At 36.6% G+C, this 72089-nt stretch overlaps 1 non-coding gene across 1 annotated transcript; it reads right to left on the minus strand.

The window, feature by feature from the left end:
* Window positions 1–21519: 21519 nt before the first annotated feature.
* Window positions 21520–21626, minus strand: LOC138834325 (U6 spliceosomal RNA). The gene has a single exon (XR_011374065.1). It is a non-coding gene; the product is annotated as a U6 spliceosomal RNA (small nuclear RNA).
* Between the last annotated feature and the right edge of the window lie 50463 nt (window positions 21627–72089).

Below are 72089 nucleotides of genomic sequence, written 5' to 3' on the forward strand. Positions count from 1 at the left end.
TCTGTCCACATCCCCTCCAGCATCTATTGTTATTGAAGTTCTTGATTATAGCCTTTCTAACTGGGGTGAGGTGAATCATGGTTCAAAGCCAGCCTAGTCAGGAAAGTCCCTGACACACTTATCTCCAAGGAGCCACCAGAAAACAGGCTGTGACTCAAGTGGTTGAGCACTAGTCTTAAGCTGAAGAGCTGAGGGACAGTGTTCAGGCCCCGATTTCAAACCCCATGACCGACAAAAACTAAAAATAAACATAAACAGTTAAAAATAAACAAATATTTTGACATTGAAATATATTCTAAATTTTTTTTAAATCCTCACTAGATTTAATAGGTTATACAACTGTATTGAAGTGTTTTCTGGTTTTAGTTGTCCTTGATATTCAATTGTATAAATCACATATTTCTAACTTAATTCATATTTGTAGGTTTATATACTTATATGCCATAAATACAATTAACTGATATGTGATAGGCACTGCTGTTTTAGGAATCTCCCTTGGCTTTCTAACATTAATCCTTCTACCCAGAGATCAATACGCCCTCCAACCTTGTCAGAGGTTTCATCTTATTGGAGCAGAAAAGTATAAGCCAAAATCATTGTTTGGAACAATTGTAACAATTTACCTGCATTTCACTTAGTTTAAGAACCAAAACATTCAAGTTATCTTAACCATACCAGTAATAGAAAAATGTCTTCTGAGCTTTTCAGTCTCTTAAGAGATGAAAATCTTTAATTATATATCTTTCTTTTCTGTCTAACATCATATATCTTAGGAAGATCTTTTTGTGTAACCCAGTGTTCCTGATTAGAAGACCGGAACAAAGGCAATAATGAAAATAGCCAAGGAAAATACTTGAAACCAATTAAAAAAGCAATCACAGACACTCCTGTTTTCACCGGTTTCAATGAGAATATACGTTAAAGTATCATGTTTTTATTATCATTTAAAGAGCAATAATTAAACTTTAATTAGCAGTGAAGAATAGAAAAGAAATCTTTGTTTGAAAACAGATTGACTGAACAATCCAACATAAGCATAATGGATTTATCTTGTTTTTCTATGTTGTTGCCAAAATAATAGAGAGCAAGACCCAAAAGCAGGAAAACTACTAAGCCAAAGCAATAACCTTTTGTCTATAAAATAAGTGTGAGGTTCTGACTCTTTCAAAGTCAGGCTTGCAAAGAGGAAAAGTGTATTTGCTTTAGTGGGAATAATAAAATATATAAAAATTTTTATTAATGTTTTACATATCTTGACTAGGACTTCTCAGGTTGGAGAAGAGAAAAGGTATGAAAAAGTTCAAGATTGTTTGACTATTCCCCAAGATCTTTCTTATTTATCAGCTATAGCAACACAAGTAGCCTTGGTTACTCTTAGTATCATGCTTGTTTACATTTAGAAGCATTATTTGTTGCTGGGTTATAAGCAGCAAGCCCTTGAGTATTAATAGTTATTTCCTAAGAGAGGAAAGTTGCTGTGAAAATAAACAAAATATCAAAGGCTTAGCATAGTGGAAACTATTTTCTAGCTATATAACAATCTGTAGGTGTAGATTTTGTTTCACATTGTTCCAGGGGACTCATTTTTGTCATCTTCTTTTTCACCATTTAGTGATACTATAACATCGTATGCCATCCTGAAAGTCTACAACTTCACTGTATTCTTTAATTTCTATTGGAAAGTTAGGAAGAATTGGAAATTGAGTTTCTGTCTTACCATATATTGTATTACTTTACAAACTATAACTCAAAATGACAGAAATTATCTTTATAATTTTAGGATACAGATTTCATTTCCATATTCTTACCCTACCCTTCTACATAACTTTGGTAGTTAGTAATACAAAAATGTGAAAATGAAGTTACGGAGCTTCTTATTTATATATTATTTAGAATTTCAAGACTTCATTCATACAAGGCCCTTAGTAGTATGTACATCATACACATGTACAAAGCCGGTGGCAACATTTTCTTATTCTCAGAAACTAGGACATATGGTGTCCCTGTAGTTGCATCACGAAAAGGTCGAAGTTTAGATAGTTTACAAAACCAAATCTGCTGTAAAATTTTTCTACAAGTTAATTGGTTTGAGTAATGCATATTTATCATTTTATATTTCTAAAGGACAGAAATCTAAAAGAAATCACACTAGATTAAAATCAAGCCACCTACAGAGCTAAAACATTTTTCAGATGATTCTAGTGGAAAAGGCATTTACTTCCTGTTTTGCTTTGAAAGATCAAAAATTAGAGTTACATTTTACAGTTGCTAACTGCTGGTTTTGCTTCTGTAAACTTGCTTGCGCTAGCACTGACCCTTCCCCTCGCTGGAGATAAATAAAAAGCTTCGGAGTCTAGATGTCGGCCCTGGGACAAGCTCTGTAGTTGTAAATAAAGAACTAACAAGTGAATTTCCCAGATAGCCAAATGGGACCCAAGATAAGGTACAAAGAGTATGTTCCTCTGCATTCTTGTGTAAAAATTCATGGTTTAGAGGGCCCAAGATAAGGACCATCTGGTGAGCCCAACAAATTAGGCCAAATATTAATTAATCACAAGTCTGTAACTCCGTAAACTCCCTAACCCTTATCTCCCAGAGTGACTATCCATGCCAATTATTTTATTACAAAGAGTGTTATAAACTTCCCCGTGTAGTAAACTGAGCCAATCCTGGGAAACCTGGGGCCTTATGCTAATCCTATGGCTTTTGTCTTTAAAAGTGCCTATAACCACTGCTCAGGGCTTCCTGTCTGCCTCAGACAGAGAGCCGGTTTGCGCAAACGCCAAATAAACTCCTCTTGCTTATTGCAGCTGCTGGCTTGAAGTCTTGGTTCTTGGGGTGCCCTCCCATTGAAGAAAGCATCGCAGGGGGTCTGGGGTCTTTCAGCTTTCCATAAACTTCAGAATCTGGGTTGTTGTCTTTTCCCTTATCTTCTAATGTAGCATCTTTACATCTTTCTGATGGTTCTTACCTAATCATGTCCCTTTGAACTACAGCTGAGACTTTTAACTACCCATTTGAGTATACTTTCCCCATCTGATAATTATTCAAATTTGTGTAATTTAGGTAATGAAAGGTGATTATTTCACAAAATTATATATAAAATGTAAATGTATATTTGAGGGATAAGATATATGGGGACTATGGATATTTTGAGAAGGTATTTTACTGCCTACCATAATGAGTGTTTAAGATTTCTTTCTACTATAACCTGTTATCCTTTCATTAATTTTCATCAACATATTTTTTCAATGAAATGTAACTAGAAAAAATTTAGTTCCTGAAATCATTTAATCCTGAATAAAACATAGTCATGTACTAGAAATCTTAAATGCTAAAGTGCAGCTACTGAAGCAAAAAAAGAAAGAAAGAAAAACACAGACACACATATACCCCTAAAAAATTATAAGAGGAAAAATAAGTTATTAGAAAACAATATTTTTCAAAAAAAGGTAAAAATTAAAAATTAAAAAAAAGTTTTAGAAAAGAAAACAAATTTTATTAAAGGTACAAAGAATGAAAAAAAGTACTTTGATTTTTTTGGGAGGTGTGGAAAAAATTCTGTATCTCCCTTGTGTACATAACCAGCCTCTTGCTAGAGTCTCTGGTCTGCTTGTGCTGTTTGATTTTCCTGTGGCTTGGTTGGTTTATTAAGTCAGTTTGTTTGCACAAGCAGAAAAAATGCTATGCTTTACCCATGATTTTGTGATCCTCCTCTCAGGTTAGTTCAATGGGAGGCAGTTCTGCTTTGAGTATCACAAAAGAGGGAGATGGCTTTTTCCTCAAGTTTGGAGATGCTGTGATGAGGCTAGGTTCTGGGTAGAGTTGAGGCCTTTCAGCAAACAGTAGCTTTTCCCGGGGGCTAGTTAGTAAGAAACTCACAGAGCCCAGCCTGGAGCCATTCTCAGGGTTTATGTTTACAGAATTTCAATAGATTGTCAAGGCTGCTAAAGAGAGGGGCAGCCTCTGGCTCTGTTTACCCAGTGAAGAAAGCCATTCCAGGGGCTGGGGCCTAAGTTGGGTGAATTTTCCCTGGGTGGAGCTGAGTCTGGCTGGTCACGCCGCAATTAAGTTCTTGTGACCTGCTAAATGATTCATTTTATTTGATGTTGCTATAATTTGTGGAAGGGAAGGAAAAAAAAAACAGTCGTTTAAATAAGGATACAGGTGGACCCGTTGTAACAATGAGAAGTACATGTTGTCATGTTGAAAATGAACTTTAAAACTTTGATGGGGGGTGGGGGGTGGATTGGGTGGGGGAGGGAGGCTTGGAAGGGATGGGAAAGGGAAAGAACAGAGGAGGCTACATGCTTGATAAGAAATGTACTCATTATCTTGCCCATGTAGTTGTAACCCCTGTGTACAGTTTTTTCACACAAAAAAAATTGTTTTTAGTAACATTTTTTCCTCTTATAGTTTTTATTTTAGGGTATATATGTGTGTGCATTTTTCTTTCTTTCTTTTTCCTTTTAAAAAACTTCGTTTTATTTTTCTCTCTAGTGAACTTCTGATCTTTTTTCTTTCTTTCTTATTCTTTCACCATTTCTTCTCTTTCATTCTTCTCTATGTGACTTAATTGTTGTTCTGCACATCCTCAGATATACCCACAGTTGAATATTAGACCTTATCCCCCATTGTGTACACATTTAATCCACAAATTTTTTACTCAATTCAAAACCTTTTAGACTGAAGTTCCTTAAGAGCAGTACTACCTCTTTATACCTATATAATATTTTAAGTATTTTCATTTTTAAGTTTTGCACATCTCCTTTCCATCCCTCCCCTTCTCTCATTATATCCACGTACTTCTCTGTATATTTCTTTTTCATTTCTGTATAATACAGATAATACAGTTATACCTTCCATTCTCTCAGACCACAGGAGAATAAAATTAGTACTCAACACCAAAAGCCACCAATGAAAGTCTGGTAACACATGGAGGCTGAACAACACACTGCTGAATCACCAGTGGGTATTGGAATAGATTAGAAAGGAAATTCAAATGCTCTTGCTATTCAACAAAAATGAGCACACAAATTACCAGCTCCTCTGGGACACAGCAAAGGCAGTACTCAGAGGCAAGTTTATAGCTCTGAGCTCCTGCATTAACAAATTGAGATTTGAAAACAACAATTTAATGAGATATCTGAACCTCCTTGAAAAAGAGCAGCAAGGTAAACAACAATCCATTAGAAAGAAAGAAATAATTAAAATTGAATCAGAATTAAATGAATTAGAATCCCAAAAAACTATAGAGAGAATCAACAATATAAAGAGTTGGTTCTTCGAAAAAATTAACAAAATTGACAGACCCTTAGGAAATCTTATCAGGAAAAGAAGAGAACACACCCAAATAAATAAACTCAGAGATGAGAATGGAAACATCACCACAGAAACAACCAAGATTCAGAACATTATAAGGGAATACTTCTCAAAACTTCATGCTAATAAGTTTGAGAACTTGGCCGAAATGGGCCTTTTCCTAGCAAATATTGACATGTCAAAACTAAACCAAGATGAGTTAAACCATCTTAACAGGCCCATATCAAGCATTGAAATAGACAGCAGTAAAAGACCTCCCATCTAAGATAAATACAGGAGCAGATGGTTTTACAGCAGAATTCTACAAGGCCTTCAAACCTGAGCTCACACCAATACTCCTCCAACTCTTCAATGAAATTTAAGAGAAAGTTCAGTACCGAACGCATTCTATGAAGCCATCACAACCCTCATTCCAAAACCAGGCAAGGACTCATCAAAGAAAGAGAAATATAGACCCATTTCTTTGATGAACATTGAGGCAAAACTTCTATACAAAATTTTGGCCAAACGACTTCAACAACATTATGATACCACCTCACCCCAGTTAGAATGGCAAAAATCAAGAACTCTAATAACAACAGATGCTGGAGGGGATGTGGACAGAAGGGAACCTTACTTCATTGATTGTGGGAGTGTAAACTTGTTCTAACCCCACTCCACAGTATTTTCACAACAAAAAATTAATAAATATTTTTAAAAAGAAAAGAAAAAAATGAGGAGGCTGGAAATGTGGATTAGTGAGAGAGTGTTTGCCTAGCATGCAAGAAGCCCTGGTTTCGCTTTCTCAATAGCACATACACCGAAAAGGCCAGAATTGATGCTGTGGCTGAAGTAGTAGAGTGCTGTAGATAGTGCGCAGCCCTCGAGTTTAACCCAAGAACTCACACAAAGTTACCTAGCTGGTTAGGTAGGTAGGTAGATAGATTGATGATAGATAGATAGATAGATAGATACATAGATAGATAGGTAGATAGGTAGATAGATAGATAGATAGATAGATAGATAGATAGATAGATAGATAGATAGATAGATAGATAGATAGATAGATAGATAGATAGATAGATAGACAGACAGACAGATAGATAGGTAGATAAAAAGATAATAAATGAATCTGGTCTTGGACATTAGAAGGAAACAAGGGAACAATTCTGTCATGAGGCCTTCTACAGTGTGTCAGGACACCAGCATCCCCTTCACACAACCACAGAGCAAGAACACTGTCTCTGTTCCAGTTCTTAGACAGCGGAAGGCCCCAGAGCCAAGAGGGCAGAGACAGGTTCTAACTCAGATGCTTGGAGACAGTAGAGAAATGGCCCTGCCTCTCTTTGGTCTGGGGATTTATTTTAATGATGTGGAGAATGAAGGAAGGAGAAGGGACTGGCAGAGGTAGAAGAAGGGCCTTCAAATCTCACAGATGGAGAGTCAAAAACCCACTCCCTAAGTCCAGAGAGCAGGGTTTTTCTACTCTATTCCTCCCTTCTCCCCCACTAAACTGGCTCACTATTATTAACCTAATGATAGCCTGAGGCTCAGTTCACCTGAAGGAGGAAGGTTAGTCATTGTTTGAAGAGGCTGAGAAAAGCCTGATCCTGGTGTTTCATTGGAGTTCTTCGTGCCAACAGGGCTAAGGCTTGGATCCTGAGAACTTCATTTGAATCCAGGATGGGCCAATGTTTCTTTCCTGCTTCTATAGCTGGAGAATTCTAAGAATACTTAGAGTGCGAATAACTTCTCATCACCAAGGGAAGCACAGGAGGCTCTTGAACATCAGACCTTTCAGAAGTGGAAGTCAGAGTGTCATAGACTTTCCTGCCCTGGCTGGCTTCAGCCTGTGATACTGAGACCTCAGCCTTCTGAGCTAGGTTGATGGGCATGAGCTTCCGGAGCTCTACTAGCTTCAGAAGTGTAATGAAATTGACAATACAAGTCAACTGCTTATCACAAAGGCTTGTGGATCATATTAAGCCCTTCAACATTGGTCCTTTCAGAACCTTGTAGGACACAAGGTTATAATGATAGTGTCAGAGAGTCTGGGTATATGGATGTGCTACACTTGAACCTTGAGCTCTGACTCCAGTTCTGGTGTACATCAGCATTCATTTTCCACAGAATGTTCTCTTAGTTAGCAAATAGGAAAAGTACTTTCTTTAATCCTCATTTTTTCCAGTTGTGTGTCTTGTATCAAGCCTGGGCACTTTCCCTGAGCCTTTCAGGTCAAGGTGAACACTCTAACACTTGAGCCACAGTGCCATGTCAGGTCTTTTTGTGCTTTATTGGAGATAAGAGTCTAACAGGCTTTCCTTGTGTAGGCTGTTTTTGAACTGTGGTCTTCAAATCTCAGCCTCCTATAAGCTAGGGTTCCAGGAGTGAGCCACCGGCATCTGGTCTATTGTTTTTAACAGTCCTGGGGCTTGAACTTAGGGCCTGGGTACTGTCTCTGAGCTTCTTTTCTCAAGTCTTTCGCTGTACCACTTGAGCCATTCCACAGCTTCTGGCTTTTTCTGAATATGTGGCACTGAGAATTAAAACCTTGTCATTCATGCATGCTGAGCGAGCTCTTTATTACTAAGCCATATTTTAACCCCAACGTTGCAATTTTATCCCTCAACTTGCCTATCCTAAAGAAAAGGCTTTTGAGTATAAATCATGTACAGAAATCCCTATAGGAAGATGTCCATAGATAAATAAGACAAGGCTCATGCTGGGGAGAGACTCTAAACATGCCTCCATTTAATTATGCATTATGTTTCATCACTCAATATAGTATTAATGTAAAATGAGTCAATGTCCTAAATTATTTTGTATATTTGTAAATAAATGTATAACATGTAAGAATATGTGTATAACAACACTTAATACAAAAAAAACAAATGAATCAAATAATACATAAATACAAAATCAATAAGAAAATAAAAATATGTAATAAACATACATATGTAAGTATATATCATATATTACACATGTATGGAAATATTTTTTCCATTGCAGGGCCTTCATTCAGTCCCTGGGAACTCTAGCCTGAATTTCATTTCCTCAAGTACAGTGAGCTTCGCCTTCACCCTTGTTGCAAAACGTTACATGGGTGGTGCAATCAAATCCCAGCAATAGCAAAAATACTGGCTCAGTTCCAAGGCAGTGACTTGATTTTTTTAATGGAAGCAGTTATGTTTATTCAGTTCCATACTGAGCATTAAAAGCAAAGCAGAGTAGAATTTTGTACAGCTATTTAGACATCTTTCCCTTGCCCCCGAAATGCTTCTCTGAGCATTACATTGTTTCTTTTTTTGCACGTTTTTTATTTTAAAATGTTGTACTGAGAGTTACAGTTACATGAACAAGGTAATGAGTACATTTAGTATTGAATATTGTTGCCTCCTCTTTGTTTTCCCCCTACCATCCCTTCCTTCCAATCTCCACAACATCTCCCCCAGCCAAGGTCAGTGACACATAGGGACTCACCAAAGAAGAGAACTATGAACTCAACTCTTTGATAAGGAATGATACAGAACTTCTCAATAAAATTCTTACTAACAAAATATAACAAATAACAAAAAATCATATGCTATGATCAAACAGTATTCATTCTAGGATACATTTGGATTCAATATACTTGTCAATAAACATAATACAAACCATAAGCAGAAGCAGAGACAAGAAACACATGATTGTCTATAGGGATATAGAATTAGCTTTCAACAAGCTCCAAAACCCCTTTATGATTAAAAGGTCTGAGAAGCTAAGAATGCATGCACATTTCCTCAATATAATACAGAGTATGTATATGACAGAGATTATTAGCATTTACCTAATGGTGGAAACATGAAGACATTAAAATCAGGAATGAGACCAGGATGTCCACTCTCTCTAATATTCTTCAATATGGTAGTGGACTTTCTAGCAAGAGCAATAGGCAAGAGAATAATTTCACAACTTTGGTGAGGGGGGGTAGGTAGGAGGAGGATTGGGTGGGGGCAGAGGGGAGAATGGGAAGGGATGGGAAGGGGAAACAAAGGAGGAAGCTACAATGCTTGATAAGAGATGTACTCATTAACTTGCCCATGTAATTGTAACCCCTCTGTACAGTATTACCACAATGAAAAAAAACACAAAGGGGATCCAAATAGGGAAGAAGTAAAACTATTCCTTTTTACAGATGAAATGATCCTGTATTTAAAGGACCCTATAGCTTCTTCCATCAAGTTAGTAAAGTGATGCTAATCTTCAGCAATGTAGCAGGGTATAAAACATACAAGAATATGTAGTATTCCTGTGTGACCAACAATGGGAAGAACCAGGCTGAAATCCAAAAATCAGCCTCATATGTAGTAGCCTCAAAATCAAATCAAATCTAAACAAACAAAACAACAACAAAAAAGTAGGAATTAATAAATTTAAGTAGAAATGTGAGGGATCTCTACTGTGAAAACTTTAAAATCTAAAAAAGGAAATTGAAAGAGAGTCAAGGAAATGGAAAATCTTTCTATGCTTCTGGTTCGAAGAATTAACATGGCAAAAACTCCTATACTGACCGCAAATAATTGACATTGCAATACTCATCAAAATCCCAACAATATTCTTCAATGCAGTAGAGAAAACAATCCAAAATTAATATGGAATTACAAAATTACACATGAAGCAGAAGGCTTAGAAATGAAATCATGGGCCTATAGTCATCTTACACACACACACACACACACACACACACACACACACACACACACACACACACACACACATAATGGAATTCTATACATCCATCGAAACGATGACTTCTCACCAGTATTAAAGGAAAATAAAAGGCTTGGCAAAATTATACTAAGAGCAAAGAGAAAGGACTGCAGACTCAGAGAAATATAGGTTTATGGATTCATTCATTTATGGTAGCTGGAAGGTGCCCACAAATCTACATGTATACATGACAGATTCTACCTCATCACAGTTAGAATGGCCATTATCAAGAAAACTAACAATGGCAAATGCTGGCATGGATGTAGCCGATTGGGAACTCTACTACACTGTTGGTGGGAAATTAAACTTGTTCAACCACTGTGGAATGCAGTATGGAGTTTCCTGAAAAGACTAAACATAGATCTCCCTTAAGACCCAGTAATTCCCCTCATGGGCAGTAATCCCACAAGTTCCCATGAAAGCTATCAACATAACCATGTTCAGGGCCCAGGTCCAGAGTTCAAGGCCTGGAAAAATAGTTACCACTGTTGGTATTTGTTTCCTCAAATATGAACCTTTTGACATAAGATACCAAATCATTCTATTTACAGTAGCTAGGATAGGACTTAAAGGTAATGGGTGATAAAATGGCTTCTTTGTTGAATGTTAGGAAAAGATGTAGGCAGTCTAAGAAATGGGAGACATTTTGTTGTTGTTGTTAAGTCTGGGCTTGGGCACTATTCCTGCGCTCTTCAACTCAAAGTGAGTTCTCTACCTCTTGAGCCACTTCTAATTTTCTGGTGGTTAAATGGAGATAAGAGTCTCAGGGAATTTCCTGTCCATGCTGGCTTTGAACCGCAGTCTTCAGATCTTAGCTTCCTGAGTAGCTAGGAATAAAGCTGTGAGTGACTAGCACCAGGCGAAAAATGGGGGATTTTTAGAAAAGAATATGTACTTCTTCACCTGTGTCTAAACCTCAGATATCACTATTAGAACACTTCATCCTCAACTCATTTCATCAGACATTGTAAATGTTCTCTTTTCCTTCGTGTAGGAATACTGCAGTCAATATCAACTCAGGTGTGGGACTGGATCAATATTATGTTAATTGCTAGCATGTAAATCAAGAACTGTTACATCAAAACAAATGAAAACCTCGTTTGGTATACTTATTTTCTCTTTTTATAACAAATCTGTGCTTGATTAGTTCCTAAAGTGATATTGGACCTCTTAACAAAGTGATGACATTTTCTTTCTCTTCAGCAATTGGCCTTCTCCCACATGTGGTCAAATATTTAAGATTTCAAAGATTTCCATTGACAATTCATTAAGCTGTCCTCTACGAAAACGTGCACTTTTGGAATTTGGTCTACTCTCTTGTTTTTACATGCACAGGCTTTGTATGATTTATTTGTTCCACAAGGCAGTCTACTTTCCAATCTTCGTGTGACCAATTTTAGTCTCTCTCATCAGTCTTTCTGACCCTCTCTCTGTAGTCTAATTTCAGTCTGCCTCATAAAAATATATATTAGTTATCAGGTAAATGAATCTCAGCTTCTGTTTCTTGCCTGATTTCATGTAGGCAGTGATAGTAGCCCTGACTGGCTGTGCTCAATAGAGTTTTTGTTTGTTTTGTTTTGATTTTTTTTTTAGAGGTTTAGGATTACTATTTAAGGTAGTAGCTTCTTGGGCCCCAGTGATCCTCTGGCCTAGAGTCAATTGGTTTTTCTCCTAAAGATGCAATGAACAACTGACTAATTTCTTGTTTAAATTGTTTCAAAATGAGGCAATCTTGCATCCTTGCAAAGCCATCAATAATCCTCTGTAACCACTTACAGAAATAGTCTATCAAGATGATTTTTCAAGGTTGACTGTGAAAAATGTTCATTTCCAACTCACCACCATAAAACTGATCACATTGCTGAGAGCAGGCTTTTGGAAGGAAGCTGCCCCTTCCTTCCTTCTCTTATGATATATCAAACCATAATATTCGGCAGTTGTCATCAGCCTGGAGGACATTTCCCCAAGAATATTCTCTAGTGTAAAAGAGGACCAACCATAAAAATAAAGGTGAAAATAGTTGTCTACTACAGAATGATTTATCTTGCTTATATCTGTTGTTATTTTCATTACTTCAAATATATGGATAATTTATATTGGGATTAGACAAGAGGCAAAGTATTAATGGAATAAATATTCAGTTTACTTTCATATATCCAATATAATACACTTAACCCCTTATGGAAAATTAAATCCAACTGTAGAATGTCAGAAATATAAAATAAGCCTCAATACAAATAAGCTAGCACACATACACCATCATCCACTCAGAAATTCAGTGTCTCTATAAATATTTATTTGGTACAGAATAGAAAAATTTAATTAATGAATATGACTTTTATGTATCATCTGAAATACTCCTCATGTATATAATTGTATTTACTTGTATAGATGTAACCTAGACAAGAATTTAACAGGCTTATAGAAATAAAATTTCCACAATTTAAGCAAGATGACAGGAGTCATACCCTCATGTTTTGTGTCGTGTGAATTTTACCACAGTGCTGAACCCTTCCACCTAATACCAAGAGTCATGTGCAATAATTTATTATTTGATGTTAAGGCGACTGCTAAGTGTAGAATACACTTTGAATTATTACATTAATTCATGGAATTAAAACAGTAATGATATATTATTTATTTAAATTCTAATGCTTCTCAGTTTTACATTTCATGAAATATATTATTAAAATTATTTAACTTTCTTCTTTTCTACAGCTCCTAAAAGTAAAATTATATACTAAACATTCAACATCAAGAAATCAATAATAAATAAACTATTATTAAAATGATAGAGTTCTAAACTGTAATTTTACTTATAGTTTTAACACATTGTGATGTAACAATATTTAATAGAATTATTGGTAATATTTTTTAAACTTACCAGCTTGTTATTTGTTTCCTAATTTTATCATTTGTCATTTTTGGTCCAAATTGTCTCTTCATTTTACGTGTTTAGTTTTCTATTTTATCTCTATTGGTTTGCTGATTGTGTGTTTTGTTTTCCCTTTTTAGTGACTGACATGAGGCTGAAAATCTGTATGCTAGTTTATTTTTTGCTAGGTTGAAGTAAAATTACTGCTCTCCACAGCTCTTCTACTATTTGTATAGTACAGTATTTTCCTCAGTCCCATATCCTTTATTGGTGCTCTCATGTATTTTATTTTATTTTTTATTGAAATTTTACTGTCAAGGTAATGTACAGAGGGGTTATATTTACATAAGTAAGGAACAAATTTATTTCTTTTCTAAGGTTACCCCTTCCCCCACTTTTCTCCCATTTGCTAACAATGGCCCCATCAAGATTATTTCCAATATATTGTCTTGTGACTATCACTGTTGCATATGTTCCCACTTTGACCTTTGTCTCATCATTTTTCCCTTTCCCTTCCCTAGTTCAGATAAACATATTTACAATACCCAAGGTATCAAAATCAAATACAGTGACTATAGGGGATAAACCATAGGTGGGGAAAACGCAAAAGGATAAAAACAAATCACATAGTACATTAAGAACAACAAACAACATGTCTTGGAGTACATTTCACTTGGAATCACCTTATACGGTCATAGGTACATAGCTATAGAGCTATTCTGCTCATTCCATATCTTAGCTATGTTAAATAATACTTTAATAAACAAAATTGTGCTGGTAGCTTTACTATGGTCTTGTTTGTGTTCACCTGGTTAAATGCTGAGAAGTGGGATTACTGGATAATAGGGAGCATTATTGTGTACATCATGGATAATCTTAGTATATTAGCAGAATAGCTCTATAGTTATGTACATTTGACCATATAAGGTGATTCCAAGTGAAATGAACCCCAAGACCTGTTCTTTATTTTTGTTATTCTTAATGTACTATGTGATTCTTTTTCATCCTTATGTTTTTTTTTTCCCCACATATGGTTTATCCCCTGTAGTCACTGTATTTGTTTTTAATACCCGGGGTATTGTAAATATGTTGATCTGAACTAGGGAAGGGAAAGGGAAAAAATGGTGAGACAATGGACAAAGGAGGAACCTATGCAACAGTGATAATCACAAGACAACATGTTTGAAATAATCTTGGAGGGGCCGTTTGGAGGGAAGAGGGAGAAAAATGGGTGAAGGGGTAACAAGTTAGAAAAGAAATGAACTCATTACCATACTTATGTAACTATAACACCTTTGTACATTAAATTGACACTAAAATTTCAATTAAAAATAAAATAAAATATATGAGAGCAGCAACACAAGATATGGGACTGGGGAAAATACTGTATAATAGAAAGACTGGAACAGCTGTGAAGTAGTGGAAGAGTATTGATGTGAGCTCTGCTTTGAAGACCTTGTAGAATTCTGCTGTAAAACAATCTGGTCCTGGACTTTTCTTAGATGGGAGGTCTCCTTGCTGTTTCTCTTTCAATGCTTGATATGGGCCTGTTAAGGTGGTTTAACTCATCTTGGTTTAGTTTCAGCATGACAATATTTGCTAGCAAAAAAGATCAATTTCTGTCAAGTTCTCAAACTTATTAGCATAAAATTTTGAGAAGTATTCCCTTATAATGTTCTGAATCTTGGTTGTTTCTTTGGTGATGATTCCATTCTCATCTCTGAGTTTATTTTTTGGGTGTGTTCTCTTCTTTTTCTGATAGGATTTGCTAAAGATCTGTCAATTTTGTTAATTTTATCGAAGAACCAATTATTTGTTTTATTGATTCCTTCTGTGGAATTTTTGGATTCTAATTCATTTAATTCAAATTGAACTTTAATTATTTCTTTCGGTCCACTGGATTGGGGTTTATCTTGCTGCTCTTTTTCAAGAGAGTTTAGAAGTGTCATTAAATTGTTGGTTTCAGATCTCTCAAATTCGTTGATGCAGGAGCTCAGAGCTATAAACTTGCCTCTGAGTACTGCCTTTGCTGTGTCCCAGAGGAGCTGGTAATTTGTGTGCTCATTTTTGTTGAATAGCATGAACATTTGAATTTCCTTTCTAATCTCTTCCATGACCCACTCATGATTCAGCAGTGTGTTGTTTAGCCTCCATGTGTTACCGGACTTTCTTTGGTGGCTTTTGGTGTTGAGTTTTAATTTTATTCCCTTATGGTCTGAGAGAATGTAAGGTATAATTTCAATGTTTCTCAATTTGGACAGGTTTGCTTTGTGACATAAAATATTGTCAATTTTCAAAAAGGTCCCTTGTGCTGCTGAGCAAAACGTGTATTCTGATGCTGCTGTGTTAAATATTTGGTAGATGTCTGTTAAATCTAGTTGATCTATGCAGTTGTTTAGATCTGCGTTTTCTCTGTTAAGTTTTTGCCGAGTTGATCTATCTAGTGGGGATAATGGTGTGTTAAAGTCCCCAACAATTAGTGTCTTTGGATCTATGTGAGTTTTGGGGGAAAGTAATGTTTCTTGGATAAATTTGGGTGCTCCGTTGTTTGGCGATTAGATATTAAGTATTGTAATATACTCCTGGAGGTGAGATCAGTGAATTTGTATGTAGTGACCTTTTTTTTTTTAATCTCTTCTCACTAATTTTAATTTGAAGTCTATTTTATCTGACATTAGCCTTGCAGCTCCTGCCTGTTTATGGACTCCATTTGCTTGGCATATTTTGTTCCAGCCTTTCACTTTCAAAAGTTGTTTTTTTTAATTTTTTTTATTGTGACAAGACTGTACACAGGGGTTACAATTACATGGGCAAGTTAATGAGTACATTTCTTATGAAGCATTGTAGCCTCCTAGTTTGTTTCTCCTTCCCATCTCTTCCAAGCCTCCCCCACCCACCCAATTCTTCACCCACACCCCCACTAAAGTTGTAAAGATTGTTTTCGACATGACAACTTGTACTTCTCATTGTTGCAACGGGTCCACTGTATCCTTATTTAAACGACTTGCTTTTCCCCTTCCCCTCCACAAATTATACCGACGTCAAATACACTGAAAGCAGGGGTTATACTGTGGGGAGGGACATACAAAGCAACAAAGAAATAATCATATAAATGCGTTAGAAACAAATGCATGAAAGAAAAACAATTTAAATACATATCTTAGGGTTCATTTTCCTAACATCACCTTATCTGACCATTTCTGCTTGACTCATATATATACTAACTATTGCAAATGAGGGAAACCATGGGATCTATGTTTCTTTGGGCTTGGCTTACTTCACTTAATATAATTTTTCCAAGTCTTTCCATTTACTAACAAATGGGGCAATGTCATTCTGTCTGATGGAGGCATAGAATTCCATTGTGTATATATACCACATTTTCTTGATCAATTCATCTACTGAGGGGCATCTGGGTTAGTTCCATATCTTAGCTATAGTAAATAATGCTGCAATAAACATAGTTGTGCTGGTGGTAGCTTTAGTGTGGTCTTGTTTGTAAACATTTGGGTAAATGCCCAAAAGTGGGATTGCTGGATCATAGGGGAGCTCTATGTGGAGTCTTTTTAGGAACCTCCATAGTAAAAAGTTGTTTGCTTTTATGGGCAAGATGTGACTCCTGAAGGCAACAGATAGAAGGATCTTGCTTTTTAATCCAACTAGACAGTCTATGTCGCTTAATTGGAGAATTAAATCCCTTAATTTTAAGAGTTAGGACTTAGAGGTATTTGGGAGTTGCTCCCATGTTATCCATCTTTTTGGGGGCTGTGCCAACTGGGTTCTTCCTATGGTTCTTGTATCTCTTTTGGGTGCTGTTTCTCAGCCTTTATTATGGTCTTCTTGGTTTTCTATGTGTAGGACATCTTTAAGTACCTTTTGTAGGGCTGGTTTGATAGAGATATATTGTTTCATTTGTCTTTGCTATGGAAGGTTTTTATTTGACCTTCGGTTATGAAGGAGATTTTAGCTGGGTACCGTATTCTTGGTTGATAGTTGTTTGTCTTTAGGGCATGGCATTTATCATTCTGGAGTCTTCTTGCTTTAATTGTCTCTGCTGAATAATCTGAGGTGATTATAATTAGTTTCCCTTTATAAGTGATTGATCTTTCCCTTGGTCTTAATTGATCCCATGTGGATTATAATGTGACGGTGGGATGTCCTGTTCTTTTATGGTCTATTTGGGGTTCTAAAAATTTCTTGTATCTGAATAAGCCTATCCTTTTGCATGTTTGAGAAGTTCCCTGCTAGGACCCTGTTAAACAAATTTCCTAGAACATTAACTTCTGTCTTTAGGTGCTCCTCTATCCATTATCCTCATATTAGGCCTTTTGATGGTCTCTTCCAAATGTTAAATATAGCTATCATATTTCTTGGATTTGTCTTGGATAGTTGTATGTTCTTTCTTTATAATATCTAGGCTTTATAATATCTTCTTCATGGTCTAACCTACTGTCAAGACTTTCTACTATGTTCTTTTATTTCTTTTCTTTCTAATTGGTCGATGGCTTCAAACTCTTTGAGCTTTGTTTTAGATCTTGTATGAACTTCTTTACTTCCTTAATTTGGTGTTTAGTTTTTATTCTCTGAGCACTTAGTTGATTGGCTATGGTTCCTTGGAGTCCCATTCCTTTTGGCAGGCTCCATTCAGCATTTCTTTTGTGGACTCCCTGAATTCTTTCAGCTGTCTGTTTATGGACTCCATGAATGCCTGTATTGATCTTTGTCCATTCTCATCCTGCACTCGCAATTCCTGCATTACTCTTCGATTAGCTTCCTCATGTTCATGCAATTCTTGTAGTTCTCTTTGACTTTTGTCAGACTGCTCACGCAATTCCTGTGTTGGTCTTTGTCTGTTCTCATCCTGCCCATGCAATTCCTATTTTCTCTTTGACTGTTCTCAGCCTGCTCTCACACACAATTCTCTTCTTTCTCTTTGACTGCTCTCAAGCTGCTCATGCAATTCCTGTATCAATTTTTGAGTAGCTTTCTCACGCTCACCAGATTCCTGTATTTACCTTTGGTTTGCCTCCTCTCTCTCCCTATCACGCTCACACTGAGTCCTTTGCAGGTTTTCAATCTTTTCATTCACCATGTTTACCGGAGTTTTTGTAGAGCTTTTAGGGAACTCTGCTCTGGATTATTCATTAGCTGTTCTGTCACCTGATTGTCTTGATTGGGAGTTGAGATACGCAGACTTGTCATTTTTTCTTTTGTTTTTCTGGCTTGTTCTGCCCATTTGGTATGAAAGTAACATCAATTTTGTGCTAGAACACAATTTTAAGGCAAGCATCAACCAAAGTTCTGTAGCTGCACATTCAAAAGGCTGGGAGGACTGGGAAGGTGGCTCAGTGTTAGAGTGCTTTCCTTGCATGCATGAGGCCCTGGGTTTGATTCCTCTGCACCACATAAGCAGAAAAGGCCAGAAATGATGCTATGGCTCAAGTGATAGGGCACTAGCCGTGAGAGGAAGAACTGAGGGACAGCACCCAGGCCCAGAGTGCAGGCAACATGACTGACAAAAAAGAAAAAAAAAGCTGCAGGTACAATCTAACTCAACAGATACAATCTACTCAACATCAAACAACTATGGATTAATGGGATAAGAACAGCAAGAAAGAATTTGGCAAATCATAAATTATTAGGTTTATGGAGAAATGTGGGTAAAATAGGATTATAGTGGTGTGGAGAAGTAAAATGAGAGTGAATTTTATCAAGTCCTAATCTCAGAGAGGGAAATGAATTGGACAGAGTGATAGGAGAGGGATTAAAAAAAGAAAAATTAAAACAAAAAACAACAAGAAAAATAGAAAAACAAAAATTCTTTAAAAATTATATATGTACAAAGAGGTAATACTGCTATTAAAGAATTTAAGCCTAAGAGGTTGTGAATTGAGTAATAAATTTCTGGATTAAATGTGTACACAATGGGGGATAAGGTATAATATTCGAAGAGGGCTATATATCTGAAGATGAACAGAACAGCGTTTAAGTAAAAAAAAGAAAAACAGCAAGAGGAAAAAAATGAAAAAAATGAAGAAAAGAAAAAAAAGCACCAAAGGGTGCTCATATACACCTAAAGTAAAAATTATAATTGAAAAAAAAAGATTAATAGTAAGCGAATTTTAAAACATAAATAGTAAAATAAATGGAACCAAAGCATGTCTTTGATTTATTTTGGGGGGGGACGGGAGGAGGATGGGAAGATCCTGTATCTGCCTTGTGTCCAAAACCCATCTCTTGCTGGACTCTCTGGTCTGCTTGTGGTTTTTGGTATTCCTGTGGCTTGTTTGGTTTCTTAATTGTTTGTTTGAGCAGGCAGAAAAATGCTCTGTTTTACTCAGATCCTCCTCCCAGGCTAGTTCAGTGAGACGGAGTTTTGCTTTGAGTATCACAAAAGAGTTAGATAGCTGTTAACTCTAATTTGGAGATGCTGTGATGAGGCTAGGTTCTGGGTAGCATTGAGGCCTTTCAGCAAACAGTAGCTTTTCCCTCAGGAGCTAGCTCCAGAGACACTCACAGAACCCAGCGTGGAGCCATTCTCAGAATTTATGTTTACTGAAGTTCAATTGTTTGACTAGGCTGCTGTAGGGAGGGGCAGCCTCTGGCTCTGTTTACCCAGTGAAGAAAGCCACTCATTTGGGGGCAGACTTTTCTCTGTCTGGGCTGGGTGACTTTCCCCTGAGTGGGGTTGAGCCTGGCAGGTCAGGTCAGGTTCCTGTGACCTGCTAAATGACTCTTTTTTTTTTCTTCCAGGGCCTGAGTTGCAGCTAGCTGCTCAGCTGGGTCTTGCTGTATCAAAGATGGAGATCTCAGGTGGATGGGGGGAGGGGCAGCCTTCCCACCTCTACTCCATGAGAAACAGTCAGGATGTCAGGGTTCTATTCATGGCGGAGTGTTGGTTCCTGGGTCGTCTCTGGTTTGTGATCTGCCAGATGAAGATACCTTTTCCTTGTCAATTCTTGCTGGTGTTGAGTGGAATCCGCTTGCCTCCTGTGTCTGGCACCTTTGTCCCAGAATCTCTGTGTTATATGTATGGCTGCTACTGCAGCCACGGCAGCCAACGCAGCCACCGCAGCTGAGGCTATACAGGCAAGTGCTCAGATATGTCTCCTTGCCTGGATTTTGCCTCTCTGGCCAAACCCTCTGTACTGTAATTGCACACTTGGTGTGATTCTCTATCCTAGGTCTGTTCATTAGAACACTAAAACTGCTTCCTATGCGAGAGATCTTCCTCCGCATAGATCTTCCCAGAAGTCAAATTAATTTCATTGTTAATGATATTATATGGGTAAAATAAAGGAAATAAACTCTTCCATCTCAGGACAATTTTATAAGTTTTTTAGTGTAATCATACAGTACAGAGGGTTCACATTCACATAAGCAAGATAATTAGTACATTTCCTAACAAGCATTGTTGCCTCCTCCTTTATATTTCGTCTACCATCCCTTCCCTCCCACCTCAACAAGTACACTCTTCTCTCCCCGCCCCCACGGAGAGTGTAAAGTTCATTTTTCAACATAGTTTCTTGTGCTTTTCATTGTTATAGGTTAACCTGTATCCCTATTTGAGCCTGTTTTCCCTTTCCCTCTGCAAATTATAGTAGTGTACATACAAGATGTAGGTGAACCAACTGCAAATAAAGTGAAAACAGAAGTTATAGAGTGGGGGAGGAACATGTAAAGAAACAAAAAATCACATTGCACATTATAAATATGTTAGAAACAACAGCAAGAAACAAAATACCAATTGTTTCCCTATCTTGGGGTTCAATTCCCTTAACATCATTTTATCTGGTCATATGCCAGACATATATTCATTATTGAAAATAAGGAAAAACATGGGACCTATGTTTCTTTGGCCTTAGCTTACTTCTCTTAATATTTTTCCAATCTTCCATTTCCTAACAAATTGAGTAATGCCACTTTTTCTTATGGAGGCATAGAATTTCATTGTTTATATATACCATATTTTCATGATCCAATCATCTAGTGAGGGGCATCTGGGTTGGTTCCATATCTTAGCTATGGTAATAATGCTGCAATAAACATAGTTGTGCTGGTAGTTTTAGTATTGTCTTGTTTGTGATCATTTGGGTAAATGCCCAAAAGTGGGATTGCTGAGTCATAGGGGAGCTCTATGTGGAGTCTTTTTTTTTAATATTATTTTATTTTATTTGAGAACATACTGTACAGAGGGGCTACAATTACATGGGCAGGATAATGCATACATTTCTTACCAAGCATTGCAGCCTCCTCCTTTGTTTACCCTTCACCTCGTTCCCAGCCTCCCCCCTCCCCCCACCCAATTATACCCCCCTCCCTCCCCCCACCGACATTGTAAAGCTGGTTTTGACATGACATTTTGTACTTCTCATTGTTGCAACAGGTCCACCTGAATCCTTAAACGACTTGTTTGCCCCCATCTCCTCCACATGTTATACTGACATCAAATGGATCAAGAAAATGTGGTATATATGTGGAGTCTTTTGAGGAATTTCAATTCTGCTCTCCAAAGTGGTTGAACAAGTATACACTCCCACCAAGAATGCATACGGTTCCCTTGTGACCACATCCCCACCAGCATCTGTTCTTGTAAAAATGTGGAATGCTCCACGAATTTGCATGTCATCCTTGTGCAGGGGCCATGCTAATCTTCTCTGTATGGTTCCAATGTTAGTGTATGTGATGCTGAATTGAGCAGAGAACACTTTTTATATATAAAGTGTAATTGATTCTATTAAACTAGACAATTCAACAAAAAGTAAGTTCAAAAGAATTGTCATGAAATTTTAGAACCATATATTTCTTACATAAGCACACATTTAAGAATAAAGTCAAGATTGACATGTCAAAAACAAAATAATTCCACATATTTCTTGTTCAAGAGATGTGTAGGAGGAGGAATTCAATTATTCTATACAAGGCACCTGTCATAATGAACACAGCAACAAATGTTAAGGTTTGTTAAAAGAATTAATGTTTTAAATATATTTAATGTTGAGTATTTGGTTATATATGCCAAAATTAGGACTTTTTGGCAGATATAAAACTTTTCTATGAAGTATTTAAGATTTATGGTAGCAGACGTATCCTACTAAGAATGTACATTGCAGAGTTTATAGAAACTTGATTAAAGAAAACTTGTAAAGTCTTTGTGTAAAGAGGCAGAGTGAAGAGTTTAGATTTTGTTAACTACACAGTTTCTGTTAAAACCTTAGGACTTCCTTACTTTATATGCTAGCAAGGAATAAATGATGATATAAACCATAAACAAATGATGAGATGAGCCATAAATAGTAATCTTAGTGTGTAATTTTAAAGAGTACTCATATTCTATAAAAATCTTGTTGAACATCAAAACCTTAGCCAGTGTTAAATGTATAGGAATATGAGAAAATGCTAAAATCTAATATGTAGTACACTTCAAATACTGAAAATACTAGTAATTGTTTCGTTTTTATTTTATTAATCATTAATATTTAATTATTAGTTTTCTTTATTTGTAGCATTGTTTTACTTGTAATATAATACAACTTTTTGTAAGTCGTCATTAGGAGGTTATTTGAGAAGGTTACTGGATGGCCAAACAATTTTTTATAGGTGCATGTGAATTTACAAACAGCAAAATTAAAAACAAAATATTTATTTAAAAAATGATCAAGTAGAATCTGAATTAGGAGTGTTGATAAGTGTCTACATCTAAAAACTTAGCCCTAGTCTGAAGCAACAATATTACAGAGTTGAGGCCACAAAAGTGAGAGACTGATTTTTTTGTTTTTTATTTTTATTTTCTTGGTCATGGATTCTGGGACCTGGGTGCTGTCCCTCATCTCAAGGCTAGCGTTACCACTTGAGCCACAGCACCATTTCTATCTTTTTCTGCTTATGTAGTGCTAAGGAATCAAACCCAGGGCCTCATGCATGCAAGGCAAACACTCTACCGCTGAGCCATGTTCCCAGCACCTGAGAGACTGTGTTTTAAAAACATCATCTAAACAACATTTGCTTTCTGCTTTGGGTTATATAAAGATATAAATATTGTTTTATATTTTTTAAATTGTCGTACTTCTAAATTTATACTAACTTCGGCCACTTTATCCTTTCCAAAGTCATGAAGTATCTCTGAGAGTTTGCTTCTGTGAAGATTGTTTTTGCATTTGCAACTTCGTCTGAGTCATTTTTATTTTCATCAAAATAACTTTATATTTCATTTTGATGGGTTATCATACATCAGATACTTTCGAATGTACACATAGAGTCTAAAGATAGCAGTATGAATTTTCTCATTCAGTTCTTTTTTATCTGTTATGCGCTTTCATTATTATGATATTTCTCTCTCTCTTTCACTCTCTCTCATTTCCTCTTTTTCTCTTTCATGCTCCATGTCTGCTACTTAGAATTTCTGTGGGTCTACTATTATCCTTCAGAATCTCCTGGTTTTGTGGGAACATGATAGAGACCATCAGTTACCTTTGCATTCTTTAAGAGTTATAACAGTGATGTGATATTATTCTTTGCCATTCTAATTGGAAAAACACCAGATCTAGGCATTCCTTTTCATTCCTTCATTCCTTATAAATTTTATCTCATAGGAATCATTGGTATGGATAAGATATTTTTTTCTATTTCTTTGTTTTTATTGTGAAAATACTGTAAAGAGGAGTTACAATTGCATGGGCAAGATAATGAGTACATTTCTTATCAAGCATTGTAGCCTCTTCATTTTTGTCCCCTTCCCATCCCTTCCCATCCTCCCCCCTACTCCCCCCTAATCCTCCCCTCCCCTCCCACCTTCCCCTCGCACAAAAGTTGTAAAGGTCGTTTTCGACATAACGACTTGTACATCTCATTGTTGCATTGGGTCCACCTGTATCCTTATTTAAACTATTTGGTTTTCCCCTTCCCCTCCACAAGTTATACCGACCTCAAATAGAGTGAAAGCAGGGGTTATACTGTGGGGAAGGGACATACAAAGCAACAATGAAATAATCTTATGAATGTGTTTGAAACAATCACATGAAAGAAAAATGAACATTTGAATGCATATCTTAGGGAACATTTCCCTAACATCACCTTATCTGACCTTTTCTGCTTGACTCAGACATATACTAGATATTGCAAATAAGGGAAGCAATCGGACCTATGTTTCTTTGGGCCTGGCTTACTTCACTTAATATAATTTTTTCCAAGTCTTTCCATTTCCTAACAAATGGGGCAATGTCATTCTTTCTGATGGAGGCATAGAATATTAGTATGGAGGTTCCTCAAAAGACTCCACAAAGAGCTCCCCTATGACCCAGCAATCCCACTTTTGGGCGTTTACCCAAATGTTTACAAACAAAACCACACTAAAGCTACCAGCACGACTATGTTTAATGCAGCATTATTTACTGTAGGTAAGATATGGAACCAACCCATTAGATGAATGGATCAAGAAAATGTGGTATACATACAAAATGGAATTCTATGCCTCCATCGATAAGATACTTTTAACCTGTGACCTGAACGTTCTTTTTCTTTTACAAGCAATCTTTTGTGTTTATTATGTTAGTAACTACATGTAATGAAAATAAAGCTATCAAATGGAAAGTAGACCCAAGTTTTTCATAGCGATGAAAATCAAAGTAATGGGGCAAGTTAGTACAAAGGATGCTCATTATAGAGCACAGACCCTCAGAGCAATTTATCTTGTACACTTTGTGAGAATGACAATGTGCTGGTAACTCTATATTAAATCAATGAACAACTGAAAGATATGCACATATATTTATATGTGTAATTTTATTTACATATGCATATATAAATGTGTATATGCCCTTATATATGTACACTTGCATGTTACTTTACACACAAATACACATATACATATACACATGTATACATGCACACATGGAGAAAGACAAATAATTACAGAAAACACAGTTTCACTTCCTGAATATGCCTTAGACGGAATGCTTGGAACAAGATATGCTGAAGATGTATTTGTCTCTAAGAGTTCTTTTACCGCTACTCTTACTCTTAAAACTGGTAGGTTTAGACAGATTCGACTTGCAAAATGCAGTACAGGTGATAGAAAGTCACTCAGAAATCTCCATAAGTATAGGCCATATGGTGTATCCCTGGTCCCCACGTAATGCTTGCTCTTGTAGACACTCTGAAAAACCAAGGTAGCAGGAGAATATCCTGGCAAAGAATAAAGTTATAAAGCTTTAAATGGCATCCTTCCTTGAGCTGTTTTCTAACAGCCAGCATCAATTCCTTAGCAGATGACTGAATTCTCAGATGACTAGTCTCTACACATATATTTAACCAACCAATGTGAAAAGTCCTATGTGAGACATGCTGACTGAAGTCTTGCTGATTTCCTTGCCAAGAAAATAAGAAAAAAAAGAAAGTATTTTTAATGTAGTGAAGTTTGAGAATAAATTGTAACCTGTCAAATGTGTCGAACACAATTATACCAATGGACAAAAATTTGATGGTGTTTCTTTTATGTGCTCTTGGACTTGGCAAGTGATTTTAGGTGTTTCTACGCAAGTAGAATCATCATAAACCAAGCCAGCATTTCTTCATTTAATATATAAGGAAAGGATACAGGTTGACCCATTGTAACACTGAGATGTATTAGACACTATCAGAGGAGGGGCTGGAAGGGGGAGTTGGGGAGGTGTGAAGGTAAGGGATGGTAGGGAAAAACAAAGGAGGGGGTAACAACGCTTAATAAGAAATATACTTATTACCTTACTTATGTAACTGTAACCCCTATGTACAGTATCTTTACAATAAAAATACATATTAAAAAGATACAAGGAAAACTTCTATACTTATGGAAATTGTATTTGTCACTCAATATCAGTAAGTTATTGGTTTTAGGACCACAAATATATTAAAATTTTGGATACTCAAATTCTCTACATGAACACAGTATATTCTTTACATTAAAATCTTCCCACAACCTAGTGCAGTGTAATTGCTATGAAAAATTTTTCTACATTCTATATTTATAATGAAAAAATAAAAATATATGCATTATCAACAGATACAATTTTTTTTCAGATAAATTTTGTCTGCAGTTTGTGGATGGAATTCAAGAGCACTTTTGAAAAGCACAAATTTCATCACCAACACCGGACTGCAAATTGTAACAAGGAGCTAATACAGCATCATTGAATAGTATGGATCTCCAAGGAGAAGTACTTGAATTGAGACATTATCAGAAAGTGTAACAACCCAAGGACTTTTTAGAAATGCAGCTGCTAGATTTCTCATGGAGAGCTTTCATAACATTTTGTGAAGCACACGTCAGAACTTCCCTGAAGAGTAAATGGTCTTCTTTCACCTTTCTGTCATCCTCAGTCATTATCAATCAACAAATAACTAATCTTGAATACTCCTCTAATAACAAAATGTTGATGGAGTGTTTATATGCAGAAAACGGGAGGGTTAACTTTTTCCAATTAGGACAATCTGTATTCTATGATCCAGTAGAGAGAAAACTAGGTAAACATCCATTTTCTACCTTCTGAATAATTCTGATTCTGCCCACATCAGTTATCTATCCATAACTGTGCCCGAGAGAGAGGATTTTAAAAGACTTTAGAGATATAAAATGTAAATTTAAATATGGAATAAAATTAGTCCCAATGAATTACAGTAAGATATTTGTAACAATTGAGTAACCTAAAGTTCTAAAAGATTATTTTATTGGAAGTGAAAGGATACGGGACTTTGGTTCTCTACATTTTAAGAAATTTGCAAAAATAATTGGCAAAATAAAATTTACATTTACAGCAGACTTGACACATTAATTTTTGTATATTGAAAGGAGCACCAGCATCAATAATATGTCAATGCTATCTTCTTATTTATCTCTAAAGGTTTATGCTTCTGGTCTCTTAATATTAAAACTTCAAAAGAAATTTTATCTTTAGCTAGTTGTGTAAAGGGATTTCGCTTCATCCTGTCAGTGTTGAATAGAGTGTATTTGCATTTCAATGTACACTGCATCTGGATCATTGTCAAACTTTTCATTTGTCATCCTTCCCTTACCCCAACCCCACATATCCCTTCAAGTTTCCTACTTATATTCTTACATATATACATTGATTATTATGACTGTATTAATCCAACATTTCCCTCTCCATTCTTCTGTACTACTCCCCTTAAGCCCAACTGTCCCTTTTAAGATTTGTTTCAACTTCATGGTATTTTGTTAAATTTCTGTCTTTGGCATTTGGCTTTGGGCTTACCACATTCTCTCTTCCATGTTTGATGTACATAAATGAGGCTATTTCTCCACATTTCTAATCTCTGAATGGCTGAGATAGGTCTCCTTTATTAGTCACTTTCTGTCAATTTCAGAATTGGACCTTCAAGGCCATCCAATAAAGCGTTTTTCTTCTCTACACACAGAAGATGAAGGAACATAATTTCCATGCTCTCAGCATTATACTATCCATCATGAATTTCCATTGCTTATCACTTCAGCAATCATTTTTTAAAAATGTTATCCATTTTTATTGTAAAAATCATGTACAGAGGGGTTACAGTTACATAAGTAATGTTTTCTGCATCATATTCACACACTTTAAGTAAATATAAAGGGAAATTTACCTAGAGTTGGAAGTTTGGAACGGTCTTCAATTTCTGATAGAAACAGGAGTCAGTTTAATTATGCAGATTCCACTATGGAATGAGCCCTGTAGTCTTCTAAATTTTCAATACATTTAGAGTTACTTTTTATTAACAATTACAAACGTTTTATTTCAGTATTTGAAAAGCTGCCCCAATTATTTTTAAACTTTTCCATTAAGCTAAACTGAACTTTTTCCTGCCATTACCCCCACTAGTTCAGGTTAAGTCTCCTGTGGTTTACTATTTAAGAGGCCAAGGGAAGATGGTAAACAGAGAGATGATCATTACTCAGGTATCTCCTTCCTCTTCTGTTGTATTATTCTTGTTGAGAGGAAGATTAGATCAGAGAACAAGAGTGATGCTTGACTTCACCATACAAGGGAGCATTCCTGGCATATCATTTATTGTTACTCAGAATCACTTAAACTGCTTACTCTTGCCCTTTCTTTTTTTTTTTTTTTGTCGGTCGTGGGGCTTGAACTCTGGGCCTGGACGCTGTCCCTCAGCTCTTCAGCTCAAGGCGAGCGCTCTACCACTTGAGCTACAGAGCCACTTCCGGCTTTCTGGTGGTTTATTGGAGATAGGAGTCTCACAGTCTCTCCTGCCCGGGCTGGCTTTGAACCGCGATCCTCAGATCTCAGCCTCCTGAGTAGCTAGGATTACAGGCATGAGCCACCGGCGCCCGGCTTGCCCTTTCTGTAACAGTAACATCACTGTGGCACCCTTGGTGCAGAAGGAAGCACACCTACAGGTTATTACCTGTAAATTGGTATTTTATATCTCAACTTATTACTACCAAATATATAAAGCTTTGGCTACATAAATGCAAAGCAGTGATTGTCCAATAATACCTTATAGACAATACTACTCAGATCCTCCCTCCTCTCCTCTCCTTCCTTCTCCTTCCCTCATTTACCCTCCCTTCCTTTCTTCTTTCTTTGTGTCTCTGTCCTCCATTTCATCTATAAATTCTCTTTCTATCTTCCAGTAGCAAGTGATTTGTTTCATCAGACAACACATATATAATTGAGCAAATATATTTTCTCTTTTTTATTATTATTTATATGTAAGAAATTAGTTTTAGCAGAGGACCCGTAGCTTACACCTATCTACTAGTTAGGTTTAAATATGACAATTGCAATTCTAAGTTCTTCCAAATGAATAAACCTAAGAGATTCGTTTCTCCACTTGTGGTAAAAGGAAGAAGTGAAAGTGTGGCTCAGGTGGTAGAGTACAAATATTGAGAATTAAAGCCCAGATAGAGCTCAAGGCTAGGAGTTCAAACCCCTGTACCAGCACAAAAAAAGTGCATCCTTCATATTTGAATGGGGATATTTCTCCAAAAATTCATACATAGGAAAAATTTCAACATCAAAAACTCTTTCAAAAGCTCTTTCAAAATCTTAACCTGATTCCTCTGCTTGATTCACATTATGGAAAATAGGTGGAACACTTTACATTAAAAAGTATGTGCATGGCTAAAGATTTATAACCATTTTTAATGTAAGGAAAACATGGGAGAGGAATTCACCTCACTTGGGTGAGTTAGGTTTGACTCACTGGCAGACTTTTGCAAGGAAATAACCATTTGTTGACATGTAAAGAAGACTGGACAGATGGTTTTCTAGGGGAGGGAATAACCTAGCTGCTGTCCAAGTTTGAATCAGAGTAAGTTCATTCCTATGATTTGGTAAAGAGCAGCTCATCTCATAGAACACTATGCAGACAGTAATTTCAAAAGCATTAAAAACCAATGTCTATGTTGTGAACAGCCAAGATTCACAAACAAAACCAGTTTCCTGAACCATGAAAATATGTTAGAACAAAAGGAACTATATTAAATATAATTAATGTCTGAGTGACAGGTGTAAAGAGCTCTGTATTCACAACTAAATTATAAACTTTTCATCATGTCCCTAACAAGAATCTCCAATATAGTCCTTGCTAATTCCGTCAGAGAATACTGGGTTCATGCAATTGTCAGTTATGTTTAGGGTTCAATATCTTCTACAGTTTCTTAGGTTGCAAACCTCTCACATCTCATATAGTGTCTGGAAAAAGTGCTGTATTGCTAGTCACCTAAGGGATTTTTGTGCCACTGTGAATATTTATTATTTGTCTTCTTGTAATTATACCTGCCAATGTGAAGTCCTTTAGTGATAAGAATAATGGTTTCTGTACCCTTTGTTCCACTAACACCAGAAAACCGGAAGTGGCGCTATGTCTCAAGTGGTAGAGCAATAGCCTTCATCTGAAGAGCACAGGGACAGTACCCAAGCCCAAAATTCAAGCCTCAAAAGTGACCAAAAAAAAAAAAAAAGAAAAAAGAAAAACAATGTATATATATATATATATATATATATATATATATATATATATATATATATATATATATATATATATATACAAGTTATTAGATGAATTATTTAAATATAAATAAATATTTATGATATACATTTAAAATATAACTAAGTATATGATATATCTATATTATATACATATATTTACTTATATGAGATGTTCACATTTTATCTGTATGTTTATAAATATATTTGTGATTTTTATCCAAAGAGTACATCTGAAGATTTGGGGGAAATTTTAATTTCTAAAGGATTACCACTGACCCATCCCACTTTCAATCATTTTTTCCCCTTATTACAATGTATGGAGTACTGAGAAAATAACTATGAAACAGAATAGCTGTTTTATTCTTTATGATTTTGAATTAGAAACATCTACTTACTTGGTATGAAACCTAGCAAAATTTGATCTAGAAATCATATTCTACAAACTGTACATATACATCAATTTAGCAACTTACAGGACTCAAACTTTTATTTCAATCTTGCATCTCACATACATTCAGCTTCCTTACAAACATTCATGCATATTCATGTTCACATACATCCCCATACTCACATGACATACTAAATGTAACATTGTAATAAAAATAACATAGATACTGAAAAAGAACACCTTCGCAAGTGTAATTAAATTTCACTTTTTAAATATGAAGCATTATTGAAATACTAATGAAAGAGCAGGTGGGAGGATATTTCAAATACTAGAGTGAAAACCTAAAGATCACGTTTCTCTATCCAAATATCATTATTTACATCCTTTCTTGTTCCCCCCAAAAATCCCAAAACAGGAATAACCACAGAATTCACCTACATGTTCCTTAATCTCTGATTGTATAAAGAAATTGTAATATATATATGCATATATACACAATGATATATTGTGAAGCCAAACATAATAATAGAATCACTTATTCTGCAGAAAAATAGATAGAACTGGAAACCTTCATATTAAAGGAATAAGTTATACTGTGTAAAACAAATACTAGATTTCTCATATGCAGACTCTAGTCCCAGAAAATAAAATAAACGACCCAAGTGTAAAAGATGGAAGTTATTAAGTTTGGAAAAAAGTGAATGAGGAAATGAAGAGAAATATTATGGAGTAAATATGCTCAAATACTTTATAAGTTAGTATGATCACAACATCAAATTAAGTAAAAAGTAGTATAATTAAATTAATAAAAGGAATAAAATTTTACAAGCTACATTATGTGGACATATGAGTATAACACAATAAAATTACTAAGTGAAATTAATATTTGATAATAAAAAGACAAAAATTCATTCCAGTTGTTATAGATTCATATGTTAAGTTGTTTTTTTTGCAGTTATTTCGCTGACAAAGTAAAAGAAGAAATAAGTTTTTATCATTTAGAAAGACAATCTTTTTTTTAAATTTAATTTAATTTTATTTGTGAACATACTGTACAGAGGAGTTACAATTACATGGGCAGGATAATGCGTACATTTCTTACCAAGCATTGCAGCCTCCTCCTTTGTTTACCCTTCACATCCCTTCCCAGCCTCCCCCCTCCCCCCCAATACCAATCCTTCTCCTTTCCCCCCTTTCCCCACACCCCCCCGCACCGACGTTGTAAAGCTAGTTTTGGACATGACAACTTGTACTTCTCATTGTTGCAACTGGTCCACCTGTATCCTTAAACAACTGGTTTTTCCCCATCTCCTCCACAAGTTATACTGACATCAAATATAGTGAAAGCAGGGGTTATACTATGGGGGAGGGACATACAAAGCAACAAAGAGATAATCTTATAAATGCGTTAGAAACACATGCATAGAAAGACAATCTTGTCCAATGAGCTTTAAATTATTCTAGTTATTTGCTGTCAATGTGAAATTGTTCAATCCAATTAATTACTTTATTAGAATATTTCCAGTGCATTTTCTTTTTTTTTTCTTTTCATAAAACGTTACTTACCATTTCTTTTTTTTAAATTGTGAACATACTGTATAGAGGGCTTACAATTCCATGGGCAAGATAATGAGTACATTTCTTATCAAGCATTGCAGCCTCCTCCTTTTTTTACCCTTGTCATCCCTTCACAGCCTTCCCCCTCACCCCACCCAATCATCCCCCCACCCACCAAAGTTGTAAAGGTCGTTTTCGACATGACAACTTGTACTTATTGTTGCAACAGGTCCACCTGTATCCTTAAATGAAATGTTTTTCCCCTTCTCCTCCACAATTTATACTGACATCAATTATAGTGAAAGCAGGGGTTATACTGTGGGGAGGGACATACAAAGCAACAAAGAAATATTCTTATAAATGCTTTAGAAACAAATGCATGAAAGAAAAAGAACCACTTAAATACGTATCTAAGGTTTCATTTTCCTAACATCACATTATCTGACCTTTTCCGCTTGACTCATACATATACTAGATATTGCAAATAAGGGAAACCATGGGAACTATGTTTATTTGGGCCTGGCTTACTTCACTTAATATAATTGTTTCCAAGACTTTCCATTTCCTAACAAATGGTGCAATGTCATTCTTTCTGATGGAGGCATAGAATTCCATTGTGTAGATATACCACATTTTCTTGATCCATTCATCTACTGAGGGGCATCTGGGTTGGTTCCATGTCTTAGCTATGGTAAATAATGCTGCAATAAACATAGTTGTGCTGGTAGCTTTAGTGTGGTCTTGTTTGTAAACATTTGGGTAAATGCCCAAAAGTAGGATTGCTGGGTCATTGGGGAGCTCTATGTGAAGTCTTTTGAGGAACCTCCATACTGCTTTCCAAAGTGGTTGAACAAGTTTACACTCCCACCAACAATGAAGTAAGGTTCCCTTCTGTACACATCACCTCCAGCATCTGATGTTGTTAGAATGCTTGATTAAAGCCATTCTAACTGGGGTGAGGTGGTACGTCAATGGTGTTTTGATTTGCATTTCTTTTATGGCTAGGGAGGTTGAGCATTTCTTCATGTGTTTATTGGCCATCCTTCTTTCTTCTTCAGAGAAGTTTCTCTTTAAGTCTTTCGCCCACTTATTTATTGGGCAGGTGTTTCTTTGAGGGCAGGTTGTTGAGGGATTTAATTTTTTGAGTTCCAAGTATATTTTAGATATGAGACCCTTGTCGGTTGTATGGCCAGTGAAGATATTCTCCTAATCCATGGGCTTTCTATTGATCTTGCTAGCTATGTCCTTTGCCAGGCAGAAGCTCTGCACCTTCATGCAATCCCATTTGTCCAACCTTTCTTTGATTTGTTGTGTTTCCGGGTCTCTATTCAGAAAATTTTGGCCTGTGCCAAGGAGACCTAGGGTTTCTCCTATTCCATGCAGTTATATCTTCATAGTGTCTGCTTTGACTCTGAGGTCTTTGATCTATTTGGAGTTGATTCTGGTGCAGGGTGATATATAAGGATCTAGATTTAGTTTTCTAAAAGTAGTTAACCAATTTTGCCAGCACCATTTACTGAAGAGGCTGTCTTTCTTCCATTTTTTTGTAGCTTCCTTATCGAAGATTAGATGGCAATAGGTCTCTAGGTTCATTTATGGGTTTTCAATTCCATTCCGTTGAACCTGAGGGCTGTTCTTGGGCCAGTACCAAGCTGTTTTGATTACTATGGCTTTATAGTAGAGTTTGAAATTTGGTATTGATATTCCTCCAGCAGTGTTCTTTCCATTGAGGAGCGTTTTTGATATTCGGGGTCTTTCATTGTTCCATACGAATTTTTGGATTGCCTCTTCTATTGCCTTGAAGAATGAGGTTGGAATTTTGATAGGTATCACATTGAATTTGTAGAGAGCCTTGGGAAGTATTGTCATTTTCACGATGTTAATCTTGCCAATCCAGGAGCATGGGAGGTTTTGCCATTTTCTAAGTTCTGTGTTGATTTCCTTTTTCAAGTTTTTAAAGTTTCATGGAGGTTTTTGCCATTTTCTAAGTTCTGTGTTGATTTCCTTTTTCAAGTTTTTAAAGTTTCATCATAGAGGTCCTTCATTTCTTTGGTTAAGTTAATTCCTAAGTATTTTATTTTTGGTGGGGCTGTTACAAATGGAGTTGCTTTCCTAAATTCAGTCACACTTTCTCATTGTTAGCGTACAGAAAAGCAATTGATTTTGGGGGGTTAATTTTATAACCTGCTACTTTGCCAAAGTTTTGAATCAGCTTGAGTAATTTGGGTGTGGAGTCTATGGGATTCTTTAAATACAAGGCCATGTCATCTGCAAAGAGGAAGAGTTTAATTTCTTCTTTCGCTTTTTGGATCCCCTTTATGTTTGCATCTTGTCTTATTGCTGTAGCTAAGCATTCTAATACTAGATTGAAGGGAAGTGGAGAGAGTGGACATCCTTGTCTTGTTCTTGAGTTAAGAGGAAATAACTTTAGTTTTTCACCATTAAGTATAATGCTGGCTGTAGGTTTGTCATATACAGCCTTTATTGTATTGAGGAATGTTCCATGGATTCCTAATTTTTCCAAAACCTTTATCATAAAGGGGTGTTGGATCTTGTCGAATGCTTTTTCTGCATCTATTGAGATAACCATGAGGTTCTTATCCTTGCTCCTGTTGAGGTGATGAATAATATTAATTGATTTGTGTATATTCAACCAGATTTGCATTCCTGAAATGAATCCTGTTGGATCATGTGTTTGATTTTTTGGATGATTGGCCAAAATTTTGTTGAGAAGTTTTGCATCAATGTTCATCAAAGAAATGGGTCTATAGTTCTCTTTCTTGGATGAGTCCTTGCCTGGTTTTTGGATGAGGGTTATGATGGCTTCATAGAATGTGTTCGGTAGTGAACTTTCCCTTTCAATTTCTTTGAAGAGTTGGAGGAGTATTGGTGTGAGCTCTGCCTTGAAGTACTTGTAGAATTCCACTTTAAAACCATCTGGTGCTGGACTTTTCTTAGCTGGGAGGTCTCTTATTGCTATCTATTTCAATGCTTCATATGGGCTTGTTAAGATGGTTTAACTTATCTTGGTTTAGTCTTAGCATATCAATATGTGCTAGGAAAAGGTCCATTTCTGCCAAGTTCTCAAACTTATTAGCATAAAGTTTTGAGAAGTATTCCCTTATAATGTTCTGAATCTTAGTTGTTTCTGTGGTGATGATGTTTCCATTCTCATCTCTGAGTTTATTTATTTGGGTGTGTTGTCTTCTTTTTCTGATAACATTTGCTAAGGGTCTGTCAATTTTGTTAATTTTTTCAAAAAACCAAATCTTTGTTTTGTTGATTCTCTCTATAGTTTTATTTTTTGGGTTCTAATTCATTTAATTCTGATTCAATTTTAATTATTTCTTTCGGTCCACTGGATTGGGGTTTATCTTTCTGCTCTTTTTCAAGAAAGTTTAGAAGTATCATTAAATTGTTGGTTTCAGATTTCTCAAATTCGTTGATGCAGGAGCTCAGAGCTATAAACTTGCCTCTGAGTACTGCCTTTCCTGTGTCCCAGAGGAGCTGATAATTTGTGTGCTCATTTTTGTTGAATAGCATGAACATTTGAATTTCCTTTCTAATTTCTTCCATGACCCACTGGTGATTCAGAAGTGTGTTGTTCAGCCTCCATGTGTTACCGGACTTTCTTCGGTAGCTTTTGCTGTTGAGTTCTAATTTTATTCCCTTGTGGTCAGAGAAAATGCAAGGTATAACTTCAATGTTTCTGAATTTGGAAAAGTTTGCTTTGTGGCCTAAATTGTGGTCTATTTTAGAAAATGTTCCATGTGCTTCTGAGAAAAACGTGTATTCTGATGCTCCTGGGTGAAATATTCGGCAGATGTCTGTTAAATCTAGTTCATCTATGGAGCTGCTTAGATCTGTGATTTCTCTATTGAGTTTTTGCAGAGTGATCTATCTAGTCGGGAGAGTGGTGTGTTAAAATCCCTAACATTTAATGTCTTTGGATCTATGTGGAATTTGCAGGAAAATATTGTTTCTTGGATAAATTTGGGTTCTGCGTTGTTTGGTGAATATATATTTAGAGTTCTAATATCCTCCTGAAGGAGAGATCCCTTAATTAGTATGTAGCAACCTTCTTTATCTCTTCTCACGAATTTAATTTGAAGTCTATGTTATCTGATATTAGGATTGCAACTCCCACCTGTTTATGGGGGCCGTTTGCTTGGTAGATTTTGTTCCAACCTTTAACATTGAAAATGTGGTTTTTTTTTTTTTTGTTGTTGTTTTGGTTTTTTTTACGGGCAACGTGTGACTCCTGAAGGCATCAGTTTGAAGGATCTTGTTTTTTAATCCAAATAGAGAGTCTATGTCTCTTAATTGGAGAGTTAAGTCCGTTAATGTTAAGAGATAGGACTGAGAGGTATTTGGAAGTTCCTGCCATGTTATCAACCTTCTTGGGGGCTGCGAAACTGGGTTCTTCATATGGTTCTTGGATTCTCAGTTTGGTTGCAGTTTCTTGGCCTTTATTGTGGTCTTCTTGGTTTTCTATGTGTAGGACATCTTTAAGAATCTTTTGTAGGGCTGGTTTAATGGAGATGTATTGTTTCAGTTTTTCTTTGCTATGGAAGGTTTCCATTTGGCCTTTAGTTATGAAGTAGATTATAGCTGGATACAGTATTCTTGGTTGATATTTGTTTGTGTTTAGGGCATAGCATACATCATTCCAGGCTCTTCTTGCTTTGATTGTCTCTGCTGAGAAATATGAGGTGATTCTAATTGGTTTCCCTTTATAGGTGATTAATTTTTTTCTCCCGGACAGCTTTAAGGATCTTTTCCTTTGTTTGAGTTGATCCTGTGTGGATTATAATGTGAAGGTGGGATGTCCTATTCTGGTCTGGCCTATTTGGAGTTCTAAATGCTTCTTGTATCTGAATATGACTATCTTTGTGCATATTTGGGAAGTTCTCTGCTAGGATCCCATTAAATAAATTTCCTAGACCATTCACTTCTGTTTCTAGGTGCTCCTCTACACCCATTATCCTTAGATTAGGCCTTCTGATGGTGTCTTCCAAGTGTTGGATAGATCTATCATATTTATTGTACTTGTCTTGGATGGTTGTATGTTCTTTCTCTGTAATATCTAGGCTGCCTTCAATCCCCGAGATTTGATTTTCTGCATGGTCTAACCTGCTGTCAAGACTTTCTACTTTGTTTTTTATTTTTTTTCCTTCTAATTGGTCAAGTTTGATGGCTTCAAATTCGTTTTTGAAGCTTGGTTTTAGATCTTTTATAAACTTCTTTACTTCCTTAATTTGGTGTTCAGTGTTTATTCTCAAATCACATACTTGATTGGCTATGGTTTCCTTGGACTCCCATTACTTCTCTTGTGTTCCATTCAGCATTCCCCTTGTGGTCTCCCTGACTTCCTTCAGCTCTTTGTTAATGGATCCCATGAATGCCTGTAGTGATCTTTGTGTATTCTCATCCTGCTCTCAATTCCTGTATTACTCTTTGTTTAGCTTGCTCCGGCTCCCAATAATGCCATTACTGTATTTCTCTTTGAGTGTTCTCAGCCTGTTCACGCCTTTCCTGTCTTTCTCTTTGGGTATTCTCAAGCTGCTCACAGAAATTCTGTATCAGTTTTTGAGTAGCTTTCTCACGCTCATGATATTCCTGTATAAACCTTTGGATTGCCTCTTCTCTCTCCCTATCATGATCACACAGAGTCCTTTGTAGGTTTTCGATCTTTTCCTGTATTTACCTTTTGTTTTCATCCTCTCTCTCTATCACGCTCATACAGAATCCTTTGTATGTTTTCGATCTTTTCATTTATCATGTTTGCCAGCAGTGTTTGTAGAGCTATTTGGGAACTTTCCTCTGTACTATTCATTATCTGTTCTGTCCCCTGATTATCATGAGTGGGAGTTGAGGTACCCATACTTGCCATTTTTCTTGTTATTTTCCGGGTTACTCTGCCCATTTGGGATGAAATTAACACCAGTTTTGTGGTAGAACACTATCTTAAGACAAGCATCAACCAAAGTCTGTATTTGCACAGTCAATAGTCTGCAGATAAATTCTAGTTCAACAGATACATCTATTCAACATCAAACAACTATATATGAATGGGCTATGAACCACAAAGAAGAATTTGGAAAACCAAAAATTATTAGGGTTAGGGAGCAATGTGGGTAAAAAATAGGAATAGAGTGATGTTGGAAGGTACAGGGAGAGTTAACTTTATTAAGTCCTAATCTAAAATCAGCAAATAAGTTGGATAGGAAGAAAGTAGAGAGCGAGAAAAAAGAAGAAAGAGAAAGGGAAAAGAAAAAAGACTAGAAAAAATAGTAATGTGAAAATTAAAAATATTATGCAGGTCAAAAACACACTATTCAGAGAGGAACGTGAATATAATGAGGGAAGGTGAGGGATATAAAGGAGATGTGAAAAAATTAAAATTAAAAATACCTAAAATATTATATATGTATAAAGAGGTAGTACTGCTATTAAGGAATTTAAGTCTCAGAGGTTTTGAATTGAGTAATAAATTTGTGGATTAAGTGTGTACACAGTGTGGGATAGGGTCTAATAGTCAACTATGGGTTTATCTGAAGATGTACAGATCAAAAATTAAGTCACATAAAAGAGAACAAAAGAGAAGAAAACGTGAAAAGGATAAGAAAGGAAGAAAAAAAGATCAGTAGTTCAGAAGAGCTAAACAAAAAACAAAAAGAAATTTTTTTTTAAAAGAATGAAAAATGCACACACACGTATCCCTAAAATAAAAATTATAAGAGGAAAAAAAGTTACTAGAAAACAGTTTTTTCAAAAAAGTAAAAATTAAAAAAAGTTTTAGAAAAGAAAAAAATTTTTTTGTAATAGGTACAAAAAAAAAGTAAAAGAAGAAGAAAAAAATGTTCTTTGATTTTTTTGGGAGGGGTGGGAAAAATCCTGTATCTCCCTTGTGTCTTAACCAACCTCTTGTTGGAGTCTCTGTTCTGCTTGTGGTGTTTGACTTTCCTGTGGCTTGTTTGGTTTATTAAGTCAGTTTGTTTGCACTGGCAGAAAAATGGTCTGCTTTACCCAGGATTTTGCGATCCTCCTCTCAGGTTAGTTCAATGGGAGGCAGATCTGCTTTGAGTATCACAAAAGAGGGAGATGGCTTTTTCCTCAAGTTTGGAGATGCTGTGATGAGGCTAGGTTCTGGGTAGAGTTGAGGCCTTTCAGCAAACAGTAGCTTTTCCTGGGGGCTAGTTTGTGAGAAACTCACAGAGCCCAGCCTGGAGCCATTCTCAGGGTTTATGTTTACAGAATTTCAATAGATTGTCAAGGCTGCTAAAGGGAGGGGCAGCCTCTGGCTCTGATTACCCAGTGAAGAAAGCCATTCCTAGGGCTTGTACCTGAGCTGGGTTACTTTTCCGTGGGTGGAGCTTATTCTGGCAGGTCAGCTTTAGTTCTTGTTACCTGCTAAAGACTCTAGTTTTCTTCCAAGGGCTGAGTTAGGGCTAGCAGTTCCACTGAGCTTTGTGGTTATCCAAGATGGAGATCTCCGGTACTGGGGGGGGGAAGGGGTGGTCTTCCCTCCTCTGCTCCCCGAGAAGGAGAGAGGACGTCAGGCTTCTACTCACGCCATGTCTTGGTTCTGGTCTGCGAACTGCAGGATGAAGATGTCTGCTCCTTGTCGGTTCTTGCTCGTGTTGAGTAGAATCTGCTCACCCACTGCGTCAGGATCATTCTTCCCGGACTTTCTGTGATTCAGGTATGGCAGGTTTGGCCACCACCACCACCGCAGCAGCTGTAGCAGTGGCGGCTGCTGGCAAGAGCTCTGATCTGTCTATTGCTTGGATTTTCCCTCGCTGGCCTAACTCTATATCCTGTAATGGCACACTTGGTGTGATTCTCTGGCTTAGGACTGTTCACTGGAACTCTAAAACTGCTTTCTATGCGAGAGCTTTTTTAGCTTCCAGCTTCTCCTCCGCCATCTTCTGGGAACTCTCCAATGCATTCTTCAGAATATTATCTCTATAGGTATATACTTTTTGCTATTTATTGAATATGGTTTATTTAGTTAATTCCTAATTACCATTTTCTGAATGTAGTTTGGTATATGCAACTAGGATATATTATACCTGACCTGGAAATCAATTATTCAAACAGTAGTTTTTATCAAAAATGCTTATAGTGAAATAAAGAGGTAAATCCAAATTCTGTATATTTAAAGACAATATTTGGTTAGTCCTCTTCTCACATTCCCCATTCCCTTCTTGAGAATAATGCATACCCTTCTTGAGAATAATGCATATTGTAAGGAAATGCTTAGAATGTTTTGGAGAAATAGCTTGACTTTAAACCAGTGACTTACTCTCTGCTGTATTTTGTTTAATTTATATCCAGAAAAGCTAAATTCTTACCTTATCATTTTCCTTAGGTTCTATACTCAGGTTTAATCTCTGATGGGAGACAAATAAAGATATAACCATTTTTTAACAGTGGCTAAATTTAGGCGGAGGAATCTAGGCACAACTATGCTCATGCAGGTAGGCCTCATTAGTCATGAGACCATGATATCAAAATGTTAACCTATGCTTACTGGTGTCATTCTTATGAGATTCTGTGTATTATTAACAGTGGTTATTAGCATTTGTTTTGTAATCAACACATTTCGTGGATTAGGAACTGAAGTGAGACATTATATTAGAGCAAAATTTAAGGAGGCATCCAAAATTAGTTACCAAGACAAACATCATTTAACACTGTGTTTTAGAAATGAAAGCCAAAGGGTATAATTTATGAAAAAATATCAAAACTTAAAATAAATACAGAATCAGTGTGACTGATTTTTCTTTTACTCCAGTTGCAATATGGCTTGCTTGATGACTTTTCTGATTATATATTTAGTTAGGTCTTGACATTTAGTTGGAGAAGTTACATATGTTCATTTGTCAAATTAAAGAGGAATTGAATTCCATGCCAGGGTCAACATCCATAATAATGTTATAGTTGTTTCCTGCTACTTTGCCAAAGTTTCAAATCAGTTCGAGTAACTTGAATCTTTTTTGAATCTACCTAAATAGGTATATACTTTTGTCAGTACCAGAAAGATTGTGACCACCACTTGTTAAAATCGTGTTTTCCAGAAACGACTATTCCCACTTTTCATGAGATTTTTAATTTCATTTATACAATGTGCTGATGTTTTCCTTCAGAAAACCCACATTCAATCTTCCACAAACAGTGTAATTTAGAGTAGTTTTAAATTATGTACACTCATGTACACTGCTAAGATTCTATTATTTGCATATTTTGTTGTTAAATCAGTGGTATTTAGTTCTCAATATGGATACTATTGGACATATTCATGCATTTCTGAATTTTTTAAATATGTCATGATTTTTGTGATTTACTAATGTATCATTTTTTCTTTTCTTTTTTTATTGTGAAAATACTGTATAGAGGAGTTACAATTACATGGGCAATAGAGTGAATTCATATCTTATCAAGCATTGTTGCCTCCTCCCTTGTTTCCCCTGCCCATCCTTTCCCATCTCCCTTCCTGGTCCCCTGCCCCTACCAAAGTTGTAAAGTTCAGTTTTCTACATAACAATTTGTACATCTCATTGTTGCAATGGGTCCACCTGTATCCCTATTTAAACGATTTTTTTCCTTCCCCTCCACAAATTATACCAACATCAAATACAGTGAAATCAGAGGTTATACCGTGGGGCAGGGACTTACAAAGCAACAAATAAATCATCTTATAAATATGTTAGAAACAATTGCATGAAAGCAAAAACGTTTGAACACTTATCTTGTGGTTCATTTCACATAACATCAACTTATCTGACCTTTTGTGCTTGTCTCAGACATATACAAATTATTGTAAACAAGGGAAACCATGGGACCTTTTTTTTGTGTCTGGCATACTTCACTTAATATAATTTTTCCAAGTCGTTCCATTTACTAACAAATGGGCAATGTCATTCTTTCTGATAGAGGCATAGAATTCTATTGTGTATATATACCACATTTTTTTGATCCATTCATCTACTGAGGGGCATCTGAGTTGGTTCCATACCTTAGCACAGGCTGGAATTTTCTTAATAGAGACCCAGAAAAAAAAGAAATCAAAGAAAGTTGGACAAATGGGATTGCATGAAATTGCAGAATTTCTGCATATCAAAGGACATAGCTAGCAAGCTCAATAGAAAGCCCACAGACTGGGACAAGATCTTCATTAGCCATACACTGTACAAGGGTCTCATATCTAAAATATAACTGAAACATAATAAATTAATTCCCCCAACAACAAATCCTCAAAGAAACCCCAATAAATAAGTGGGATAAAGACCATACTAAAGCTACCAGCACGACTATGGTTATTGTAGCACGTTTTTTCTTTTATATATGTGCAGATCTTACTTCATATCCAGTTACATTTGTTTTAAACCATTTGATCCATTCAAGGGATTTGCTATATTCGGTTCATCCAGATGAATTTTATTACAAATTAACACAACCTTATTTCTGAGAGAAAATTATCCTAATAGCTTTACTCAAATTAAAATTTATTTGAGGTTTTTGTACTTAAAAAAATAACTGGGTACAACATGTTTTTGTTCCTGGGAGAGTTTCACTTTCTTGGTTGATTTTCCAGCTGTGGTGATTTCAACATATGTGTGCATTTTATTTCAATTGTTTTGTGTTTATATTTTGTTTGATATATCAGAAAGTATAAGAAGAATCAGTGGATTTGGGCTTTGGTGGCTCATGCCTGTAATCTTCGCTACTCAGGAATCTAAGATCTGAGGATAGTGGTTGAAAGCCCTCCTGGGCAGAAAAGTCTGTGAATCTCTTATCTCCAATAAACCACCTAAAACCAGAAACAGCACTGTGGCTCAAATGGTACAGTGGTGGCCTTGAGCTGAATTTCTGAGGAACAGTGCCCAGGCCCAGTGTTCAAGCCTCAAGACCGACAAAAAAAATTGACATGGAGTTTTATTTTATTATTTCATGATTTTTTATGAGTGGTTGTTCAGTAAAAATGTCATTGGTTTTTATATTTTTGCCTTGCCATAAAATGGGCCTACTATTGTCTTAAATTAATCAAAAAAACTCTCTGAATCTATGACAGCACAAATTTTGTGGGTAATGTTTAAGACCAAGTTGTCTTTAAAAAATATTTATATCACCCAAAAAAAAAGAGGAACAAAAAAATATATGCCAGAAACTTACTCTGTAAATCTTTTTTTTTTAAATTTTTATTCATTTTTTACTGTGAAAATACGATACAGAAGGGTTACAATTACATGGCCAAGATAATGAGTACATTTCTTATCGAGCATTGTAGCCTCCTCCTTTGTTTTTCCCTTCCCATTCCTTCCCATCCTCCTCCCCCTCCCCCACCCAATCCTCCTCACCCCCCCCCCCCGCCACCAAAGTAGTAAAGTTCGTTTTCGACATAACAACTTGTACTTCTCATTGTTGCAACGGGTCCACCTGTATCCTTATTTAAACGACTTGTTTTTCCCCTTCCCCTCCACAAATTATACCGACATCAAATAGTTTTGTGATTATGCAGTTTAATTCTGATATCAAAAAGTTTTGTGATTATGTAGTTTAATAGGGCTCTGAGTTGTGGATATAGAACATCAAATTTAGTGACAAATATTTAAATTAATTCACATAAAGAATATTCCTTCAATTTTCTGGCTAAAGTGTTCTACAATCTAGGTATTTTTTAAAGGAATATTGTATATTGTTTCCTTGGTGACAACGTAATTCGAAGACTTAAAATTTTATATACCATGGCCATCTTAAAGAGGTGGATGTACTTGGGATGGCATGCAAAACTTTTGGACACCATTAATGTTTGAATCTTGGATAGGATTTGACTGGGAATTGTGACAGACTTTCATTGTATGAGAAGAAAAACAAAAGGCCATACGAATTCTTTTATCTGCTACATTGTTGTATTACTTTATTCAAGCATACACATACACACAAACACACAGATATACACATGTGTAGTATGAAGACCCAGTAAGTCTGCAAGAAAATATTTTAATAGGAATTCCATAATATATTTAGTCTGTTGAGGTCTGATTAGAATTTATAGAAATATCTAGTTGCTTCCACCCCTGGACATGTTATTATCATTGGTGAAGATGTTGCCATTTGAATTTAGAATGCCCCAGAAAGACCTATGTGTTAAAGAAAAATGACTTTCTAGTCCCTCCCAGAATTTGGAGAATACCTGAATAGTTCTTCTGGAGGTTAAGTTCTTCAGTGTGAAACCTATGAGAACATACACTCTCATCTACTTTCTCCTTTTATCTTTTAATCATTGTAGATCAAAACTTTTCTCTTTGACATACTCCCCACCTTGACATTGTCTTGTCACAGGCCCCTAAATCAATAAAACCAACTGAACATCCACTGAAACCTTCAAACTTGTAAATCTGAGTAAGCCTTTCTGTTTAATAAAAGGACAATATCACTTATTATGGTAGGTTATAAAGCTAACACAGAAGTCTAGTCTTTCTAAAAATGTAGAGTATATTAAATTGTGCTTCATTCTAAAATATCTAACTCCTTGTTTTGTTTTATGTTTTAGTTTCTGTTGATTCCAGGGCTTAAACTCAGGGCCTGGATGGTGTTTTTGTGTTCTAGGACAGTGCTCGACATACAATCTGAACTGGAACTTCTTTTCCCCTGGTGGTTATTGGGAGATAAAAATCTAATGAACTTTCCTACTCAGGCTAGCTTTGAACTGTGATCGTCAGATATTAGCCTCTTAACTAGCTAAGATTACATCCTTGAATCACCAGTGCCTAGCCATGTTGCATATTTTGTGTAATTCCTATTTTCAGCATTGTATAGATGCTCCTACTACAATATATAAAATAAAAACTTAACCCTGTTTTCACTGTTTTTGATATTGGTATAATTTGTGGAGGGGAAGGGAAAAACCAAATTCTTTAAATAGGGATACTGTTGGACCCATTGCAACAATGAGATGTACAAGATCTTATGTTGAAAAACGCAATGTACAAGTTTGGGTTTTTTTTTGTCAGTCATGGGGCTTGAATTCTGGGCTTGGGCACTGTTCCACAGCTCTTCAGCTCAAGGCGAGCACTCTGCCACTTGAGCTACAGCGCCTCTTCCAGTTTTCTAGTGGTTTATAGGAGATAGGAGTCTCAAGGTCTTTCCTACCCGGGCTGGATTTGAACTGTGATCCTCATATCTCAGCCTCCTTAGTAGTTAGGATTACAGGCATGAGCCACTGGTGCCAGGCCAAGAAATTTACAACTTTGGCTCAGGTGGGGCGGGGGGGGGGGGGAGGGTCGGGAGGGGGGTGAAGAGAAGGGATTCTAAGGGGAAACAAAGGAGGAGGTAAAAATTCTTGATAAGAAATGTACTCATTACCTTTCCCATGCAATTGTAAACCCTCTGCACAGTATTTTCACAATAAAAAACACTTAAAACATACTGAGGATATTTGTAAATTATATTATGAGGGAAGAATTTTCATTCTTTACAATATCTATGCAAAATCTATTCTTAACTATTGATGTTTTACTGCGCCTTTCCTGCAACCAGTATGATATAGTACAATACTGGTCATGCCACGTTTCTCTATATTCTACTGGAGATTTAATGGTTCATCTATTTATGTATTTGTATATATGTATATGTATATATGTATATATATATATATATATGTATATATATATATATATATATATATATATGTATGTATATATATATGTTCCAGTGTGGATCATCAGACTTGAAACTGGTTTGTTTTGCAGTTCAGCAGTTAACCTGGTCGCCTCATTCTGTGACAATATCTGCTCATTCTGATCATTCCTTTATTTACCACATCATCAGCCTTCTAAAATCAGCTTCATTTCCTGGAGAAGATTACTAATCAGTCCAACAAATATTCACCCAGAGTGGTTTAATAAAGCAAGCTTTAAGGAAGGAAGATAACATAAAGGAAATGACAACTACAGAATTTCACATTTCTTTCACATTACTTCCTTCCTCCTCATACTTAAGAAAGTATGGACTAACACTATATATACACTGCATTTATAACTTAAGGATCAGTGTTTTTCATTCAACCTGAAGCCTTCTTTTCCATGACTTATGACATAAACTTTTGGGAGATTTTTTTGATTATGATGGGATTCCATCCAAAACAAAGCCATGTATACCAGGAAAACCAATGTTTTCAACTCAGAGTACTAAAGAAAAGATGGAGAATATTAAGGTTAGCTATGTATGTTAAGCACAAATATTGGCAATATAAAGATTTTTTGAAATTGTATACTTTTTCTGGACAAAGTGGCTCAAACCTATAATATTATCTACTTGGAAAATAGAGATTATTGAATTCCAGTTCCAGGCAAGCCCAGACACAAAAAGCAGTTTCAGAAACTCTAACCATTTCCTGGGTACAATGTTTTATGCTTGTGTTAGGAGGACTGCAGTCTAAGCAGGCCCAAGCATATTGATACTACCTCAAAATAAGCAATCCAATTATAATCTGCAGGTAGTAGTAGAGATGCTGATTCACAAATATATGGTTGTGGGTTCAATCCTCCAGTACCACTAGGAATTTAAGTGTGTGCCAGGGTAAGAATTTGGCATGTCTAATGTCAAGAATTCATACTGGTTTTAGAAGCTCTAATAAAACTTTTATTTCTTTTCCTATTTTTTAAAAGTATACCCATAACTTCCATGCCACAACAAATAATTTCTTATTAGAGATTTTCTTCTATCTATTAAGTAACATGTTATATGTTGGATATGGTCCCACTGAAATCATACTAAAGATCAAAAACACATTGTCTTAGAAAGTGACTGCATATGGAAACAGAATCTCAAAGTTAGCATTTAATTTGAAGTCTCCTCCAAGAAAAGCAGAATGCCTTGAATATGACAAGGAAGGAGGACTCAGAAGTCAACTCTGATCTTGGAGTTCTAGTTCTCCAACTCAGAGGCAATGTATTTACAGTGTTAATGCTACCCAATCTGTGGTCGTTTATTATTATAATTACTAGAAAACATGGGAATCTGTAAGACATGAAAAGTCATTGACTCTTGGGGTCCATGACTCATCTCTATAATCCTAGTGATTAAGAAGGATGTGACTTGGGGGATAATTGTTTTCAGGCTGGTAGGAAAGTTCATGAGGTATGCTCAAATCCAAAATGAGAGAAAGAAAAAGTCCTTAGAAGAATACTATGAGAAGCAGAATTATGAATAGGAAAGCAGAAACAAAGAAATAAACTTATTGGTATACACAAATCTTCCCAATTGGGAATATGGCACAAACTGTAATATTTAGGGTTTTCCTTCCTATACAGAAGAAATAAATGGTATTTTTACTTGACAAAAGTAAAATGTAAAATTGTATGCAATAAATAATGATATTACTTTTATGTTTCCATAATTTAACCTGTTTTCCTACAAATATCTAGAATAGTGTAGCTTTGGAAAATCAATAAATATTTCATTTTCATATTGGATAACATATCCTTGCAAGTGTTGTCTTAAATTGATCTACACTGAAATGATTGCCATTTATATCTTTCTCAAGATTCCAAATGTTTATGCTTTCAGCTGACCTTCCACAAAACTCATACCCCAAACATAACTTTATAGTTTGTTCATGCAATCATAGGAAAATAAACATACATCTCAAAATGTTAATTACGTTTATCTGCTGTCTTTAATGTAATATAACTAATAGAATTAACTATATACCCTGAGAGAAATAAGATACTTCCTCCTAAATACAGACTTACAGTTAGGCAGTCTTACACACACACACACACACACACACACACACACACACACACACACATCTACTACTCTGACTCAGGATAGATTCTTGACATTGGGTATCAGAAAATGATCTAATAATCAAACTTTCCTGCCCAGACATAAAATACATTCATAATCCCCCACACACAAAAGCACCAGCTCATTCAAAATATTGAGAATATTTAAAATAACCAACCAGCTCTTGAGCCATCTACTTCCTGATTTCATTCATTCATGATTATGCATTTTTCATAACATAATTAAAAAATTTTTGAGTCTCTTTGATTATCAGACAAAAATACGTTGTCATAAAATGAAAAATGTAGGTAAAATTAATTGTCCCAAGGTAATCTTTAATATATCTTATCAAAGACTTCTGTTTCTTTCTTGCAGAGTCTGTTTCTGGCATTTTGCCCTAATTTCAAATATTAAATTACAAAGGACATGCCATATTCCTAAATTCATTTTCTCAACAATTTGAATTATTGTTTATGTTACTCCTAAGCCATTTGAAATATCAAATAGAATTGGAAATTCCCCTCGACAATGATTTGTGAATGGCATTAATAGTTGTGGAGGGATGAAGGACTTAAATTATCTAGAGTGCCTTAAAAATGGCACTGTTATTCAAAGGGCTGATCGTTTAGTCAGCTTTTAAAGTGTGGTCGTCTTATGTCATCTAACAAGATAAAAGTATTCTTTTCCATGACATTCTTCCCTGCAAAGCAGTAGAATTATTTCCTTTGTACCGTTGATTTCTAGCTGCGACTGTAATGAAAACTACAAGCAACTGCTGACCTCTGTTAATTGCTCTAGATTTTGAAATTTTCTTTAAGTAGCCCTTGTGATTTGAACCCAGATTCTTGGGATAGTCACATAATCCACAATTGCAAAGCACCATAATATACAAAGACCACGTGCAAGCGGGGAGGATTGGGTAGGTGGGCGAGGGAGGATGGGAAGGGATGGGAAGGGGAACAAAGGAGGAGGCTACAATGCTTTATTAGAAATGTACTCATTATCTTGCCCATGTAATTGTAACCCCTCTGTAGAGTATTTTCACAATAAAATAAAAAAAAACAAAGACCACGTGCAAATTGAGGTTCAATTTTTTTTGTTTCCTTTTTTTCTTATTGATTTTCTTTTAAGGAGCTAGGGGATGTTTATTTCCCATTACTGTTGATGTGACTTAAATAAATTTACCTGATGGAATTCGGTTCATCCATCACAAAGAATAATATTTCACTATTCTTAAGGAAAATGAAACACTTAGAAATAATATTAAGTGAAATAAAGCAGACCCAGAGAAACTTAGCTTGCATGAATTTCCAAATTTGTGGTAAGTAGAAGGTGCCTATAAATATAAAAGTAAACAAACTGGATGGTATGCTAGGAGGTACAAATGAGTTATCTGAAGTGACAGAGACCATGAAGAGTGAAAATTCCATAATTCTCTTAAAAGGCTAGGTCAAAGCCCAACAAAATAAATACCAGTATAAATATATATATATATATATATATATATGTATATATATAGATAGATATATATAGATATAAGATAGAGATAGAGATATAGATATATACATACATATCTATATATCTATATATCTATACTTCAAGAGAGGACAGTGGGGGAATCAATATAGGAGGGGTAGGAAATTGAAGGTGTAGTGTATCATTTGGATATTTTTTCATAGAAGATAACTTAAGGACAAGTTTATATCATGTGACTTATGTGAATGATTCTTCTTACAATAGGAATAATTATAGTGATGGTAATGTGAAATAAGATTGTTTAGTGGCTCTTGAATCACATCATAGGTAATCATGTAAACATTATACAATCTTTCTTAGGAACTTCTGATGTGTTTGAACAATCACCAATGAGTTATTGCTTTCAGAAATAGGCATTTGAGCCAACAAATACAGATCTCCTTTGATTTTAATTACTTTCTGCTATTAGGATTCCCACAGACACCAAAATCATAGGATGCTAATTTCTCTGATAAAATACATAACAAATTTTATAATTTATATAACATGAAGACTGTAATATTAATATCACTATAAATACTTGTATTCACATTATATAACATATTGACATCCTTTGGATTCATAAATTTTTAGAATATTCATAACTAAGTGTAATTTGTTTGCCAGTAGTTATGTGATAAAGTATAGAAAATGAGAAAAAGATTTGCATACATATTACTACAGATGCAAACAGATTCGCCTGCTTATTTTTGAGCCTTCATTTGTTGGTTTCATTCATGCATGGAGAACATGCAAAGAAGTGAACATTGCAAACTTGAATTTACTAAAGGATTAATTACATGAAGTTTTTGCTAAATAGATTTTATAAATTAATTTGTTTTGTCCCTTCCTTTCTCCTTCCCTTCCTTTCTTCCTTCGTTTTTCCTACCTTCCTTCTTTTCTTCTTTTCTTCCTCCCTCTTTGCCTCCCTCTCTCTCTTTATCCCCTTCCTTCCTTTCTCTCTTTCTTTCTTTCTTTCTCTCTCTCTTTTTCTTTCTTTTTTCTTTCTTCCTTCCTTCCGTCCTTTCTTTCTTTCTTTCTTTCTTTCTTTCTTTCTTTCTTTCTTTCTTTCTTTCTTTCTTTCTTTCTTTCTTTCTTTCTTTCTTTCCTTCTTTCTTTCTTTCTTCCTATCTTTCTTCCTTTTTTTCTTCCAAACTTCCTCTTTTTCTTTTACTCAGAATATTTCTTATGGCTATAGAAAAATACCAACTCTTGTACTCCAAGATATTATGAGTAATTATAAATATTAACTAGATTAATATTAATTATAATAACCTATGTTATATCTTAAGACAAATTGCTAAGAACAACTTCACAATTGTTGCAAGATATGTAACAAATATTACTTTTCATGATATTGTTTATTTCTTCAAACTAAAATAAGTATTTAGACATAAAATTGTATGTGTGTATGTGTTGGTCTTGTGATTTTTAACTCAAGACCTATCCCTTAGTTTGTTTTTTTTTTTCCTCAAGTATATTGCTCTATCATTTGAGCCACAATTCCATTTCTGGCTTTGTGTGTGTGTATGTGTGTGTGTGTGTGTTAAGATGTGTGTGATTAATTGAGATGAGTCTCACAAACTTTCTTGCCAAGGCTGGCTTTGAACCCCCACTTCCTGAGTAGCAAGGATTACAATCTTGAGACACCCATATTTAGCACAGATTTAATATATTTAAGAATAAAATAAATTTCATATCATTTGAGTTCTAGAGGCTCAATTTAACAAATTAATATTTAGATATTTAGTTATTAAACTGCAACCTGCACTGTGAACAAAACTTTTCATTTTTATGAAAAAATATGCACTCACAGGTTTAAATGACATAATCTTTGGACAAATTGAAATACTCTATTATTCAAAAGCAATAAAGGGATCGTTAATCAAATTTCTCTTGTAAGTTAAAAGCAAAAGGCTCTGTCATGCTGAATGAAGCAATTTTTCATTGAATTAAATATTATCTACTGTGGTCACATGATATTCTCTTCTTTTAAACCTAAACTTTTTTTGACATGAAAATGTAGATTCATACATTTTTTTAGTATATAAAGATCTTAGTTTCTGGTCATGTATTTCTGAGGATTGATTACCAAGTCATTTCAGAGAAACACTGAATTTCATATATTTTATGTCAACAGTGATTTTTAGAAATTGAATCAATCTAAGTATAAGATAACTAAAGCAAGATATTTCATGTCTTATCCAATTATTCCTATAGATTTGAAGATAACTTATTTTTGAATGGTAGGAAATTCATATTTTACCTACTCTCTATAGAATAATAAAGATAAATGTTTGTGATAGTATTTATGTTTCCTTCAATTTGAAAGAAAGATGTTCACTATAGATGACAAATACTTGAATGGAAATGCCATAAAATTATGAAAAATTCAAGTCATTATGAGTTAGATGAAATACTCATTTTTGAAGGTCACAAAATGAAACCTATAGAAGTTTCTTTATCTGTTATGTAAAATGTATTTGCACTCAAAATATTTCATTCATCTCTCCAGCAATGGTATAACCAAAACACCTCTATGCCAAATAGCATCTCTGATATTTAGGAACAGAAGTTATCACAATTGAATAGAAAGATCTACCCACCACTCTAGAAATTAAATCTGAAATCATAAAGGATTTGGAGTAATAATTATCTTTCACTTTGTTGCCATAAAGAGGTGAACCCTTTCAATTGGGCATAGTCGTAGAGATTATGTCACTGAGAACTTGTTATCAAAGAGTATGTTAAGATCAAAGACCTTTCTTCCTCTTCCTTCTTTTACTTCTCTATCGCCTTCTCCTTTTCTTTCTCCCTCTCCCTATTCCCCTCCTCTTCTTTCTCCCTTTCCTACTCCTATTCTTCTTCTTCTTTACTTCCTGGCTTCCATGAATACACATATTCCATCACATGTTCCTGATATGGGGTACTGTACCACAACCAACCCAAAGCAATTGGGATAAGAAATGTAAATTGAAATGTAAAAAATCAGAAGACAAGATTAATCTTTCCTCCTTCTAAGTTAATTTTATAATGTATTTTGTCATATTGATAGGAGACTGACACAGCATACTCTCATTTCTTATAAGGGATAAGATTTACTGGAAATAAATCTGAACTACATTGTTGTAATGAAATGATTGATTAAATTAATACTATATTTGGACAAATCTACTTTAAAATGTCAATTATACTTCAATAAGAGTAAAAAATGTGTTCAGAGGACGATGGCGGAGGAGAAGCTAGAGGTGACAAAAGCTCTTGCATAAAAAGCAGTTTTAGTGTTCCATTGAATAGTCCTAGGCTAGAGAATCATAAGTGTGCCATCACAGTACAGACAGTTTGCCCAGAGAGGGAAAATCCAGGCAAGGAGACAGATTTGAGCACTTGCTGGTAGCTGCGGCAGTAGCCGCGGTGGCCATAGCCAACATACCTTTAACACAGAGAGTCAGGGAAATAGATACCAGTAAAGCCAGCGAGCAGATTGTACTCAACACCAGCAAAAACTGACAAGGAGCAGATAACTTTATCCTGCAAATCACAGACCAGAGATGGCCCAGGAACAGTGACATCCTCACTCTTTCTCAGGGAGCAGAGGAGGGAAGGCCTACCGCCCCCCCCAGTCCTGCCCCCCCTCCTCCTCACCCCCTGGCCACCATCACCGGAGATCTCCATTTTGATACTGACAAAGGCCCATTTGAACAACTATCTCCAACTCAGGCCTTGGAAGAAAGCAAGAGTCATTTAGAAGGTCAAAGGAACCTGACCACACTTACCAGGCTCAGCTCTGCCCAAGGGAAAGTCATCTAGCCCAGACAGGGCAAGTCCGCCCTTGGAGGAGTGACTTTCTTCTCTGGATAAAGAAAGTCTGAGGCTGCCCCTCCCTACAGCAACCTAGACAATCAATTGATAAAGATAAAACCTGAGAATGGCTCCAGGCTGGGCTCTGTGAATGTCTCAGAAGCTAGCCACTGAAGGAAAAGCTACCCTTTTCTGAAAGGCCTCAACTCTACACAGATCCTAGCCTCTTCACAGTATCTCCAAACTAGTGGAAAAAGCCATCTCCTTCTTTTGTGATACTCAAAACAGATCTCCTCCCGCTGAACTAGCCTGGGGGGAGGATCGCAAAATCCTGGGTAATATAGAGGATTTTTTCTGCCTGCTGAAACAAACTGACTTAAGAAACTAATCAAGCCACAGGAAAACAAAATATCACAAACATACTAGAGACGCCAACAAGAGACTGATTACAGACTGGTTAGGGGACATACAGGATGTTCCCATTCTACCCCACCCCCCAAAAAAATAAAAGAAATCTTTTTGTACCTTTTAAAACTTTTCATATTAAAAAATTGTTTTCTCTTAATCTTTTTTTTTCTCTCATAGTTTTATTTTAGGTGCATATGTGTGTATGCCATTTTTTTTTATCTCCTCTGAACTTTTGGTCCTTTTAAATATTCTTTTAATTTTTTCTCTTTCTTTTTTGCAACACTTGATTATTGTTCTGATTATCCCCAGATTTTTATCTGTCATCGATTATTAGACATTATCCCCCATTGTGTACACACTTAATTCACAAATTTATTACTCATTTCACAACCTCTTAGGGTTAAATTCTTTAATAGCAGTATTATCTCATTATACCTATATAATTTTCAAGTAACTAATTTTAAGAATTTTTTTTTAGTTTTTCATGTCTCTTTTCATTCCCTCCCCTCGTCTCATCCTATCTTTTTCTTCTCTGAAAATCATCTTCAAATGTACATAATTTTTAAGGGTTTCACTTTTTAAATTTAATTTGTTTTCTATTTTTTTCTTATTTTCCCCTTAATCTCTCTTCTATCATTCTGTCCAATCCATTTCCTGCTCTGCAATAAAGACTTGGTTAAATTCACTCTCTTTTAACTTTCCACATCCCTCTAATCTTATTTTTCCCTAAATTTCTCCCTAAAACTTATCATTTCTGGTTCCTCAAATTCTTCTTTGCTGGTTTTAGCCCATGAATCCATAGTTGTTTGATGGTGAATAGATTGTAGCTGTTGAACTACACTGTATCTGCAGCCTTTTGACTGTGCTACTACAGAACTTTTGGTGATGCTTGCCTTAAAATTGAGTTCTAGCACAAAATTGGTGTTACTTTCATACCAAATGGGCAGAACAAGCCTGAAAAACCACAATAAAAATGGCAAGTCATGGTATCTGAACTCCCACTCATGATAATCAATTGACAGAATAGTTAATGAATAAACCAGAGAAGAGTTCCCAAAAATCGCTACAAACACTACTAGTAAACAATGAATGAAAAAATTGAAAACCTGCAAAGGACTCAGTATGGGGGTGATTGAGAGAGAGAGGAAAACCAAAGATTAATACTGGAATCTCGTGAGAGTGAGGAAGCTACTCAAAGATTGATTCAGGACTTTCGTGAGCAGGCTGAGAACATTCAAAGACAAAAGAGGAATTTCATGAGCAAGCTGAGAACAGACAAAGAGAAACACAGGAATTGCATGAGCAGTCTGACAAAAGTCAAAGAGAAGTACATGAATTTCATGAACATGAGGAAGCTAATCAAAGAGTAATAGAGCAATTGGAAGAGTAGGATGAGAATGCACAACAATCAATGTAGGCATTCACGGAATCCATAAAGAGACAGCTGAAAGAATTCAGGGTGCCTACAAAGGGAATGCTGAATGGAGCCTACCATTAGGAATGGGAGTCCATGGTAACCATAGCCAATCAACTAAGTGCTCTGAGAATAAACATTGAACACCAAATTAAGGAAGTAAAGAAGTTCATACAAGATCTAAAACAAAGCTCCAACAATGAATTTGAAGCCATCAAACCTGACCAATTAGAAGGAAAAGAAATAAAAACCATGTAGAAAGTCCTGACAGTAGATTAGACCATGTGGAAAATCAAATCTCTGGGATGGAAGACAGCCTAGATATTATAGAGAAATAACATACAACTCTCCAAGCAAATCCAAGAAATATGATAGATCAATTCAACATTTGGCACACACCATCAAAAGCCCTAATCTGAGGATAATGGGTGTAGAGGAGCACCTAGAAACAGAAACTAATATTCTAGGAAATTGTTTAACAGGATCTTAGCAGAGAACTTCCCAAACATGCAAAAAGATAGACCTATTCAGATACAAGAAGCTTTTAGAACCCCAAATAGAACAAAGCAGAACAGGACATCCCACCGTGAAATTATAGACCACCCAGGATCAATTCAGACCAAGGGAAAGATCCTTACAGCTGTCAAGTAGAAAAGATAAATCCCTTATAATGGGAAACTAATTAGAAACACCTCAGATTTCTCAGAATAAGCAATTAAAACAAGAAGACCCTGGAATGATGCATATCATGCCCTAAAGGCAAATAACTATCAACCAAAAATACTGTTCCCAGCTAAACTCTCCTTCATAACCGAAGGTCAGATAAAAAGCTTCCATAGAAAAGTAAAACTGAAACAATATATCTCCACCAAACCAGCCCAACAAAAGACACTTAAAGGTGTCCTACACATAGAAAACCAACAAGACCACAATAAAGGCAAAGAAACAGCACAAGAAGTGATAACCAAGAACCATAGGAAGAACCCAGTTGTCACAGCCCCCAAGAAGGTTGATAACATGACCAGAACAACCAAACACCTTTCAGTCCTAACTCTCACCATTACCGGATTTAACTTTCCAAATAAGGGACATAGACTGTCTAGTTGGATTAAAAAACAAGATCCTTCAACCTGATGCCCTCAGGAGTCACATCTTGCCCATACAAAAACATTTTGAAAGTGAAAGGCTGGAACAAAATCTACTAAGCAAATGGCCCCCATAAACAGGCGGGAGTAGCAATGCTAATATCAGATGAACAGACTTCAAAGGAAAATTAGTGAGAAGAGATAAAGAAGGTCACTCCATACTAATTAAGGGATCGCCCATTCAGGAGGATATTACAAATCTAAATATCTATTGGCCAAAAAAAAAGAGCACCCAGATTTATCCAAGAAACACTACTTTCCCCCAAAGCTCCTATAGATCCAAAGACATTGTTGGGGGCTTTAACACACCACTATCCCTACTAGATAAATCAACTTAGCAAAAACTCAACAGAGATACCACAGATCTAAAAAACTACATGGATCAACTAGATTTAACAGATATCCACCTAATATTTCACACAGCAACATCAGAATACTCGTTTTTCTCAGCAGCACATGGAACATTTTCCAAAATAGACCCCATTTTAGGTCACAAAGCAAACTTTTCCATTCAAAAGCAATGTGTTTTTACCTTGCATTCTCTCAGACCACGAGGGAATAAAAGAGGAACTAAACACCAAAATTCACCATAGAAATCCTGTAACAAATGGAGGCTGAACAACAACACACTGTTCAATCACCAGTGGGTCATGGAAGAGATTAGAAAGGAAATTCAAATGTTCATGATAGTCAACAAAAATGTACCCACAAATTTCCAGCTTCTCTGGGACACAGCAAAGGCAGTACTCAGAGGCAAGTTTATAGCTCCGATTTCCTACATCAACAATTGGAGAGATCGGAAACCAACAATTTAATGAGACATCTGAGCCTTCTTGAAAAAGAGCAACAAGATAATCCACAATCCAGTAGAAGAAAAGAAATAATTAAAATTAACTCAGAATTAAACGAATTGGAATTTTAAAAATCATAGAAAGAATCAACAAAACAAAGAATTGTTTTCTCAAAAAATTAACAAAATTGACAGACCCTTAGCAAATCTTATCAGAAAAATCAGAGAACACACCCAAATAAATAAACTCAGAGATGAGAATGGAAACATCATCATAGAAATAACCAAGATTCAGAACATTATAAGGGAATACTTCTCAAAACTTTATGTTAATAAGTTTGAGAACTTGGAAGAAATGGACCTCTTCCTAGCAAAGATCGACATGCTGAAAATAAACCAAGATGAGTTAAACCATCTTAACTGGTCCATGTCAAGCATTGAAATAGAAACAGCAATAAGAGACTTCCCATCTAAGAAAATCCCAGGACTACATGGATTTACAACGGAATTCTACAAGGCCTTCAAAGCAGAACTCACACCAATACTCCTCCAATGTTTCCCTGAAATTGAAAGAAAAAGTTCACTACCAAACTCATTCTATGAAGCCACCATAATTCTCATCTCAAAACCAGGCAGGGACTTATCAAAGAAAGACAAGTATAGACACATTTCTTTGATGAACTTTGATGGAAAACTTCTCAACAAAATTTTGGCCAATCGACTTCAAAAATTCATCCAAAAAATCATACACCACAATAGTCCTGAATGCATCATTTAAACATGGGATATATATTCCCATCCGTGTGTGGACTGCATTGTGCATTTAGTGTAGTTATTCTCTTTTGTATGTTATTCATGGATGTATTGTGTACGTTCTTGAGTATATGATGACAGGTATAACTGTGCTGATATGGATAACAACCTATTCCCATGGCCACAGGGTAGCCCATGGATTCTCCATCCTAGCTGAGACCCAGGACTTGCACAGGAAAGGAAAATAGGTGCAACGATTGCCTTCTGACATCAGGATGAATATTTTGGCACTGCTGGGATCTGAACTCGGGACCTATCAGGCCCAATTGACGAATGGGTCCAAGGGAGCACAACAGCCTATAAGCCACTAAGGAGCAAGGCTGTTCCCAGGACCTGAGATGGAGCCCCCAGTTAGGGAGGTGGGGGGAGGGCACAACACAGCAGTCATCCATTCGTAAGTTTAAGGTAGTATATAAATAAGTACATATTTATATACAGTAGGAGAGACAGTGGCCTGTGATGGAATGTAATCTACCATGTGTCTACTGATTCTTGGATCTTTCCAGATGCCTAAATTTCATGACTGTTATGATTTTTGTCACACTTAATCAATACTTCTTTACAAACAAGTGATACCCCATGAGTCTTTCCTATCATTTCCTACTCATATCCTGCACAAGCTACTCATTTAAGGATGAGATCGATCACATTTCATGACTTTGCCTGGTCCAGAAATCAGTATCTCAGGATTTCCTGCCATTGCCTCAGGTGTGGAAAACATAATCCTTATATACATTTTAAAGATAGGATTTATACTTCCATACAGATGTTCAGTCTATATCGTGTTTGGAGTGGTTATTCATTTTATTTCTTGTTTTATTTATGTATTTACCATTTATTTTATTGTTTCTGGTGACATCTATACCACTTATTACATTGTTTGTATCCTATCACATAGCATCTAGATTTGTAGATGTGTTCTCCATCATACCTGACACCCAGGACTCTCACAGAAAAGGAAAACATGTGTCACACTTGGCTTATTAATTCAAGATTAAATTTTTGGCCGTGTTGGGATCTGAACACAGGGCCTAACAGGCCCAATAAATAAATGAGTGAGTGTGAGCACAGCAGCCTCTAGCCAATGAAACAGTCAGGTTGTTCCCAGGTGTTGAGATCGAGCTACAAGTTTGATCAAAACAGAAATACATGGATAAGCAGACGGTGGTATGCAAATAAATATATATAGCTAAAGAGTGCCAGAGCCATCTATCTATGATTGAATGACATCTACTATGTTCCTACCAACTCTTAGGTATTTATATTGCAATTGAAATAATATTATTCTTTTCATGCCTAATAAACTATTAATTAAAGTCAGTTAGCATCCTAGGATTATTGCATCCAATTGTAGACTAGACAAATGCATGAACTACTCTTTCAAAAGGTATTCTTATGAATAGGAACGAGTCTCTTGTGATCTCCCACCACTGGTATGTGTAAGGATCAGGATTTTAACCCAGGGTCTGTGTTGACATGTTGGCTTATGGAGTCCCTGATAGCCTGCCAGCCATGAGCAATGGCAGGTCAGGTCCACTTTGCAGCCGTGTCATTCAGACCAGAATGGTAACCGTGAAAAGAAAAAATTGTAACCCCCACCAGCCCTCTACAGCTCCCCATTTTTTTGCTGTCTCACTTTTTTATATTTCTTCCTGCAAGCCCTGTGTGCCTAGGGTCCAAGGATCGGCTATGGGTCAGAAGGCTGCACCCCAGACTAGGGAGTTGAAAGCTGAGGCAGAGTTACCACAAACTGATTTCAAGCACCGTGGTTGGCAAAATTAATTAATTAACTAAATTTAAAAAATAAAGCTCCCTGGTTTGGAATTTCTGCCAGTTTTTTTTTTCCTAGCCTGGGATTTCAACTCAGGGTCTTAGTAAATCCGTACCAATGTGAGGGAAGGTGCAGAGTTGCCACTACTTGCGTTCAAACCCCATGTCAAGCCAAAAATAAATAATTAAGTCACTGACCTCAGCAGGGAAATGTAGTTGTGGAGATGGGAGGGGAGGGATGGTAGGGGGAAAACAAAGGAGGAGGCAACAATGCTCAATAGGAAATCTACTCATTACTTTGCTCATGTAACTGTGACCGCTCTGTACAACATTTTTACAATAAAAAACGTACAAAAATAATGTACTCAAGAAGCAATTTGGGGGTAAGGGAAGGATTTCTGAATAGCTGTACAAAAATCTACACTGCTTTTTTATTAATGGCACTGAGTAAACATACTTGTGTCCATTAAAATATTAAAAATATTAAATCACTCTCTTGGAACTGGGGCCAGTATTTCTTCCATTGATAGGATTTGAGCTCACTGTTCAGGTAACTACTTTACACCATGGGTGAAGGCAAAGCTCACTGTCCTTGAGGAAAAGAAGTTCAGGCTAGAGTTCCCAGGGCCTGATTTAAAGCCCTGCAATGGAAAAAAATATTTATATACATGTGTAATATATGATATATATATGAATATGTATGTTTATTCCATATTATTATTATTGATTTTGTATTATTTTATTATTTTATTGTTTGTTATATTTAGTATTATTATACACATGATGTTTATTATGTTTTGTACATCTATTATAAAATTATACACAATAATTTAGAAAATTGACTCATTGTTTATTAATACTTTATTAAGTGTTGAAACATGAAACATAATTAAATGGAAGTATTTGTCACAGTCATCACATACTTAGAGTCTGTCCCCAGTATGAGTTTTCCTTATTTATCTTTAGACAAATAGGGATTTCATTAGATGATTTATACTCAGAAGCATTTTCTTGAGGATAGGCAAGTTGAGGGATAAAATTGTAAGGGGACTGGGAATGTGGCTTATTGGTAGAGAGCTTGCTCAGCATGAATGAATGCCAGGGTTTGAATCCTCACTGACACATACACAGAAAAAGCCAGAAGCTGTGGAGTGGCTCAAGTGGTAGAGTCCTAAGCCTGAGAAAACCTAGCTCAGAGACAGTACCCAGGCCCTAAGTTAAAGCACCAGTTCTGGCAAAAACATTAGGCCAGATGCCTGTGGCTCACAACTGGAACCCTAGCTTCTCAGGAGGCTGAGATCTGAAGACCCCAGTATGAAGATAGCCTAAGGAAGGAAAGCCTGTTGGACTCTTACCTCCAATGAACCACCAAAAGACCCTATGTGGTGCTGTGGCTTAAGGGGTAGATGTTTGCCCTGAGCTGAAGAGCTCAGGCACAGCGCCCAGGCTTCAGTTTGAGACGCACAACTGGAAAAATGGTGAGGAATAATGAAAATACTTTTCCTACTTACTAATTATGAGAACATTATATTGGAAAATTAATGGTGATGTACACCAGAATTGGAGTCAGAGCTCAAGGTTCAAGTGTAGCACATCTATATGCCCACCGTCTCAGACTCTAGCATTATAACCTTGTGTCCTACAGGGTTCTGAAAGGTCCTGAAAGGTCCATTGTTGAAAGGCTTAATATGCTCCCCAATCCCTTTGTGATAAGCAGGTGACTTGTATTATCAATATCATTACAATTCTGAACCTAGCAGAGCACCAGTTGTTCACCCCCATCATTGTAGCTCAGGAGGCTGAGGTCTCAGGATCAAAGGGTGAAGCCAGCCAGGACAGGAAAATCTATGACACTCTGACTTTCACTTGTGAAGGTCAGATGTTCAATAGCATGTTGTGTTTCCCTTGGTGATGAGAAGTTACTTGCACTTTAAATGTTCTTAGAGTTCTCAAGCTATAGAAGAAGGAAAGAACTATTATTGACCCATCCTGGGTTCAAATGTAGTTCTCAGGATTACAAGCCCTAGTCTTGTTAGCAGGAAGAACTCCAGTGTAATACTGTATTTGAAGAACAGAAAAAAAGTTTCAAAAGCCAGGCTAGGTGCAGAGACCTAGGCCTGCAGGATTAGGAGGCTGAATGTTCACACTCAACAAGGAAGTGACCTGCTAAACTACTTAATTCATTCCAGGCACAGCCAGCAATGGGGGGAAGTCTGAAACATATGTTAGAGTTACACCAGGGTCAAGCTATGTTCAGCCTCTTCAAACAGTGACTAATTAACCTTCCTCCCTCAGGTGAAGGAAGCCTAAGACAATCTTTTCATTACCAATAGAGAGCCAGTTTAGTGGGGGAGAGGAGAGGAACAAAGTAGAAAAACCCTGCTCTCTGGTCTTAGGGTGTGGGTTTTTGACTCTCCATCTGTCAGATTTGAAGGCCCTTCTTCTATCTCTGCCAGTACATTCTCCTTCCTTCATTTTCCACATCATCAATGCAAATCCCAAGTCCAATGAGAGGCAGGGCTCTTTCCCTTTTGTCTCCAAGCACCTGAATTAGAACCTGGCTCTGCCCTCTTGACTCTGGGGCTCTTTGCTGCCTGAGAAGTGGGACAGAGATAGTCTTCCTGTTCTGTGGTTGTGTGAAGGCGATGCTGGCGTCCTGGCATACTGTAGAAGGCCTGATGACTGGGAAGTGTTCCCTTCTTTCCTTCTGAAGTTCAAGACCAGATTCATCTGTCTACTTTGTTTGTTCCTTCCTTCCTTCCTTCCTTCCTTCCTTCCTTCCTTCCTTCCTTCCTTCCTTCCTTCCTTCCTTCCTTCCTTCCTTCCTTCCTTTCTCCCTTCCTTCCTTCCTTCCTTCCTTCCTTCGTTCCTTCCTTCCTTCCTTTCTTTCTTTCTTTTTTTCTTCCTTTCTGTCTTTCTTTTTTTCTTTCTATCTACCTACTTACCTACCTAGCTATCTCTTTACACTGTCTCTAGCACTCTACTACTTGAGCCACAGCACCAATTCTAACTTTGTCTGTGTATGTGCTCTTGAGGAATCAAACCCAGGGCTGCTTACATGCTAGGCAAGCACTCGCTCACTAATGCATATTCCCAGCCCCCTCATATTTTTCTTAATGGTAGTTTGTATATAAGTATGCTACCATTTTTTGTTCCCAAGTTTAATTTTCTGAATACCAGTTACTTCTATGAAACTGCATCTTCTCTTCCCCTGCTTGATTTGTGACTGTTCCTGCATTGGCCTCATAATAAAATGTAAATAAAGGCTACTGAGAGTTTAATTGTGCATCATATAAGGACACAGGCCTGGAAACCTGGGAGAGAAAATCGATGGGCCTGAAATGAAGAAAATGATGCAGCATGTGCAACTAGCATATCTGAAAAATAAACCAGTAAATAAAAGCAGAAGCATTGGATATGTCTGTTTGCACTTGGGGAGGTAATATACATACACACATAAGTAGATAAGGCCCTGATACATAAACTTGGCCTTATCTTTTTGAATTTTTTTGTGGTCATCCCAGGGCTTAAATTCAGGGCCCGATGTATTGCGGAGCTGTTTTGCTCAAGGCTGAGGCTCTACCACCACCGCAGCTCCACTTCTAGCAATCTAGTCGTTAATTGGACATAAGCAACACCCAGGCTTTCATGCATGATCTGGCTTGTATCTCCTGTTCGGCTTGCTCTCTCAAAGCTGGAGCTCTACCCTCTGGACCACTGCTTCACTTCTGGTTCTCTGGTGGTTTATTCGAGATAAGATTCTCCCAGATTTTCCTGCTCAGCTGGCTTTGAACGGCAATTTCCTGAGGAGGCTTCAAGTGGCTTTCCTCAGGGATTTGCCAAGTAGCTGCTCCACACAAATAGTCTAAATCTCAAGAGGTACTAGAGAAAAACGGAAATAGGAAGATGTTACTTATATGTTCTAGATACTTAAGGTTGGAGACACAAAACACTCATGATTATTAGATCATTTTATAGGCAAAAGGAGCAATGCAGACAGTATGGATCACTCCAGCTTTCGGTCCTCTCATCCTGAGACAGTAAATTCACTGCAGCTCAATGCTATGTGAGAGAATTGGCATGTTCTGTGGATATTAGCTCCCAAATCCTGTGATACTCATTTTTCACTTTTGGCCCCAAACCTGTGACCAGAGCAGAAGCTGAGGAGAGAAAATCCTTATCAGAGAAAGCAGCTATAATAAGCATTGTGTAGTTTAGTTATAAATTCAAACCATTGGAATGACCCTGCTAAAAAGTCAAGATTGTCCAGATTAAATAATCAAGAAGAAATGAAAGGTACCAGTGGCTGCTGACTGTAATCCCACCTCCTTAGGAGGCTGAGATGTAGAATATCTTAGTTTGAATCCAGCCAGTGTAGAAAAGTACATGACACTGTTACTTCGAAGAGATCACAGAAAAACCCAGAAGTGAGGTTGTGACTCAAGCTTAATATATTACTCTTGAGCAAAAGGAGCTCAGGGACAATGATTAGGCTCATAGTTCAACCTCAGGACCTGCCCCCTCAAAAAGAGCCTGTACCGTCATATTTTTGTGTATGTATAGATGTATTCCTATAGGTGAAGCTCCAGAGTAGCTATGATGAATGGCACCAAGCTAGGAAATTTGTGTTCACGACAATAATTTCATAACACAGAGACTGCTTTCAAGACAGTGCATGTTCCAGGGCTCCCCTCACTGTTCCCAGTGTAACCTGAGGGTTTCTTTCCATCCCAGGCCTGTTGGAAGAAGTCTCTCTCATTGTCTGGACAGGCAGACAAAAGGCCTCACTCCTGTACACCTGGGTAACAAACAACTCCATCTGAGCCAGTTAGTGAGGATGAGTGTGGGCAGGCTTTGAAGGTCAGAAGAAAAAGGCCTCTTTGTATCCCAAGCTATCTCTCTCCCCAGTGCCCTGTTTTAACAGGAAGCCTTCATTTGTGCCACTTCCCATAGCAGGCCAAGTTATGTGCACTTATTCTGCCTTTATGAGACTATGTTCTCATGTTCAGATACACTGCTCAGTATAATTCAGGAGTCCTTCTGGCAGACAACTAGGGCCCTGAACGTAATGAAGTGTTTCATTGTCGGCAATGATGGGCCTATGATGCCTCTCCTAAGTTATATCACAATGCTTCGGGTCATTTAGGGCTGGTGAAACTTATCAGGTTTTGAAACATTTGATGTCTCCTCGTTGGGCCCTGGGAGGCTAGGTTTTGGGGTTGAACACAGGGCCTTTATGCTGAGCATGAGCTGAGTGCCAAAGCCCTGTGCTTTAACATTTTGTGTAACAACATCACTTCTGGTTTGTGAGTGTGTGTGTTTGTGTGTGTGTGTTTGTGTGTGTAAGTGTGTGTGTGCACAAGCAACCGTACATGAGTCCTGGAGCTTGAACTTAGGTCCTGAGCACTGTACCTAGTTTCTCTTGTAGGAGGATAGCCTTCTCCTACTTAAGCCACAGAGCCACTTCAGGATTTTTCCTAGTGATGTGGTCCTGAGAAATCAAGCCCAGGGTGTCATATATGCAAAGCACTCTCTTCCTAATGCAAATTCCCAGCCCTCTACATCAGGTTTGTTAGTTTGTTTCTGTCTTTGTTAAATTGTTGTTGTTTTCAGTTGTAGGAATTGAAGTCTGGACCTGGGTGCTGTCCTTGATCTCTTCAGCTCAACTCATTTGCTCTACCACATGAGCCACATCGCCACTTCAGGTTTTCTGGTGGTTCACTGGAGTTAAGTGTCTCAAGGACTTTCCTACCCAGGCTAGATTTGAACCATGATCCTCAGATCTCGTCCTCCTGCGTAGCAAGGATGACCAGCATGAGCCACAAACACCCAGATTCCACATAAGTTTATAAATGGTGAATTGGAGATAATAGTCTCATGGAACCTTTTATGTCTGGGATAGTTTGGAACCCAGATCCTCAGATCTCAGCTTCCTGAGAAGGCAGGATGAGAGACCAGTTACCTACCCCTTGGCCGTGGCCTTTGATGCAAGGGGGTCCATGGATCCCAATGGTGGGGTGCTAGCCAAAAGCCCAAGAGGTAAGGGTCAGCACCTAGGTCCTGAGTTCAAGGTTCATGACTGAGAAAAAAGAAAACAAACAATTGTCTGCAGGAGACAACTCACTAATCTTCAGTAATACATAATTTTGTCCCATATATGGGGACATATCAGAACCTCAATATTCTTGTCTGCATAATCATCTCAGTTGTGGAGCCCTTACAAAGACAAGATGTAAGAATGCACCCTGCTAAGAACACAGCACATGGCACTCTTTGCAGGACTCAGCACACAGCATTCTGTGAAAGACTCAGCACCCAGCACCCAATGCAGGACTCAGCACATAGCTCTATTCCACAAGCTGTCATTGGAATTAGGGTGCTTTCCAGAATCACCTCCAAATGGATCAAAGACCTCATAATCAAAACAGACACAGTGAAAACATTACAGGATGGAATAGGAGAAACCCTAGGTCTCCTTGGCACAGGCCGAAATTTTCTTAATAGAGACCCGGAAATACAACAAATCAAAGAAAGGTTGGACAAATGGGATTGCATGAAGTTGCAAAGCTTCTGCATGGCAAAGGACATAGCTAGCAAGATCAATAGATAGCTTATGGATTGGGAGAAGATCTTCACTGGCCATACAATGGACAAGGGTCTCATATCTAAAATATATTTGGAACTCAAAAAATTAAATCCCCCAACAACAAATCCTCAAAGAAACACCTGCCCAATAAACAAGTGGGCGAAAGACTTAAAGAGAAAGTCCTCTGAAGAAGAAAGAAGGATGGCCGATAGACACATGAAGAAATGCTCAACCTCCCTAGCCATAAAAGAAATGCAAATCAAAACATTAAGATACCACCTCACTCCAGTTAGAATGGCTATAATCAAGAACTGTAATAACAAAAGATGCTGGAGGGGATGTGTACAGAAGGGAACCTTACTTCATTGTTGGTGGGAGTGTAAACTTGTTCAACCACTTTGGGAATTAGTATGGAAGTTCCTCAAAAGACTCCACATAGAGCTCCCCTATGACCCAGCAATCCCACTTTGGGGCATTTACCCAAATGTTTACAAACAAGACCACACTAAAGCTACCAGCACAACTATGTTTATTGCAGCATTATTTACTATAGCTAAGATATGGAACCAACCCAGATGCCCCTCAGTAGATGAATTGATCAAGAAAATGTGGTATATCTACACAATGGAATTCTATGCCTCCATTAGAAGCAATAACCTTCCCCCATTCGTTAGGAAATGGAAAGACTTGGAAAAAATTATATTAAGTGAAGTAAGCCAAGCCCAAAGGAACATATGACCCCTGGTTTCCCTTATTTGCAATACTTAGTATATGTATGAGTCAAGCAGAAAAGTTCAAATAAGGTGATGTTAGGATAATGAACCCTAAGATATGTATTTAAATGTTTTTTTTTCTTTCATGCATTTGTTTCTAACGCATTTATGAGATTATTTCTTTGTTGCTTTGTATAACCCTCCCCCACGGTATAACCCCTGCTTTCACTGTATTTGATGTTGGTATAATTTGTGGAGTGGAAGGGGAAAAACCAGTTATTTAAATAAAGGTACAGTTGGACCCGTTGCAACAATGAGAATTACAAGTTTTCATGTCGAAAACGAACTTTACAAGTTTGGTGGGGGAAGAATTGGCTGGGGGGTCGGGGGGAGGCTGAGAAGGCATGGCAAGGGGAAACAAAGGAGGAGGCTACAAGATAAGATATGATAAGAAATGTACTCATTATCTTGCCCATGTAATTGTAATCCCTCTGTACAGTATTTTCACATTTAAAAAAAATTAAAAAAAAAGAATTAGGGTGCTTTCATCAGTATCACCATTCTTTGAGGAAAGTTTCACAAATCAACAAGTTCACATCTAATGGATTAGTGGGGTGATTTTTTTTCATGGTGGAGGTAGCCATGGGCTTGAACTGAAAGCATGGGTATACTGTTCTAATAACATTTAGTCAAGGCTAGAGCTCTACTACTTGGAGCCACATTTTGAAGGATCTCACAGACATCCAACCAGGACTGGGGTTTAAAGACCCGAGCAGCTAAGATGATGGGTATAAGCCAGGATGACATGGGTAACGCGTGGAGCTAAGTTGAAGTGGTTTAAATGTGGCTAAGTCAGGTTAGTTGGCAGCTGTCAGCACTAGACTCCTAGCTTGCTCTGTAATGAGGTATTTGAAGTTCTGTCCTTCTACAATTGCAGTTATAACATCCTACCTTTTTTGGTGGCAGTCCTGGCGCTTGAGTAAGAGCTTATACACTGTCCCTAAGCATTTTTGCTCAAGGCTAGCACTCAATTGGTTGAAAAACAGCAGAAATTCTGCGTTTTTTGTTTATGTGGAACTGACGAATCAAACCCAGGGCTTCATGCTTACTAGGTGAGCACTCAACCACCGAGCCCCAGGAGTGAACAAGGTATAAAAAGATAGAGATTGATGTATATAAATATTATATACACAAAAAGAGAGGTGTCTGCATATTATTAAATTTTACATAACATTATTACCAATTCATAGGTATTAAATTATGCCTCCATTTAATGATGTGTCCCAGTTAATAATTAATAAAGCATTAATTAATAATTACTCAATATAATTATTGTTTATAATATATGTACATATATCCATACATATTATTAATATTTTATAGAATGAAACAGATGTCTATATATTATTAAATTATGCATCATGTGTTACTACCAATTATTAGGTATTTAATTATGTCTCCATGTAATTTTTATTCTGTTAATGCTTAATCAAATACTAATTATACTTAATGTACATCCTACACTTATTTTGTCTAATTTTATCCTAGAATGATTCACTACTAATTCAATATGATTATCATTAATTTTAGTGACAATTCTTCCACCTATGACATTTTTTACCTTTATTACATCCTATTAAATAGCATATAGATTTGCACACGTATTATAGATCCTACCTAACACTAAACACTTTCACAGAAAATGAAAACATGTGTCACACTCGGCTACTCACTCCAAGAATACATTTTTGGCAGTGCTGGGATCTAAACTCAGGGCCTAGAAGGCTCAGTTCATGAATGTGTGACTGCCAGCACAGCAGCCTCTAGCCAATTCAGCTGTCAGGTGGTGCCCAGGCCCTGAGATCGAGCCCTGTATGTTGGCTTCAAATTGCGCTTAGTGTAGTTATTCATTTTATTTTTTGTTTTATTCATTTACCATTTATTTTATTGACTGCTATTACACATGGAATATTTACTACATTTATTATATATAATATAGATTTGCCTATGCATGAAACTTCGCATCTGACACCCAGGACTTTTACAGGAAAGGAAAACATGTGTCACCATGGGCTTCTTACTGCAAAGTTCAATTTTTGTGAGTGCTGGCATATGAACTCACAGCCTACAAGGCCCAATTCATGAATGAGTGAGTGTCAGCACACCAGCCTGGGGCATATGGAGCTAACAAGCTGTTCCCAGCACCTGAGATCAAGCCCCAAGGGTTGACAAAATAAGAACAGACATGCAGATGGTAGTACAGAAATAAATATAGATCTTTATAGAGTGTCAGATATGTCTATATATTATTTAGTTATATAGACTACATTCCTACAAATTCTTGGGTATTTATTATGCGACCATGTAATTAATATTTTTGTTTTCATCATTATTTAATTTTTAATTAAATTAACCACTCTCCTGAAACTATTGCGTCCATGTAATTAATAGTATTCTCTTAATGTGTCCAAAAATATTCATTAAATCCATTGGCCTCCTAAAATGGGTCTCTAATTTTATAATAAATTCGTTGAGGAACAACGAATTGAACCTTGACATTCATAACCTTCCATCAGTATTCCTGTGAATAGGAATCAGACTTTTAGGATCTCCCTCCATTGGTGGGGGTCAGGACCAGGCTTCAAACACAGGGCCTATGTTGCCGTGTTGGCCTATGGCTTCCCTGGAAGCCTGCCAGCTTTCAGCAATACCAGGTTACCAACACTTTTCAGCTGTGTCATTCAGACCCAGGATGGTCACCTTGAAAAGAAAACAAATGTAAAACCGGCAGCCATCTGCAAGTTGCTGGGTTTTTTTCTGTGTCATTCTATTTTTTTTTCTTATCAGCCTTTGAGGCCCAGGAACCCAGGTTCGGCTGAGTGTCCAGTGGCTGCAACCCAGCCTAGAGTGATCAAAGCTGAGGCAGAGTTGCCACGCCCTGAGTTCAAGCCTTGTGCTTGACAAAATAAAAATAAATAAATACATACATACATACATACAAACATACATACATACACAGACATACATTAAAAATATTTAACAATTATGAGGCTCCTTGGCCTGAAATTCATGCCATTTTTTCTGTCAGGCCTGGGATTTGAACTCAGGGTCTGGGTAAATCTGCAGCACTGTGGGGGATGGGGAAGCTCACCGTGCTGGAAGACAAGAAATTCAGGCTTGTTCCCAGGGGCTGAACTCAAGCCCTAGCACTTGAAAAAATAATATTCATAATTTTAAATTCATGATTTATATTTACATACACATGTTTACTGCATATTGCAGTTGGTGTAGTTAATCATTTTATTTTGTGTTTTTTTTATATATTTTATAGAGTATGATTACATGTATAACATTTTTTACATCCTATTACATAGGACATAGATTTGCCTATGCATTATACATCATTCCTTAGACATAGGACCTTCACTGATAAGAAAAAGAAGTGGGACAATTGGCTTCTTCCACAAGGATTAAGTTTTCGGTAGTTCTGTGATTTGAACTCTGGGCCTAGAAGGCCCACTTCATGATTGGATCAATGTTAGCACACCAGTCTGATGCAAATGAAGTTGTCGGGCAAATTTGAGGACCTGAGATCAAGCCATAGGATTGGTCAATATGTAAACAGATAGATGTGTAGATTCAAGTGTGGGTGTATTTACATATGTATATGCATCTATAAATAAATTTATACAGAGACAGATAGACATTTATGTAGATTCTAGTGTAGAATTCCATATAAAGAGTGATGTCTATATCTTATTTTTACATATTCTATTACTACCAATGATTTAATCTAAAATTATGCCTCCATTAATTAATCATGGAGGAGACTTAATAAGGTATTAATTAAATTAATAAATGACCTATATTTATTGCATACAATCTTATACTAGAATGACCAACTAATCAGTAATTCAATTAGTACATTAGGAACATTCCATTATTGTTGTTATAAATAGGAACGAGTTCTCTAGGACCGTCAGCTGTGTGTATTTGGTAGTCCCAGGATCAAACTCAAGGCCTAGGTGTCTGGGTTGGGCTCAGGCTTCACTGACAGGCCACCAGGCTTTAGCCATGCAAGGGCACGTACAATTTTCAAGCTGAGTCATTGAGACCCAGGATGGTCACAGTGCTAAGGAAACAAAGGTAAAACCACTGTGTAAAAGTTCCTGGTTTTTCCTCCTCCATCTTGGTTTGTTTGCCAAAAACTGGGAGTTGAACTCGGGTGCTCGGACCCCTGGATCATTTGTGGGCGTAAAAGCTGCACCCCAGTCTAGGGTAATCAAGGCTGAGGTAGAGTTGTGATGACCTGAGTTTAAGCCCCGTGCCTGTATCCCCCAAAAAGTTAAGATCCTGGTTAGGAATTTGAGCCATTTTATCTGCCAGACCTGGGATTTGAAATCAGGGACTGGGTAATTCTGTTGTGCTCTGGGTGAAGTGGAAGCTAACCTCCTGGAAGAAAAAATTTCAGGAGCATTTCCCAGCGCGTGAATTCCAGCCCCAGAACTTTCAAAAATAATATTTATAAACAAGTATAATGTATATCATATATATGTATTTGCATAGTTATTACATACTGCACCTAGGACACAATATTTCCACAGAAAGGAAAACAGGTCAACTCATCTATTGCCTTTGGCACTGCTGGGATTTGAACTCAGGACATGGAATGCCCAATTCATCAAGGGGTCAGTGTAAGCACAGCAATCTCGAACAAATTCACTGCCAGGCAGTTCCCAGCACCTGAATTATAGTCACAGGAGTGGCCAATATATAAATAGATAGATGTGTAAATTGCTGCAAATACATATATATATATACATATATATATATAGAGAGAGAGAGAGAGAGAGAAAGAGAGAGAGAAATAGATGTATATATATTCCACTGTATATTTAAATATATAAATAAATTTATAGAACGTGAGATGTCTGTATATTATTAAATTACATGTAATATTACTAATTATTATTAGGTATTAAATTAAATTAATATTAAATTATTAGATATTAGGCATTAAATTATGCCTCAATTTAATGGTGTATCATAGATCAAGGCACAATAAAGTGCTTTCTTGTGTAAAAGGAGCTCAGGGACAATGTCTACCCTCATAGTTCAAGCCTCAGGACCTGCACTAAAGAAAAAAGAGCCAGTAACGCCATGTGTCTATGTATGTATGCATGTATTTCTATTAGTGAACATCCAGAGTCGTTATGAAGAAAGGCACCCAACTAAGAAATTTGCTTTAAATAAAATGATGTTATAGCAAAGAAAGTGCTTTCAAGACAGTGCATGTTCCTATTTTTCTGGCAGTCCTAGGAATTGAACTCAAGGTCTGGGTGACTGTGGGAAGGGGAAACTCACCGTCGTTGAAGCAAGAATTTCAGATCAGTTTCCAGACACTGAATTCAAGCCCCAGCACTGGAAAAGATATTCATACATGAGATCTATTTACATACATGGTTTTACTCCATATGATGTTTA

The sequence above is a fragment of the Dipodomys merriami genome, unplaced genomic scaffold (assembly GCF_024711535.1).
Source record: "Dipodomys merriami isolate MVZ:Mamm:240054 unplaced genomic scaffold, mDipMer1.0.p SCAF_211, whole genome shotgun sequence".
Lineage (NCBI taxonomy): Eukaryota > Metazoa > Chordata > Mammalia > Rodentia > Heteromyidae > Dipodomys > Dipodomys merriami.